Raw genomic sequence first — 72,089 nt, forward strand, 5'->3', positions numbered from 1 at the left:
ATTTTTTAATTATGTTTAAATCTGATATCAATGTTTCATCTTAAACCTTCATAAAGGGCTCATTTATATGCTTTACAATGGACAAAAAAAAGGTATTATATTCCTTTTTGGAGAGATTTTGGATAAGTTTCTGGACCCCTAGCTATTTTAGACCACTGTACTGACAGCTTGTAATTCCCACTTGAAAATGATGTAACAGTGAGTTTCTTGAGTAAAAATGGTTGATTTGTAGTGAAATACGTGAATTTGTCTTAATTTACAGCAATGTATAATTTAGGCATTTTGGGTAGATTTGGAAACGCTGGGTACAGTGCTTAGTTTTTGCTTCATAGATCTTTAGTAGTTCTACATATCCACCCTTAGATTTTATGAACTTGTGGTCAAGAAGTTTTTGATCCAGGACATGTATACTGTAACCTGCTGTATATATGCAATCTCCCAGTATTTCATTGCAAACTAAAAAAGAGCAAATTCATTTTAGATTTTTTGCCTAGACAATTGCATTTGTGGCACTTTATTTGTTCCAAAATTATGAATATAGTGTCATCTAAGCTAGTATTGTAAATGGTACAAATGTCTTGGTTCATTTAAGCCATTTTTCAAGTCTCTGTGGTGTTCACATCTGGAGTTATAAAGCTTTAAATAGGGTACCCCCTAAATGGGAAAGGATTGGCCAGATTTGGAATGTGCGCTAAGGGGTTAAGCCAAATAACTTCATTAATTTTGTATATAGTCAATATGTAAGGACTAAAAAACAATGGGCTGTCCCGTTATTGGAAAATAATGTACGACAGGGGTGGTGAGGCGGCCGAGGCGAAGCCGAGGTCACTTAACCACCACCTCGGCCTATTAATGAGAATTAATGCCCACCCTTGGACCAATCAGAATTGAGTATTCAGCCAAGCCGTTGTATAATACTATAATAATAATGTCAAGAAGAAAATTTCGATATGGCCCAAGCCTACTATGGACAGCTATTTGAAAGGCCAAAAAGTTTTTGCAGTCAATATTATCACAATACAATCCCAATATTAATTAGGAAGCACTCTACCAAGTCTCAGCTCCTAACTTCACGCTATAACCCCCTTGCTGCCTTTTATGAATTCCTCCATATAAATTTCTCTTTATGTGAAAGTTTATGCTTATATACATACTTGGATTGAAATGCCATTACTTTAGTGCCAAGTCGTCTTCTGCTCTGGATCCACTCATTGTTCCATCTTTGGTATTTCTCTTTCTGTTTTTTTTTTTAGCTCCATCTCAAGTAGCCTTATTTTCTATGTAATGAAAAAGAGGGAATTAACATGTGAATTTTATATTTGTGCACCTATTAGAGGCCTGTTTTTAACCATTCAGTGCTTCTGTGTTTATAGTAGTTGTTAATTGTCCCCGCCAAGGAAGTTATGTAATGACATCTGTCTGTGTCACCAACATATATTGAAATATAAAGGTCAGATTGGCATGAAATTTGGTATTCAATTCAATTTTATTTGTATAGCACTTTTTACAGAGAACTGTCACGAAGATGCTTTACAGAGTAGCAGGGCAAGAAACAGAGCAAAACTAGAAGAGTGCACTCAGTAGAGTGTAGATCTCCGCCAGGCGTGTTAGCTTTGCTGATGCAACAACAGAGGCTACACAATCAATGCAACCAGACAAATACAATATTACAAGTTTTTACCATGTGCCACTGAAAATCCCAAAAACGCCTATTCAGTGAAGTAACGCTAAAAGTGGTGACAATGTTAGCTAATTTCATTCATATCAGCCACGATGTGTTAGACAGAGCTAATATTGACGTAATAGTCTGCCACTTTTGTTTAAAATCTGGACAGGAACAATTCCAAAAGACCAGCAATGTAAAATATCGATTTCAACATGAAAATGGCAACAAAATAATTGCCACAGATTCAAACATTAACGTACCCCGTTAGTTGGCGGATTATTTTGTTGGCATTTTAATGTTGAAATTGACATTTTACATCTCTGGTGTTTCATTCCAAACGGAAGCAGTTGTTGATCACTTGCAGCCCCTACCGGCCGGTTAGGAAGAGTGAGGAGTTAGCACTCAATGTATTTCAATGGACAATGATTCAAATAAAATACTTGTCGTTGACCGATTTGCATAATATTCGAGAATTCATGTCCTTGGCCTGCTGTCAACATGAACAACAAGTATTAGGCTGATCGGCCCAGTAGTATGCGAGATTAGCTGCAGACAGTTACACAAACACACACACTGTACGCACACACACACGCGACCAAACGCATAATCCCCTCCAGGCTCACGCCTGGCGGAGATAAAGGAAACAGAGCAAGCACCAGACCTGAACCCTCAAATAGCAAGTGCATAAGGTAATAACTCCCAGTCGGGAGAAAACCCTATGTACATGCATGCTCCCAAGAGGAAGAAACGTTGATTTTGGTCACCCCATGACCTTTCCTCTAGCACCACCATCAGGCCAAACTTTCAATTTTTATATCTCCTGGAGATTGTTAGGCCATGGCAGAGATTTTTATTGAGATCTTTTCTATGCTTTAGCTATTTTTTCTCCTGTAATTATGTTACACGTCATGACCGACTGTTATGCCCTTCCTGCTGTAATTGTTATCTGAAGAAAAACATGTTTTCAATGTACAAAATGCTCATACATACAAAGCACAGTTAATATATCATTAAGACTTGCTAAATCCAACCAAACTGCCCAGGAAATACCACCATAGATGTACAAAATATTAAAAGTTTTGTAATTGTACTAAAAATGAGCTCTTAATAATCACTGGTCGTGAACCTCTGCACACATTATGCTCTCCCAGTGAAACTCCTCGCTGTCAGGTAAAAGAAGTGGCTGGCGACTCCACATGTATCGGAGGAGGCATGTGGTAATCTACACCCTCCCCAGACCAACAGAGGATAGTGCATCGACCTGGACCGTGATTCACACAGGGAATTGGTATATCGACTAAATTAGATTACATTACATTACAGGCATTTGGCAGACGCTCTTATCCAGAGCGACGTACAACAAAGTGTATAACCATAACCAGGAACAAGTATGACGAAACCCCTAGAGAGAAGTACCGGTCCAAGTGCAGGGAACAACCGCATAGTTCAACTTGGACCCTGAAGGTTAAACTGATTAACACTAAACAACGAGAACGGCAACAAAACAGTCTATGGAAAAAATACAAGTAGTAGTTAAGACAGTTAATGCACCTAAGTCACCTACGAAACAGCTGCCTAGTTACAACCCTAAGCTTACAGTCATTTACATGGGGGTAGGGAGGGATGGGGAGAGGTGCAGCCTGAATCGGTGAGTCTTCAGTCGTCGTTTGAAATGGGTCAGTGTCTCAGCTGTTCTGACCTCCACAGGGAGGTCATTCCACCATTGTGGGGCCAGAACAGACAGGAGACGTGTTCTGGAAGTGCAGGTGCGAAGAGGGGGAGGTGCTAGGCGTCCTGAGGTAGCAGAACAGAGGGATCTGGCTGGCATGTAGGGTTTGAATATCTTGTGGAGGTATGCTGGGGCTGATCCCTTGACTGCCTGGTATGCTAGGACCAATGTTTTAAATTTGATGTGAGCTATAACAGGCAGCCAGTGGAGGGTAGTGAGCAGGGGAGTGACGTGGGAGTGTCTGGGGAGGTTGAAGACCAGACAAGCCACAGCATTCTGAATGAGTTGCAGGAGTCTGGTGGCAGATGCTGGTAGTCCAGCCAGAAGAGAGTTGCAGTAGTCCAGGCGGGATAGAACCATTGCTTGGACCAGGAGCTGGGTTGAGTAGGTGGTGAGAAAGGGGCGGATTCTGCTGATGTTATACAGGAAAAATCTGCATGCCCGGCTTACTGCTGCAATGTTCTTTGAGAGGGACAGCCTGTTGTCCATCACCACTCCGAGATTCTTGGCACAGGGTGATGATGTCACTAAGGTGTCCCCTAGGGAAATGGAAAAGTCGAGGAGGGGAGAGGATAGAGCAGGAATAAAGATTAGCTCCGTCTATCCTGGGTTGAGCTTCAGGTGGTGATTGTCCATCCAGCTCTGTATGTCCCTCAGGCAAGCGGAGATGCGGGCAGGGACCTGTGTGTCCGATGGGGAGAAGGAGAGAAAGAGTTGCGTGTCGTCGGCATAGGAGTGATAGGACAAGCCATGGGTAGATATTACAGGGCCAAGGGATCTGGTGTACAAGGAGAAGAGAAGGGGACCGAGGACTGAGCCCTGGGGAACTCCGGTGGCGAGGGGACGGGGTGGTGATACCTTACCCGCCCAGGCAACCTGGAAGGAACGGTCAGAGAGGTAAGACTCAATCCAGTCAAGGACTGTGCCGCAGATCCCTGTTGCTGCCAGGGAGGACAGGAGGATAGAGTGCTCCACAGTGTCAAATGCAGCGAAGAGGTCTAGAAGAATCAGGACAGAGGAGAGGGAGGCTGCTCGTGCGGCATGGAGTGACTCACTGACCGAGAGGAGTGCAGTCTCGGTCGAGTGGCCAGGCCTGAAGCCAGACTGGTGGGGATCAAGCAGGTTGTTGTGAGAGAAGAAAGCAGAGAGTTGGTTAGATGCAGCACGTTCAAGTGTTTTGGATAGGAAAGGGAGGAGAGATACCGGGCGGTAGTTCTGAATGACTGAAGGATCTAGTGTGGGTTTCTTCAGCAGCGGGGTGATGTGGGCCCTCTTGAAGGATGAGGGGAAACATCCAGAAGATAGGGAGGAGTTCACGAGGGAGGGAGGGAGGATGTCAGGTGTGATTGCCTGGAGGAGAGATGAGGAGATAGGGTCGAGGGCGCAGGTGGTAGGGCGGTGGGTGAGCAGAAGCTGGGAAACTTCAGAGTCTGAGAGGAGAGAAAATGTGGAGAAACAGGGGGCGGAGGGCGCGGAGGGGGAGGAGGGGGCGGAGGGCGCAGAGGGGAAGGAGGGCGCAGAGGAGCTGCGGATGTCTGCAATTTTTTCGTCAAAGAATGCTGCAAAGTCATCTGCAGTGAAGGAAGACTGGGGTGGAGGAGGTGGCACGCTGAGGAGAGAGGAGAAAATAGAGAAAAGTTGACGAGGGTTAGAATGGAGTTATGAATTTTAGTTTGGTATAATTTTGCCTTAGCGGCAGTGACAGCAGAAGAAAACTCTGTCAGGAGAGAATGATAGGCTGAGAGGTCAGATGGGTCCCTGGATTTGGCCCACTTCCTCTCAGCAGCACGGAGGCTGGCCCTGGAGGTGCGTAGGATGTCAGACATCCATGGACTGGGAGGGGATGAACGTGCTGGCCTAGGGACGAAGGGGCATAGGGAGTCGAGTGCTGAGGAGAGAGATGAAGTTAGGGTGGAGGATGCAGAGTTAGTGGGCAGCTTGGAAAATGGTTGAAGAGTGGGGAGAGAAGCAGTCACTCTGGGAGCAAGAGAAGAGGGGGATAGGGAGCGGAGGTTACGGCGGACAGTGACAGTGGGGATGGGAGGAGGAGAGGGAGGATGTGGAGAGAGGGGGAGGGAGAAGGAGATGAAGTGATGGTCAGACGTATGCAGGGGGTAACCGTAAGATTGGAGCTGGAGCAGATCCTCAGGAAGATCAGGTCTAGGAGGTTGCCTGCCTTGTGGGTTGGGGGAGAGTGTTGTAGGGAGAGGTCGAAGGAGTGGAGTAGTGGTAGGAAGGCAGCAGACTGGGAGGCCTCTAGTTGGATGTTAAAATCTCCCAGGAGGATCAGCGGGGTGCCGTCCTCAGGGAAGGAGCTGAGCAAGGTGTCTAGCTCATCCAGGAAGCTTCCCAGGGGCCCTGGGGGACGATAAATAACAATAATATAGAGGTTAGCAGGGTAGGTGATAGAGACAGGATGGAATTCAAAAGTGGATATAGACAGGTCAGGGAGGGGGAGAACAGAGAATTTCCAGGTGGGGGAGATCAGTAGACCAGTGCCACTACCACAGCCAGATCGCCGGGGGGTGTGGGAGAAGGAGTAGGAGGATGAGAGGGCAGCAGGAGTGGCAGAGTTGTCTGGTGTGATCCAGGTCTCTGTGAGGGCAAGGAACTGCAGGGATAGGAGGGAGGCATAGGCAGAGATGAAGTCTGCCTTGCGCATAGCAGACTGGCGGTTCCATAGCCCCCCTGTGACCGTGAAGTTCTCACAGGGGGTCAGCGGGGGGTAGCAGAGGTTAGAGGGGTTCCGTTGTCGAGGGGGGCCACGTCGCTGGAAGCGCCATCTGAGGGGGAGAGCACAGACTGGAATGGGGAGCTGGCTCATAAACTAGGAGGGAGCGACAAAAGCGTCGCTCCGAGTGTACCTAATTAGCAACTGAAAACCTGAGTTGAATAACGCGCTGATTACACAGGTTCACAGTCTGTAATAGTGCAATAATCGCAATCTATCAATTCTAAGAATCAAAGTGAAGCCCAACAACCTAAAAAACAAAGAAACCTAACACAACCTAAAAACAAAGACCAGTTTCCACACAGGGAAAAGTTTAAAATCTAACGCGGTATGTAATTAGTAAATGAACGCAGATACTTATCCACTCTAGCAGGACGGATTTCGGCAGTTCTACGCACCTGGACGAATTATACACTTACTACCTAAACTGCGAGTTAGCAGGACTAATAAAGCGTCGCTCCGAGTGTACCTAATTAGCAACTGAAAACCTGAGTCGAATAACGCGCTGATTACAGAGGTTCACAGTCTGTAATAGTGCAATAATCGCAATCTATCAGTTCTAAGAATCAAAGTGAAGCCCAACAACCTAAAAAACAAAGAAACCTAACACAACCTAAAAACAAATACCAGTTTCCACACAGGGAAAAGTTTAAAATCTAACGCGGTATGTAATTAGTAAATGAACGCAGATACTTATCCACTCTAGCAGGACGGATTTCGGCAGTTCTACACACCTGGACGAATTATAAGAATTATACACTTACACTTACAACTGTGTCATGGACCATGCTAACCAATTTTTGACTATTTCTTTCTGTAGTGTCAAGTCTGTATAGTCTCAATTGTCCAATGCATGCCTTGTGTCCCCTATACTATATGGCATGCCACTGTTTTGTATCAAATGAAGTTCCTTGTATATTGTGTTTTAATTCTGATGAATATAAATCTAATTCTCACTTCAATTCCAGGGCTTGCATGAGCAATTAAAAACAGGCACCAAGAGGTCCAACAGGATGTACCTGTGGGAGAATCCCACGGCATCCCTGAATCTGAAACAGAGATTGAATCCAAATATGCTTCATTTTGATGAGAACCAGGTAAATTGTTCTGACATTTGTTTTAATTTGTTCTTGTAAAGCTTAACAATTCTCTTTAGTATTACCTAAATGTAAAGCACTTGTAACCGGGCATTTGAATAGTGCAATACAAACTAAGTTATGTCAAATTAAATATGTATATTTGGTAAATCTTTTGACTGTCAAGCTCATGAAGCTGATAGCATCTGCAATCTGCCGGAGGACTAAGAGTGTTATCTTAACCTAACTAAGTGCTACGTTGTAACCAGAGAAATATCGACTGTTAATTCAAACTGGTATGCCATTATAAATGACTCTGTATACAAGTGGCAACATCTTACTAATCAGTGGTAATTGCATCAGTCCTTTGTTTACTTAAAAACACACACCAGCTTGCCAAAGTGGTTAACCACTGGCATCTTCACTTTCAATCTAACTTGTTTCCCAAATAAAAGAGGTCAGGTGACTTCCGTTCCTGGAGTGGAGGTTACGTGAGTTTCGGTCCTTGATGTGGAGGTCATGTGCATCCGGTCCCAGCATGGAAGTCCTCCTGGTGGAGGTTGTCCAGTGTGCTGCAGGCCTGGAAATCGAGAGCTGTGGTGCACTAGATGCTATATTGGTTTCTGCAACTTCTGATTCCTCCTGCCTCTCCAGTTCCTACAGTATGTACGCCCTATGCTTCATCCTGTCGTTACCATAGCGTGTACGTAGGAACTGGAGAGGGTAGGAGTGGCCAGTCAGTGAAGCCTAGGAAGTATTGGGAAAAACGGCCTCTACTGCGCATGTTCACAACTGTTGAGGGCAAAAGAGCTTGCTGCCCATTGTATTCAATGTAGAAGGTGATTTAACAACCGAAGAAAACCACATCGGGCCATTTTTTCGTGATCATAAATTTCACTATGTGCAGCAGTTTCTGAAACAATGGTCCAGAAGTCTTAGGAAAATATGTATTAATATGTGCATATCTTATTACATAATGCATATTTGTCAACCTGCTTTTCATATGAAACGTGATGGTCGTCAATCAAGTTTCAAATTATCACCAGGGAAGTTTTATTTTGCCTTCAAAAGTCTGATATTCCCCATTCACTTTAATGGGGAGCTAAATTTTTCGTCCTCAACAGCAAAGACATGTGCAGTACAAGCTTACCTCCAGGGATTCACAGTTTAAGGTTTGTTGAGGGCGTGCCCCCTGTCTAGTTAAATGTGCATGTCTATGGGCGTTACCTGCTATAATGCCCCTCGCTGCGATGCTTGAAACTGCAGCTTGTGCTTGTGTTGCATTAAGAATTTCAGGTGACTATGCGCAGCCCATTTAACATTTAATAGCTTCACTTGACTATCCATAATTACATTTTAGATATCTTCAAATGCATTTTGACTAGTCATAATTACGGTGTGACTAGTTAGAATTATAATTCAAGATATTTGCAATTATAAACAATAGTAGCTTGTTTGCAATCACGTGACTATTATGATGAGCAAAATTCAGATGGAGGGCAGGAAGTGAAGAATCTATACTGCGCAAATTGGAAATTGGGGAAAGTGAGTACATAAAAGGGTTGGATGAACGTGCACGCAGCAGGTATCGTCAGAAAATTGAAATGCATTATGGATGTGATCCATACAAAATGAAGAAAAGCGATTTTTCTCACAACTTGACCGATTAATCTATTTTTGTATGTTTTTGTTGAGTTGTCGTTTTATTTAGGGTGAGGCCATGTATAAGCCCCTTGGGTTTCTTGCGTCTCCCTGCATTATTTCACTGTTTTTAAATCTCTTCTGTTTCTGTTTTATTATTCCATTTACCATTTATTTAGGGTGAGGCCATGTATAAGCCCCTTGGGTTTCTTGCGTCTCCCTGCATTATTTCACTGTTTTTAAATCTCTTCTGTTTCTGTTTTATTTTAATTGTGCTAAATAAAATAAAATCTAAATTTGCCCGGTGTGGAGGCGATCGACATTACAAATTACCTTGTCCTCCAGACCTCCTACTACACAGCTAGCCAGATGACAGGTGACATACAAAGAGGGTTAACAGTAGCTTCACGTTGTTTAGTAGTGTATGGTGATAGCTAGCTAGCATCACTAAAAACAAATCTTCCGGTAGCTAGCTAGCTAAAGACAAAAACACTGACAAAAAATACAGACCAGGATGGTGATATCGCAGGAAACATAGCTAGCTACATCTGCAATATTATCACCCTGTGGTGTTTGTTCTGCAGCTAGTGTTTCGCAGTTTTAGCTAGCTAGCTATCTCCCGGTAGCTAACTAAAACTGCAAAACACTAGCTGCAGAACAAACACCACAGGGTGATAATATCGCAGATGTAGCTAGCTAAAGTCGCTCCTCCAGACTTAAGACGGAGGTTTTTGATCCATGTCGGCCGCCGTTTCTCTGTGAGCTTTTTAAACTCCCCTTTGTGTACCACTATTTTCAGGACTCGAAAGTAGCCCTTGTTTTTTCCCGATTTGATCGGTTGGAAGTTGGAACACAGCCGTAAACAGCGCAAGCCATAGGCATTGCTGCAGTGTTGGTGGTCGTTGCCTCCAGTTGCCTGCCCTCCATCTGGAAAGCGCGCCAGTTTGTGACGTCATATGCAAAGAACCTATTCAAGATATCTCCAATATATTTTCACTAGTCAAAATACCTTTTAAGATGTCACAGACATCGTCATTCAACTCGTCAGACATATCAAATGATAATTAAAGATATCTGTAATTCAGTTTTGACCAGGCAAAATTATATTTTCAGATATTTTAATTATAATTATTCCTAGTCAAATCTGCTGTGCCTGAGGTGGCTGATGCAAGGCTTCGCAATGGAAATTGGTCTTTATGCATACTGTTGGAACCAGCTATGTTCATGGCTTTGGATTACTGATACTTCATTGGGATGGCAGGTATGCCATCCCGCCAAGATTAGGCTTGTGGGGCGGCATGCCCCATACAGCACAGAGAGTTTGGCACTTTTCATCTCTACTGAAGTAACCACAATGACCACAGACTCAGCCCTTTAAACATTAATTTCTGTACCTTCTGACCTAATTTCAACAGACAGAATTCACAAACAACTTCACATGTCCACACAATAAAGCCCCAAACTAAGATGATTTTGTGTGCTTTTCCCTTCTTCTTCCCACCCATTACATCATAACAAATGCTCCAGGCCTACAAACATCTCCCAATTGGACATTTAGCTACACCAGCCAAACAAAACATTACATACATATGCAAAATGGGCACATATATTTTTAGCCAAAAAAAGTTGCTGTTTCTGCAGCTACTTCACTGGGGGCTTGATGGTAACGCACTTGCCTATGTGAATATCAAGTCTTTGGATCGAATCCCACCTAAGTCTCAGGCAAATCTCAAATTCGTTATGCAAGCTTATTTGTTTACTAATAGTTGCCTATTACTTTAAAAACTATTGCTTTTGCGACTACAATTATTTTGGGAACTCATTTATATTCCTGAAATCCATTCATCATTTCACATGCGAACTCCACATAGTATTGTTTGTCTCCCAGTGAGTACAAGACCGAATACAGAAGTCTGAAGGGATGTAAATTGGTTGACAGATATTTTGACAGTCATTAGTTTAGCTGTATTTACCACTAATTCACTCATGTTTTACCGTGATATAGCCTGCCTATGTCCTAGCCGGTCAGAAAACTATCACATTTCAACCAAATCTAGCTGGTTTTTCACTGAAAATATTGACTGCATTATGTCATACCATCTAGACCAGGGGTGGGAAATTCCAGTCCGAGAGGGCCGGTCTGTATGCAGGTTTTTGTTTCCACCAATTACCCTGACTGAATGAGCCAATTGGCTGAATACACCAACACTGATTCACTCGTAAATGAGATCACAGTAAAACATTTGATACAGAGACACAGAACAGTCTTCAGCTGCCATTAATGTGTTTGTGAGGTAGAAATGTAGCTAAAATGTCAGGTGGCATACGTTAGAGCAAATTAAGCAAATGAGCCTAGAAGTTGGCATGAAAACTAGAAACAGACATGGCCCTCATTGCCCACCTCTGATCTAGACATTTGGTTAAATGTGAAAGTCGTTCTAGCCGACTTTGTATATTGTCAAAGACAGGGACGACTGGGGTAAGGGCCCTTCAACACAGTAGGGAAGGCTGGGTAAGGGCCCTACAGAAGTGTAGAGACAGATTGGGTAAGGGCCCTACAGCACTGTAGTGTAGACTTAGGTACGGGCCCTACAGCACTGTAGAGAAAGTTGGGGTGACGGCCCGACAGCACTAAAGGGAAGGCTGGGGTAAGGGCCCTACAGCACTGTAGGGAAAGCTGGGGTAAGGGCCCTACAGCACTGTGGAGAAGGCTGGGGTAAGGGCCCTACAGCACTGTGGAGAAGGCTGGAGTAAGGGCCCTACAGCACTGTGGAGAAGGCAGGGGTAAGGGCCCTACAGCACTGTGGAGAAGGCTGGAGTAAGGGCCCTACAGCACTGTGGAGAAGGCTGGAGTAAGGGCCCTACAGCACTGTGGAGAAGGCTGGGGTAAGGGCACTACAGCACTGTGGAGAAGGCTGGGGTAGGGCCCTACAGCACTGTAGGGAAGGCTGGGGTAAGGGCCCTACATCACTGTAGAGAAGGATGGGGTAAGAGCCCTACAACACTGTAGGGAAGGATGGGGTAAGAGCCCTACAACACTGTAGGGAAGGCTGGGGTAAGAGCCCTACAGCACTGTGGGGAAGGCTGGGGCAAGGGCCCTACAGCACTGTAGGGAAGGCTGGGGTAAGAGCCCTACAGCATTGTAGGGAAGGCTGGGGTAAGGGCCCTACAGCACTGTAGGGAAGGCTGGAGTAAGAGCCCTACAGCACTGTGGGGAAGGCTGGGGCAAGGGCCCTACAGCACTGTAGGGAAGGCTGGGGTAAGAGCCCTACAGCACTGTAGGGAAGGCTGGGGTAAGGGCCCTACATAAAGTAAGTGCTTTGGATAAAAGCGCTATATAAATGCAGTCCATTTACATCACTGTAGAGAAGGCTGGGGTAAGGGCCCTACAGCACTGTAGGGAAGGCTGGGGTAAGGGCCCTACAGCACTGTAGGGAAGGCTGGGGTAAGGACCCTTAAGCAATGTCTGACCCCCTGGACTTCCCCAATATACTCGGAGAAGTACTGATTGAAGCCCCTACAGCAGAATCAAAGTAGGTGGACCTAGCCTATGCTTACTGTGTGAACTAGACTTAATGTGTTCATGGCTATGGATAACGATTACATAATGAGTATTGTCCCTTATTGGACCTGGGCTTTGCAGTTGGTGAAATCACCTTCAGTATCCACTTATTGTACATTGCTTTGAGTAAAAGAGCCAGCCAAATAAATAAAATGTAATGTAGGTTACTCAAAACCTTGGTTGCTCTCCTCAAAAGCTCTTGCATTTATGTTGTTTGGAAATATGATTTTAAAATATATTGAAAAAGATGCCAGGAGTTATTTGAAGATTTTTAGGCAGTGCTCCCTAGTCAGAGTGCCAAAAGTAGGTCAGATTATCTGCACTGATATGGCCACCCTCTGCACGTCCACTCACAGGAGAACATAATTCGGGAGTTAAACCTGAACGACCTGTACCAGAAGTCCAAAAAGATGTTCAAGGGCAGGGGAGAGCAGGCAGGGGTCCCAGCCATGCCTGAGGACAGAGGAGCTGGAAGAGCAGCCAGAGCACCAGGAGGAGGAGCCACAGAGCAAGAAGGATAAATAACAGTCAGAGTGATCAGAAAGAACTCAAGCTTAATGGTCATGACATCACCATGGGAATGGGTGATGTATTTTTTTATTTATTAAATTTTAATTTTTACCAGTTTTACCGAAAAAAAAAAATGTTTATATACATTTAAGATTCAGATTAAGCGGAATCTTGGCTATTCATTATTTTATATGAGTAATTTGAATCTGTAAGTAAATTCCATGTAACACATGATTCATACCATTTTTCAAATGTCTTTAAAGGTAACAGAATAAAAGTATCTTGCAATAATGGTACTAGATCAATCTCTTATGGAAGGGAGGTTGAACGTTCTGCCTGCAATGTAATCACAATGGGAGTTCCACACACAAACATGAAACAAAATTTGCATCTGGGCTCAATTTAACAGGTCATTAAACAAGGAAATATACAAAATTGGAGTACACCGAGATATTAAATCATTTCAAAAGTGCACAGACAATTCAGCGATGTTACTTTTTTACTTTTGAAGTCAGAAATGATTATGCAAACCTGACTCTGTTCATGAACATTTGTGCCAGCACTTAAAGCCTCACCAAAATCAGTGGGGTCATTATAAAAAATCTAACCACATTTAAGGCATTATTACTAATTTCACCACAAGATAAACTCACTGTGAAATGTTTCAAATGTTAATCGGTTATTTATTGATTTGTTCGTATATTTAGGTGTCCTAAAAACGTTACAGCTGCTAGCATCCTGAGGAACTTCTACAGCCATTTCATATGTGATATGGCACCAAAAAAAATCTGAAGCTCGCTATCTTACTCAAAATAACCCCAGAAGGAAATTTGTTTTGCTGAAATGAAATGTTATTAATTGTTGCCAATCCCCGTTTTAACATAATCTTGATTGTTCAATTCCAATTCGTCCAAGTTATGCCAAGGAAGAGGCCCCATAAAATGTTTTCTGACATTTCTAGACAGCTAAACCTCGCTTGAACAACAATATTTTTACATGTATATCTTTGGCATGGTCTTATCTACAGTGTGGTATAAAGCATTTTAGTTTTACAAATGGGTGTTTTTTGTAATTACAGTGAAAAGGAGACATGCGCCACCTTCTGGAATCTGGATCCCCAGCAGCTAGAATAATATGCCACAGCTAGCTATGACCTGCTGCCAGTGTATATGTTTTCTGGTGGCTAATTCACCAGGAAAACTTGTTTAAACATCAAGATACTTGCATGTATTTCTTCGTCAAGATCTTATCTACAGTGTGGTATAAAGCATTTTAGTTTTACGAATGGGTGTTTTTGTAATTACGGTGAAAAGGAGACATGCGCCACCTTCTGGAATCTGAATCCCCAGCATATAGAAGAGCTACAGCTAGCTATGACCTGCTGCCCGTGTACATGTTTTCTGGTGGCATCGGGAAGTCACCGGGAAAACTTGTTTGAACAAGATCCTTGCATGTATTTCTTTGAGAATCGGTCTTTCTTGTAATGACAATGAAAAGGAGACATGCACCCCCTCTGGATTCTGAATCCCCATCAGCTCGAATAGTATTCCATAGCCAGCTATAACCTGCTGCTAGTGTATTATTTCTGCTGGCTAGATCACCAGGACGCTTGTTTGAACAAGACTATTTTTACTTTTTTTTTTTTTTTTTTGCCAAGATCATGTCTACAGTTTGGTATAAAGGATTTTATTTTTACGAATGGGTGTTTTTTTTATTAAGGTGAAAAGGTAGACATGAGCCTGGTTGATTCCAGTCCCCAACTGCAATGGAATTTTGAAGCCACAGGCAGACTGAAACAGACATTTTGGCTTGTATTGCATTGTGAGAGTACACCTGTCATTAAGTGACGCATCCCATAACAATACAAACCCGTAAATGCAAATGGTATATTAGTTCTACAGTTACGAATACCTCAGAATACTGGTTCATGTTGTTGAAAGAAAACCGATAACCCCACCCTAAAAGTCGCACAGGTGATTTGTTTCCTTCCAATCACAGTGATTACATTTTAAAAATCATATTATAGCAAACAACTGTTATATTCTGGCAAGTTAGCGATTTATATGTTGTTATTTGATTATACTGTAGCATTTATGACATTATCAATGGAGAGTTTTCTCCATTTGGATGTCTGAAGGGCAATTACAGATCTGTTTATTTCAGTTAAATAAAAACAATTGGAAAATTTTAAATCATTATTGTGCATAAGTAATCTCTGTAGGTTTTTATTAGATGAATAGCAGTTGCTCAAAGAGCAAATTGCATTGGTGCTGGCAGTGAATCCGGTTTGGATCAGCAGAACACTTTAATGGGTTTGGCTGTTTGTGGAACATGTAAGGAGGTGTGCATGATGATTACACCATGTCCATCATGCAGACAGTCAAGGGAAGTATTAGTCTGTAATGCAAGAACTGAGGGACTCGCAGACTCAGAAGGAAAAAAACCCTTATTTTTAAACTCTGCCAACAGTGGAGGCATAGTTTGAAAAGAAGGGAGACCGGTACCATCAGCTAATCTCACAACTGGAACAAAACCCATCAGGACTCAATGGAAAAATAATGAGACTTGATTATTTGGACTAGGTTTTCTATGAATGCAAATATAAAAAAAAAAACATCAAGTTAAGCTGAAAGATGGAGGTTCAGCCCTCTTTGCCTTGTAAGATCATCACAAGATTCTTAGAGTTTTCTGATGTCACTTTTTGAGCGAGTCACAATCCTGTCATACCTGTGGACAGGTCCCCCTTGTGTCCCACAGGATCTATGTCCATGCCCCCATTATTAGCACCTGATCAGTTACACACAACACAAATATGGAAGGATTTTTTTAAGGGGGGGTTAAATAATTCAATATTAGTATTTTAGTATCCTAGTATTTTGCTAGATTTTATCATTCAAATAAATCTATGATTGATTTTATAAAAGGAAGTCCAGCAACACCCTTGATTTCTCACACCAACCCTTCCCCATCCTTTAACTGTGTGTAACAGCATTAGATTGCTCTTGCACACTTAGGAAATAAAAAGGTGGCTGCATTCTAATCACACACACATTTTTTAGGTACCCAGACTTGTGAGGACCATTTTCTACTCACTGAGACAAACAATCAAAAGGAACATCCTCCCTCTCTCCCTTAAACATTTCACGGATCTGAAAGGATTACTGATCAACGTGGTGGGGTTTCTGCCCCAGTGTCCATATATACTCTACAGATCAGTGGACAGGTCGATATGAACATACAGTTCCTGGATACATCCCTGCCCTAGATAAGGTAATTTTTGTTGGTTATTCAGTTAAAACACTTTGTGGAATTCATTTTTATTGTATTGTTTTAAAAACCCACATTTTAGGGACATTATAGGGGTATTTGTAAAAGTGTTAGTCACGTTCTTCACCAGAACTCCCAGACCTTTCACACATTTTTAAAACATGTTTATCCTCCAGTTTCCTGATATCTGAATCCATGGTAAACAGACACAGAAAGTTGCGATTGCCCTTGAACTTTTGTGCAAATACTAAACTTGTGCCATTGTTGAAAAGACACCTTCCATACACAACACAAAACATACCAATAGCTCACTGTATGTGGCATTGCACAAAAACCTCAACATGTATGAGAAAACAACAAAAAAATAACGATTCACCTACACATTATGGTTTAGACACAGGGGTTTGAACCAATCTTTAGCTATTAGTAGTTAGGAGTCATTTACAGTAGAGATTCAGGACAAAAAAGGGGTTGTAATCAGTATGGGCCAATAGTAGCTTAACGCAATCTCATTGGTATTGCTCCAATGCGAAGATAATATCTGATCAAGTAGGCCGATGATATCACAAATGTGCAAGAGGGGTGACACATTCAATGTAGTGCTGATGCTGGAAAGTGAGTGGAAAATATCATGCTAAAAGTAGCAATCATCTGAACCCAATTTTAAATTTAAATTTTAAATACAGTCTCAGTAGTGCTGTCGTCTCACTGGTGAAAAAAGTTAACTAGTTGAAACATTTTAAATAAAATATTCTGTAGTTTTCCTTCACTATGTGTTACATTATGCTATAATGTAAACAGGACGGTAGCGGCATCGATATGTAGTATGTCCATACAAATATCAGTTATTGATATTGGCCCCAGAATTTGTAAATCATTACTCCCAATTTACAGCACACAGGCCTGGATGAGAAATTTCAATGTGTAGGGAACTAATAAAAAAAGGTTGTTGTGCAACACCAACCATATGGAGCTCTATCCATTACTCTTTGTTCTTGTGCTCTAACCATGGTAAACTCCAAGGGTAGCAACATCACCGATTGGTCTGTGGCCGAAACTGGGCTGCATTTTTGAAGCTCACTTCCTTGTCTTGTTAAGAGACATTGCTCACTAGCGCCAGTGCGGTTGGCTCCAGTATAGGTGTTTCAGCCATGCATTTTAATGCAAGTCAATGGTAACAATACGGTAAAAATACAAAGTCAATCATTTTTTTCCACAAGAAAAAGTAGTCGCAATAGATGTTTTTTCTATAATCTTCATCTCCCCATATAGCGATGCTAGTTACTGTGCTATTTGGACACTATGGTAATATTTTGTAGACGAATCACAGTTTCTCATGCGCTTAGTGGACGACCAGACTCTCTGGCTTCAATTTGTACAACATGGCAGCAATCATGAACTACACCTCCTGGGCTTCAAAACGCTGTTCACCAAGCCCATGGAGAGTCAACGGGTGACTTTGCCCATGTTTTTCTACAGTCTATGGTTTGAAATACCTGTATCGCAGACTCCTCCCTAGCGGTTTCAGACTTCTTCCAGCAGGCCAATCGAGGCAAAATGCTGCTTTGCATAAATCCCAGACGGTTTGTGCTACACAAAAAATGTCCCATTCTGGCCTTTGTCTTTCAGTTGAAGTTTTTAACTTATTTTTTTACATTTTGGTTTATTAGATTGAGAGCAAGGAGAGGATACCACAATCTAGCCTCAACGTCTGGACAACCCATATCTGATTGGCTGTAGGCATTGTCCAATCAGTACGGGGTGATATGATTCTCTCTCTGCGTAGCCACGCCCACTCAGTACTGGCTTTTCCTCCTATTGGCCAGCTATCCTTGTCCAAAACAAGAACAGGGCTTCTGGCTTTTTGATTTAAACTTTGCAAATATCAAAAGAACAGTAATTTAAAGCAACAGACAACTTGCATATAATATCCTCCATAAAAAATACATTACATTATGTGAATCTGAGTCAAAAATATGGGATTTTACATAATGCTGCATTTAATGTATATTTATATTTTTGTGGCTTACATTTTGTGGGGACATTTTTGTTGTCCTTCTGAGTCATGAGATGCAGCGGCATGCAGCTGCATCAGCGATGGCTGATGCAGCGATAAAAAGATTAGATTAGAATCGTTAGATCCAGATCTTTTTAATAGTTCCAAACCCTTATACCTGTGTGAAAACATGACTGGCTATCTTATAATACTAATGGGAGATTTTACCAACAGGTCTATATATATATTCATATAAAATAACATTAAAAAATAAAAATCATTTTCCCCCTGGAAAAGGCAATCTCTGTAAAAATACAACTCATCCATTACAAGTTGTTTCCTCAGTTGGTTACAATCAAATTACGAACCAATCCATCGTCTCTCTCTACCCAAGAGTTCCACCTTTTCTGCATCTCTCCCCATCCAAAGTCTCCCTGACATGCTTGTGCATTTCTAACAGAGGATGGTGATTGATGGTTGGTTATCACAGCAGCAGAGGCCTTAGAAGTCCCCTTCCTTGGACACTGCGGTCTGTTGAACAGCCAAGCCAAAAATATTTTTACTCCTGTGCAGATTATTTCTTAGTATGAATCAATTATAAATTTATGTTATAAAACAATTTCTGAATATATGTTCTTTTAGACCCATTTGCCACACCCACAAAGTTTCGCTGATGTCTGACTGGCTGGCTGAGCAATGCTTCTTTTCAGTTGTTATTGGTTTCCTGGGCCCAAAACGTTTGCTTAAATGAATGAAAGTGCGTGAGGCAAAGTTCCCATCCGTGGGCTTGTCAGTCAATCACAGAAAGTATAAACTGTCACTCATGCTTGGAGGTGAAAGTAGCAACGGAACTTTTCATTCGTCTCACATCCTTCTCCTTTGTGAGAGGGTGGTGAGCTGTGAATTCCCCACTCCCTCATTGGTGCAAACAGCTGCCTGTCAATCAGACCGAGATCTCATAGGTGGTTCCCCCGACGCCTGTCACCTTTTTCACCCCACCCCCCTGCTTATGGGTGGGGCTCAGCTGGGAAGAACTGTGATTGGCCAGGCCCGGGCAGGCAGAGCAGCTTATTGGCTGGGAAGGAGGAGGGAGGGAGGGGTGGGCGGATTTTGGCTGCCCGTTTGTCTGGCTATATGGCTTCATCTGAATCTCAGCCCTTCAGAACACAGACAGGCAGGAGAGAGGGATGAGGGATTGGAAGAGAAATAGGGAATGGGGAAGGGAGGGAAAAACAAAACAAACCTGGTTTTTATGGGGTATATTACTCCTGCCAAGACACACCCAGAAAAACTTGGGGGTATTGCTGTTAGTACGGGACAGGTTTACATTCAAGTTTTTTTCCATTTACTTAATCTAGAACAGATAGGGCTCATCCACACACTGCAACAGTGCCTTAAAGGGTAATTACACCCTAGATCACTTTTTTAAGCTGTAAACATGTTTGTATGCCTACTTTAAATTGAAACATTTTAATCCATGCCATTATTTCAACATTTATAAAATAATATTATACTATTACGTCATGTAGATGTCAATCAAGATATCCAGCTGGAAAATTATTGCCGCCCACAAATTCATCCGTTTACTTTTTAATATGAGGAAACACTGCCGACACCTGATTGGTGAGATTGGTTTCAGCCCAACGCTTTTCAAACTGGAGAAACATGACGGCCTGTTCGTAAACTATAATATTCCACCTAAACAGTCCACTAAAATATGTTTCTGAATACATTAGGTATAGGTAATTGGTTAATCTTGGTTCACATTTGATGTGCAAAGTCTAGTTTAACAGTTTGATCTGAGTTTCATGAGCCAGGTACCACTACGCTGTACAAATTATTAGCACATAGAATACTTTATGCAAATGAGATGGACACACCTACTCCACCCACCCCAGGATGCATTTTTCAGAATTGTGTAGTCGGCAGAGCCAGGCTGAAACAGTGAGTGCAACTGCTCTTTAAACAGGATGCACCACACAGCAGCCCCCGTTTAGGGATTTACATAATAAATTCTTATCCACACAATATACTTACATTTACATGCTATCAATTTATACAACTGGATATTCACAGAAGGTTAAATATTTTCAGCTCAAGTGTGAGGCAGCAGTGCCCCATCTGAGAATCAAACCTGCAACCTCTATGTTACCAGGCCAGTTCCCTAACCATTGCACTACAACTCCCTGCCATTTGCTTTTAACTTCACTGAAACATCCAACATAGACATCTTCATTAGCCCAGTTGGCTCAATTATTACAGTCTTGACTGCTTCTTCAGTACACCCAGAAGTTAGAACCAATAAAACCTAAAGCTAAAAGACAAGCTGCAAAATTATCAATCAGCAAAACAGAATTTCTTTTGCAGTGAGAGGCCACAGTGAGGTCATCGACTGCAGTACCATTTAACTGTAACTGACTTCAAAATATTACAAAAGGAGGTTGTTCTCTAATGTAAAGTAAAAGCAATTATAAATGGAAAAACAGCCTGGCTTAATGTGAGATGGAACCTTCCCAGATAAACACAGACAGACAAACTGACAGACACACAAAGCGCAACCAGTATGGGAGGAATGAAAGCACAGAAAAGAGAATGAGAGAGGTACAGATAAGCCGCGTTTCCACCAAAATTACCCGGAACTTTCCGTCCCAGGAACTACTTTACCAGGAACTAAAAGGTTCCTTCAGCCAATGGTTGTCTGCGTTTCCACCGGGGTCTAAAGTACCGCGAAGATTAGGCAAATTAGCCCACTGACGTTGTCGTCGGTCCATCTGTCATATGATTTCTTCTGTAACCCCATACTACCACCGAAGTAGCCTACATTATTTTCTAATAACCGGGACAGCCCGGAGGGGTTTATTCCACTTATATACAACGGGTTACCAACAATGACTATATATGGTTACTTTTGTATTTATTGATTTTCATATATCCTCTCAAACACATTCATTAACAGCAGAAAACATGCACGCGTTGTAAACAATTTGCTGTTTTATTACTTTCTCGTCGTCAATTCCATATAGGCTAATCGCAAAATGACAAGAATAGAACGAAAACTCGGACTTGCGTGAAAATGTAAATTAGTAGTGGTACAGCCACCGTTTGCTTTCCTTCGAAGTTACTGCTAGCCGAGCAGCGAAGTGTGCCCTCCAGATGCGAACCATGCACCATAAATGAGTCCATAGTCTTCCTGGTCTTTTCGTGGAATTGAAAAATGGCAGTAAAATTGAGTAAAATTACGGCAGTCTGAAAAAGCTAAAGGGAAGATTACTAGAATTAACCTGTTATTTTACCCGGATAAAAAGTGCGGAAGGTGATTTCCAGTTTGCTTGTACTGTATCACCAATGTTAATTATGCAGAACTACCGCATACCTCACATAACTGTATCAAACGTTTTGAGTCAATTACAACGGGCTAACAAAGAAAATCTGGAAGAAAATATTCAGCAACCGAATTAATCCGTTTGAATGTTTTGGTAGCCTACGTAATATGCTGTCCCAGCACGAATGCTTAGCATTTTATAAAACAAATACTAAAGCAAGAAAAGAACAGAAGAGCACACGTTATAATTCCAAGACGTTGACAGGCTATAACCAAAAGTAGGCTACTGCGCCGCATAACATACAAGTTTGATTTGAAGTTATTATGAAAATAAATTGGTTTGCCGATGCATATTTTCAAACATGGCGGGTAATGGCGGAAAATAAATACAACACAAATGCTACGAGTACTCGACCAATCAGAAATGTTCAGCGCTGCAAGCTCCACCCAAAAGGTTCCTGTACTTTCGGAAAGTACTACCCCCCGAGCAGGAACGTTTTGGGGGGTAAAACAAAGCCCCCAGAACTAAATTTAGACCCTAGTTCCTGCGGTGGAAACGCACTGAGTTCCTCAAAAGGTTCCTAGTTCCGGGGTATAGTTCCTGCGGTGGAAACGCGGCTATAGAGAGATTGATACAGAGAGAGATAGAGACAGAGGAAGACACAGGCAGCTGGAGCAGATGCAGGCAGTCAGAGTGATACTGAGAATAACTGAGCGATGCTGAGAGTAACGGAGTAAGAAAGACAGAAACACTCACAGAAGGCAGGGAGAGGGAACATCGCCTGACGCTGCACACAGCTCTACTCACTTTGGAGCCTGGGTCCCACTGCTGCCACCAGCGGCCGGGCACTTCCTGCCCCGGCTAGGGGGCGGGCCCTCGCTATAGGACTGAGACTTTACCAGAGGGGGGTGGGGCATGCTGCCAGGGGAAGAGGGGGTTTGGGTGGGGGCATCAGGGGAGCCCAGGGAGTGGGTGCGATGTGGATGGAGGTAAGGTTGGGGTTCAGACAGGAGCGGAGCTCGGGAGTGACGGGGAGGTCTGGATTGGCAAGCGGGCTGAGGAGGGGGTCGTGGATCCTGCAGCAGGCACTCTTTCTCTGGAGGGGGTGGTGGCAGGCTGGAGGAGCGCAGGAAAGACTTGGGGGGGGAGGATAGGAGGACAGCGGAAGCCTGGTGCAGCTCTGGGTCACGCTGGTGGGCGATCTGGGCGGAGAGGTATGGTGAGCTGTACCCCAGCACCTGGGAGGGCGTGCCAGAGGAGTGTGGGTGGGTGTTGGGCGGGCGCAGCTCGGGTGCCGCAGACTCAAACTCCGGACTTTCCGAGGGGGTCAGCAGGCTGTCGTACGATAGGCTGCCATTTTGAGGCGTCTGATTGGCTAGGCTCTTGTAGCTGGTAGAGGTGGTGCCTTCGGAAAGGAGTGTGCCCAGTGTGTTGTGGGCTGTGTGTGTGGAGCGCATGCTGGAGGACAGTGAGGCGTCACCCATCAGGGGGTCAGTGAATGAGGGGTAGGACTGCCCCCCCAGGGAGTAACCTGAGAGGGCGGAGCTGGGCCCCCCTGCACCACCTTTCTCCCTATCCCTCCGTTGGCACCCTTCCAAACTGGGCTCAGAGCGATAGCTGGGCTTCTGACTGGACTGCAGGATAGAGGTAGTCTCGTTCAGACTGTCCCCCTGACTCATCTGAGCAGCGAGAGACAGGGAGAGAGAGAGGGAGAGGGGGAGGAGAGAAAAAGGGGGAGAGGGGAGAGAGAAGGAATGAGACAAAGCTGATGTTACAATACCCTACAAGGTCAACAAGCAGAGGCGATATGGGGATGCAACAATGACACACACACATGTATACATGCACCTGCCCACACACACACGCAGCAGGACAATGAAGGGGAATAGAGGGAAGTAATCCAGATTTGAGGGGGGGGGGGATTCTAGTTAGGCTTAATCCTGGTCAGGGTAAAAACACAATTACAATCACATAATCTCACAACGAGACACTCCACTAGCATCCTGCCTACACCTGCCATCGTTCACATCAGCTGTACGCCACTAAAAACAGGCTGCAAGCACCATTCACATATGCACACACATAGACACACATGCCTGCACACACACATACCAGTAACTAGCATGCATGCACACACGCACATACTTGCGCCCATACATGCACCCAACTGTAACTAACACGCACACACACTCATGCACACATGCGCACACACGCTCATACATACCTCTAACTAATACAGACACGTACACACACCTGTAACACACACACAAAGATCTACCTCTGTCTAACAATATCAACATGTCATGAAAGCGCTCTGAGACTTACACAGGCCTGAACACTGTGCTGGATGCTCCACTGTCAAATATACGAAAACAGATAGTCCTTAGAACCATATGGGTTTAACTGAGCTTTTGCAAAATTGCTGAAGTCTAAGCGTGCGATAATCCACAGGCCTTACAGAGAAAGCCCTAAACTGCCGGTGGCCGGTGGGTGCTGATAAGGTCAGCTGAGATTCTAGCCAATTTTTATTTTTCTCCTGTCTCCCAAGTTGTACATAGCATTGTGGTTAAAAAAAATTTAAATATCATGTACATGTACACGTACACACTCACACACATGCACAATACATAATTACACTTGTTGCTCAACTGAGTGCCAATGACTGACCAAGAAAATAAAGACAAAAAGTGAACAAGCTTAAAAAGGAAAAACACTGAAGGACAAAACCAAAAAGAAACACTCAGTCAAGAATAGTCTTTTAACTCAATTAAAACATTAAGAAGAAATACAGTCCGTTCAAATCCAGAGAGAAAGAGGACATAGAGATACTGCCAGTTACAGCTAGAAAAATAAGAATAACTAAATTCAATGTACAGTTCTGGAGGGCCACAGCATCTGCAAGTTTAACTCCAATCTTGGAGGCCCACAGTGTCAGCAGATTTAATTCCAGTCCTGGAGGGCCGCAGTGTCTGCATGTTTAACTCCAATTATGGAGGGCCGCAGTGACTGCAGGTTTAACTCCAGTCCTGGAGGGTAACAATGCCGGCAGGTTTAACTCCACTGATGTAAAGGAAACCACAAAAGGTAGTAGAATTTTCACTCTTCCAGGACTGTAAAATTAAAAAAACCTTGCCGACAAATTCAAGCCACTAATATCCACACGCACTGTACACACATAATTAGCACAGATAACACACAGCTGCTGAGACAAGCTGTTCTTCTTTCAGACAATGTAAAAATGCAGATGTTAATTTCACAAAACTTTAATGGCTGTGTGTGTGTGTGTGTGTGACCTTGTTAGAGCATGTGGCAGCTGTGTGTACAGTTGAGGCCAAAAGTTTACATACACCTAGGCTAAAGACATTCAGACTCAACTCAACTCAACTACACACATTTCATGTTACCATACATTTCCTGTGTTAAGTCAATTAGGGTATCTACTTTATTTCCATAAGAGGTCATTTCAAAATAATAGGTGAGACAGATTTATTTCAGCTTTTATGTACTATATCAGATATATTCAGTGGGTCAAAAAATCTGATATAGTACATACAAGTTTTAGTATTTGGTGGCACTGCCTTTTAATTGCTTAAATTGAATCAAACGCATGGGGTAAGGAGTTGGTCTTGTAACTCCTTACCCCATGCGTCGCTAGGTCGCTGCCGTCATACCCTTGAGCAAGGTACTTAACCTGCAGTGCTTCAGTATATATCCAGCTGTATAAATGGATGAAATGTAAATGCTATGTAAAAATCTGTGTAAGTCACTGTGAATAAGAGCGTCTGCCAAATGCCTGTAATGTAATGTAATGGGTAGCCTTCCACAAGCTTCTCACAATACTTTGCCGGAATTTTTGCTCATCCCTCCTGACAGACCTGGTGTAACTCAGTCAGGTTTGTGGGCCTTCTCGGACACGCCTTTTCAGTTCAGTCCACAAATCTTCTGTGGGATTCAGGTCAGGGCTTTGTGATGGCCACTCCAATACTTTCACTTTGTTGTCTTTAAGCCATATTGTTACAACTTTGGAGGTATGCTTAGGATCACTGTCCTGCTGGAAGACCCAGTTGCGACCAAGTTTCAACTTTCTAACTGATGTCTTGAGGTGTTGCTTCAGTATTTCTAGATAATCCTCCTTCCGCATGATGCCATCTATTTTCTGAAGTGCACCAGTCCCCTTTCCAGCAAAACACCCCCACAACATGATGCTGCCACCCCAATGCTTCAGAGTTGGGATGGTGATCTTTGAATTAAAAGCCTCATCCTTTTTCCTCCATACATAGCGCTGATCATTATGACCAAACAGCTCAATTTTGGTTTCATCTGACCAGCGAACACACCAAAAGGCTAGGTCTTCATCCTGGTGATCACCTGCAAACTTCATTCTGGCTTTTTTATGCCTGTCTTGGAGTAGGGGCTTCTTCCTTGCACAACAGCCTTTCAGGCCATGGCAATGTAGGATTCTCTTAATAGTGGATGTAGATACTTTGGTACCTGATGCCTCCAACTCCTTCACCAGTTCCATTGTTGTTGACTTCAGGTTCAGCTGAACCTTTCGGACCAAAGTTCATTCAGCCCTGGGAGTTAATTTGTGCCTCCTTCCTGAACAATGCAGTGTCTGTGTGGTCCCAAGACTTTTATATTTGCATACAATTGTTTGTACAGATGCTCGTGGTACCTTCATTTGCTTGGAAATTGCTCCTAAGGAGGAACTGGACTTGTGGAGGTCCACAATTTTTTGGCTGAGTTGCTTGGATTTCCCCATCGTATCAAGGGCAAGAAGGCAGTGGCTTTAAAGGTAGGCCCTTAAATACAGCCACAGGTGCCAATTAACTCCTGATCATGACAATTGGCCAATCAGAATGCCCTAATTGACTTGCCAAAAGAAATGTATGGTAACATGAAATGTGTGGAGTTTGAATGTCTTTAGCCCAGGTGTATGTAAATTTTGTCCTCAACTGTATGTGAAGGCTGTTTGTGTTACCTCAGAGTGTGTGAGGGCTGTGTGTGTGTGTGTGTGTGTGTTACCTTGTTAGAGTATGTGACGGCTGTGTGTGTGCGTGTGCTTGTGGGTATGTGAAGGCTGTGTGTGTGTTACCTTGTTAGAGTGTGTGAGGGCAGTGTGGTTTTTCCCTGGGCTTCTGTGGGTGGGTCTGTACTTGTACATAGTTGGGGTGGCAGGGTTTTCATTCAGCAGGCAGCTCTCTGTGAGAAAAAAACAGTTTAATCACTTAGCGCACACCCTCTAATGGTCGTCATGCCGGTGTGCCTAGATTGTTCAACTCATTCATTGCTCCTGCAACCAAAGTATGAGTTGAAAACAGAAACGCTTTGTTTTAGTTTCATTAGTAGGCAATACACAACAACTATGCCGAATATGGAGTTCCGCAGCGCCACCATTGTCGCTCTGGTCGTTCATTTAACAAGCACCCCCTCCCTCCAGTCTCATTTGCAACTACACCCCCCACCCTTGACATAATGGACAATATTGTCTATCTGGGCATTCATAAAAATATTCTTTCACCACTCAAAAATCGTATTCCATCACAGCAACAAGATAAACCCAACAATAGCCCTAAGGTATGACAATACAGTAGTGAAAATGCTGCTCACTGAATAACGAAATAAACAAAACAAAGTTTTAAAAATGATACCATGTCATTCTACAGTCAATATCTGGGACTAAATATTGAATGAATATACAAACTTACCATTGGTTTTACGCATAGAGATGTCTGTTTTGAAAATGAGTGGTCATATATTGTTTTGGATAATTGTTTGTGAAATGCATGTGCATTTGTGATGACTGGGTACCTTCCAAAATATCTATGCGTAATACCACACGTTGTTTACCATGTTGTCACCCTTTTTAGTACAGTCTGGCTTGATCGACAATGAATCAATCCAATAGGTGACAGAATAAGCTTTCTAACGATGTATAACGTCTAATTTTAATAGCGTTTTATAGCTCGGCGTACCCGAAGGTTTTCTCATAATAGCATTCACTCTGTGGTAGCAGTAAAAGAAACAACAAAACATTATCAATGATTTTCGTAATTTAGTGGGAAATATTATTATTATTGAGGACTTCTGAGCATAGCTAAGCCATGTTTGCTGATTGACCTAGCAGACATGGTTTTCTGGAGTAAGACAGAACAGGAGAGAACGACAGGAATGATTTACTGTCTCCACCTCCTGAACACAGATAACATTTCAGCATCGCTATATAAGTATTACTGCTCAAAATATTTATACGTTATTTTTTAAAGTGAGTGTCTTTCAATAGGTTAGTGGTATTTTATAATGAGGATATTTCACAATGCAATGTAAGTGTTTGTTAGCAGCTTCATAGTTTTTGTGTTTCATGCACCTGATATGACGGGAAATTTGGAACATTGCCAAAACGTGGTGGACGGTTGTTGTCTCATCCCCATTCAAGAAAACATTACATACTGTAGAGTACAGAAATACATACGAGAGCTCATTATTACACATTTAGGTTTAGGTACTGTACCGCATTGTGTGACAATGTTTTTGCATTATTTTTATCCAATATCAATGTTTCATCTTAAACCTTCATAAGAGGCTTATTTATATGCTTTATAATGGACTAAAAGTATTTTATCCATTTTTGGAGAGATTTGGATATGTATCTGGACCCCTAGAAATTCACTGTACTAACAGAAAACAGTAATTCCCACTTGAGAATGATGCAACAGTGAGTTTCTTTAGTCAAAACAGTTGATTTGTAGTGAATTACTTAATTATATTGTGATTCACAGCAATGCATAATTTAGACATTTTGGATAGATTTGGAGACCCTGGGGACACTGTTTAGTTTTTGCTTCATAGATCTTTAGTTGTTCTACATATCCACCCTTAGATTTTATGAACTTGTGGTCAAGGAGTTTTTGATCCAGGACATATATAGCTTACCCTGCTGTATATTTGTAATCTCTCAGTATTTCATTGCAAACTAAAAAAGAGCAAATTCATTTTTGATTTTTTGTCTTGAAAATTGACTTTGTGGCTATTTATTTTTTCCAAAATTATGAATATAAATTAATCTAAGTTAGTATTGTAAATGGTACAAATGTCTTGCTTCATTTAAGCCATTTTTCAAGTCTCTGTGGTGTTCACATCTGATGTTATAAAGCTTTAAATAGGGTACCCCCTAAAAGGGCAAGGATTGCCCAGATTGGGCATGTGCACTAAGGGGCTAATACAGGAACCAAGCCCCACCCCCCCATTCTGCACTGGACACACTGCACACCTCTGTACGCACCCTCAGTGTTCCCCATGGATAACTGCCCCCGGGGCAGATCGGGGTATCGGAACTCTGGTTTGGTTGGAGGAGGGGGCTCTGCATCAGCAGACTGGCTTTCCATCATGTCCAGGCTGCTCTTAGATGGCGAGCTATGACGGTCTGCCTGGATACCGTTGTCCTGGACTTTGGTGTCCGAGTGCTGAGGCCTGAGGAAAGGAGGCTGAACCACCACAGCCTGGGGCTTCCTGCTGTGGCGCAGGTACCTGCAATGCACATATACCTCTAACTAATATACACACACTCGTAACAAATACACACACAGGCCTTTAACTAATACACATACACACAAACACCTTTAACACACCACCAAAAAGACTGCAGTGGCATATACACAGATGGACAGACAGACCTGGGAGCCTGAGAGCTGCACAGCACATGACAGACATTCCTCCAACAGCCGTTAGTGAAGGGGTTCACCCCCCCTCTGAACTTCCCTGTCACCTGGGGGGTGGGAAGAGAATACTTTTGTGTTTGTGAATTTACTGTACTTTGGCAACACAGTTTTTCACACCGATAAATAAATACTGAAATTTAGTAAATTTCAATGGAAGGACAGCAGGAAAGAGAGTGTTGTTAATTTCCCTCAGATGAGATTCCATACTGCAGATTACAGTGTGGGCGGAGAGGTGGGGTTAAATGGGTCATATCTGCAGGTTTATGAAGCATTTTTACGTACTGACTCCTTGGGTGTCCCCAAAATCCCTCAATCATAATTCTCTGAGCTTTCAGACACACACACACACGCACGCGCATGTGCACACGCACACAGAGCCTTCGGAAAGTATTCAGACCCCTTCACTTTTTCCACATTTTGTTATGCTACAGCCTTATTCTAAAATTGATTTTTATTCTCAATCTACACACAATACCGCATAATGAGAAAGCCAAAACAGGTTTTTAGAAAATTTAGCATATGTAATAAAAATCTGAAATATCACATTTATGACACTAAAAATTGAGCTCAGGTGCATCCTGTTCAAATTGACCATACTTTAGATGTTTCTACAGCTTTATTTGAGTTCACATGCTAAATTCAACTGATTGGACATGATTTGGAAAGGCACACACCTGTCTATATACGGTCCCACAGTTGACAGTGCATGTCAGAGCAAAAACTAAGCCATGAATCAAAGGAATTGTCCATAGACCTCTGAGATAGGATTTTGTCGAGGTACAGATCTGAGGAAGGGTACAGAAAAATTTGTGCAGCATTGGAAGAAGTTTGGAACCACCAGGACTCTTCTCCTAGAGCTGGCCGCCCGGCCAAACTGATCAATCGTGGGAGAAGGGCCTTGGTCAGGGAGGTGACCACGAACCCAATGCCCACCTGAGCTACAGAGTTCCTCTGTGGAGATAGGAGAACCTTCCAGAAGGACAACCATCTCTGCAGCACTCCACCAACCACCACTCTTCAGTAAAGGGCACATGACAGCCCGCTTGGAGTTTACCAAAAAGGCACCTAAAGGACTCTCAGACCATGAGAAACAAGATTCTCTGGTCTTATGAAACCAAGATTGAACACTTTGGCCACAATGCCAAGCGTCACGTCTGGAGGAAACCAGGCATCGCTCATCATCTGGCCAATACCATGCCTATGGTGAAGCATGGTGGTGGCAGCATCATGCTGTGGGGATGTTTTTCAGCAGCAGGAACTGGAAGACCAGTCAGGATTGAGGGAAAGATGAACAGAGCAAAGCACAGAGAGATCCTTGATGTAAACCTGCGCCAGAGCGCTCAGGACCTCAGACTGGGGCCAATGTTCACCTTCCAATAGGACAACGACCCTAAGCACAAAGACAATACAATGCAGGAGTGGCTTTGGGACAAGTCTGTGAATGTCCTTGAGTGGCCCAGCCAGAGCCCGGACTTGAACCTGATCAAACATATATGGAGAGACCTGAAAATAGCTGCGCAGCAACGCTCCCCATCCAACCTGACAGAGCTTGAGAGGATCTGCAGAGAAGAATGGGAGAAATACCCCAAATACAGTTGTGCCAAGCTTGTAGCGTCATACCCAAGAAGACTGGAGGCTGTAATCGCTGCCAAAGGTGCCTCCACAAAGTTCTGAGTAAAAGGACAGAATACTTAAGTTAATGTGATATTTCAGTTTTTATTTTGAATAAATTTGCCAAAATTTCAAAAAACCCTTTTTCATTATGGGGTATTGTGTGTAGATTGATGAGAATAAAAATTAATTTCATCCATTTTATAATAAGGTTGTAACGTAACAAAATGTGGAAAAAGTGAAGGGGTCTGAATATTTCCGAAGGCACTGTACATGCTCATGCACACACAAACTCATGGAGACGCACACGCACACACCTGTTCATTGGTGGTCCTGCCACGAGCCACTAGCACAATGTGGAAGCCAGTCAGCCCTGATACTGGAATGAAGAAGAGGCCGGCCACACACATCACAGCCATACTGAAAGAGTGAAGGAGCAGAGCCAAAATGGACACAGAGACAGATACACATCACAGCCATTTTGAGAATGTGAAGGAGCAGAGAGAGCCAAAATGTATACAGAGATAAACAAACACAGATAGATCCATAGACAGAGATCTACAGGTTAATTTCTTATAGCCCCAATCAGACACCGGCATCTAAAAATAGCATTCTATTAAATTATTGCTTTCATTGGTCTCTGATTCAAAATGCACTGCTGTAACACCTACACAGCTGCAAAGTGCAGACTCTCCGCACTCGATCGGTAGAACCACTAGAGATAACAAAAGAAATAACAAGGCAGTCTCTTCCCCAAACTGACACCCCAGGCTGATGATTGTGGTATTTTGTAATCCAATAACTGTCTGCAACAAATCAAAAAACTGCTAATCCTACAGTGATGGTGTTGATATCGCTAAAATCCCCCTCTGGTCCCTAAGCAATCAATCGGCTCTTTGCATATAAGCTAGCAAAAGTCACTATTCATTATGTGTTATTTCCATTGAGCTGAAAGCGTTTTGAAAATGAGCATTTCTATGTATGTAAATAGAATGTCAAACACGAAAAGTTCTGATTTTCTAAAAAAAGCAACTTCTTACCTTACACACCTAAACAAATTCTCAATTAGACATTCTAGTGCCGGGTAAATTACCTAAAAGCAAGCTACTACTACCCTCTCTAAGATCTACCTATCGTAACGTTTGCCCCTGCTTGAAACCCTGTTACAGTAATCATACATTGTCGTGCTGTTCAAGCTCATTTACACAGCTTTCAAACGTAACTTACAGCTTCCTTCTAGCTGAAACTACAGCTTGGATGTTCTACTATGTACCGACTTACTTTCACTTTGCGTTTTCACATAGCGCATGAGAGGAAATTTAGCATACAATTTATTGGAGCTTTGTTTACCGGTAACTGCTTGCATAAAAGACACTTGATAAAAGGCACTGTATTGTAAATTGTTTAAGATTAGATTTTATATTTGAGTCAATTTCTTCCTAGAGACCTCTCACTCTGTAGTGATCAGGTTTGCTTCTGAAAAAGCCTGATTTACAGCAGTCTGGCAGCTAATTGCAGGTCACAGCACTTAGATACAATCAAACCACTTAGTTTTACCTTGCTACGTGAATGTAGTTTGTGTGTTAACTAATCATGAACATAATATGGACACAATTTGTACACAGAAGCTCTCCAAAAGGACAGAAACAGCATTTGACTGAAATACAGTGCAGTCAAACAGAGAGAATGGGTAAATAAAGAATATTTGTTTTGTGTGCGGGTACCACCCTCAATGGAATTAGCACCTGGATGTGGAATATGACTGGAAAAAAAAATATGGAGAGGTTTTCGGGAAATTTGGGCCCAGTTTTGGAAAAACGCATGTTAAATTTTACTGCTTTGTTCAATCCACTTCAAACTTTTTTCCTGGTGTTGTATACATCATAGGGTTCGATTGGGGGAAAAAATCTTGATTTGTCCAGTATCAGAAGTGCATAAAACCATTACAGAATATAGAAGATACAAAGCGATTTTTGGATATCTTTGTTGTTTTTCAGAATAAATATATCCTGTATGTTTAAGGGGTTAAATAAGAGAACCACAGGGAGGCTGAGAGGGAATCACAGACTGACAGAGTGAGCGAGAGACAGACAGACGGGTATAAGGTGTAGGATACGTGACGGCAGAGTGCACACGGTCCAGCTGCTGGGTGTGGAACAGGATGAAAAGCAGGCCGAAACCAAACACAGCAATGATGTGCGCTGTCAGCGACAGCAGGAACAGGAAGAAGTAACGGTAATTTCTCCTGCCGATGCAGTTATTCACCCATGGACAGTGATGGTCAAAATCCTGCAAGAGAGGGAGAGAGAAGGAGGGAGGGGGAGAAGGGAAAAAGGGCAGGGTACATTTATATGTTACTTCATGTTATAACACAGGGGTTGCTAGGTGGTTCATCTTATGGCACTGATGGTCCCTACAGACTGGTATCAAATCCAGACCATTACAGGAATGACTGTGGTCAGCAGCCCCGCCGGGCGATGCACAATTGCCGACAGCATAACTCAGGAAAGGGAAGGTTTCAGTTGGCTGGGGTGACAGCATCCCATAATATTTGTGTAGCCCTTCTATATCAGTTGTGTAGTGTTTGAATCATGGTTGTGTAGCGCTTGTATGGCGGTTGTCTAGCATTTCAATGACGGTTGTGTATCGTTTGTATGGCAGCTGTGTAGTGTTTGTATCGCAGTTGTGCAGCATTTGTATAGCGGTTGTGTAGCGTTTGTATCTGGGTTGCATAGTGGTACCTCTACACAGTTGTCACAGACGGAGCAGTGAGAGCAGCGGGGGGGTCTGTAGAAGCGGCAAGTGGAGCACCACTTCATCCGCACCTGGATGCCACGGATCTCCACAGTCTTATAGAGTGGGGCGCGGAAATCATCCTCCTTATCCTCATCTTCCTCCGCTAGCAAAAATACACAGCCATTAGCAAGTTTACTCTCCTTTGCAAGCATACAAACACAGCCGAGAGCACAGTCCCTCTGATAGCATGAAGACACACCAATTAGCAGAGTTTCCTCTGCATCCCCAAGCACAGACACAGCTGCTATCACAATCTCCTCTATCCGGAAGCACTGAAACACAGCATTTAGTAGTCTCCTCTCTGTCTCCAAGCACACAAACACAGCCATTTGCACAGCCTCCTCTCCGTGAGCAGAGACCCTGCTGTTAGCACAGTCTCCTCCAGAGACACAGGTTTTAGCAGGCTTCTCTCCATTCTCTAGAACAGACAGTTGTTAGCATGGTCTCCTTTCCGTCCTTTAGCATAATGGCACAGCCATTAACAGTCTCCTGTCCATTCTCCACAACAGAGACACAGCTGTTAGCACAGTTTCCTCTCCATCTGCTGGCAGACACACAGCCATTAGCACTGTCTCCTGTCTATCTGATTGCACAGAGGAACAGCTGTTAGCAGTGTCACCTCCCTCTGCAAGCACAGAAATACAGCTGTTAGCAGTCTCCTCTCCCCCTGCTAGCACAATCTCCTCTCCGTCCACTAACATAGAAACACTGAATTTAACCGTCTCCTATCTGTCCCAATGCACAAAAACATAGCCGCTAGTAGTTTTTTCTCTTCCTGCTAGCACAGAAACACAACCTTTAGCACAGTCTTCTCTCTCCACTAGCACAGATACAGCTGTTAGCACAGTCTCCTCTCCCTTCGCTTGCAGAGACATAGCATTTCCACATCTCCTCTCCATTCCCTAGCACACACAGCCATTAGCATTCCTGTTTTTGTCCACTAACAAAGACACAGCTGTAAGCAGTCTCTTCTAGGCCCTCAAACACAACAACACAGCCGTTCGCAGTCTGTCCTGTGTCCGCTAGGTTAGCAGTCCATCTGCTACCGGTGGCAGAGCCATTAGCAGTCTCCTTTCCATATGCTAGCACAGAAACACAGCTGTTAGCACTGTGTCTTCTCTGTCCACTAGCACACAGCCTGCCCTCCTCCCTGTCTGCTAGCACAGAAACACAGCTGTTAGCACTGTGTCCTCTCTGTACACTAGCACACAGCCTCCTCCCTGTCTGCTAGCACAGAAACACAGCTGTTAGCACTGTGTCCTCTCTGTACACTAGCACACAGCCTCCTCCCTGTCTGCTAGCACAGAAACACAGCTGTTAGCACTGTGTCCTCTCTGTCCACTAGCACACAGCCTGCCCTCCTCCCTGTCTGCTAGCACAGAAACACAGCTGTTAACGTGTCGCCCCTCAGTCCTCTAACACATAAATACAGCCCTTAGCACAGTCTCCTCTTCGTCTGCTAGCACATACGCAGCTTTTAGGACAGCAGAGATTTTCCAGGCTCAAAATAGGGCTTAGTGTGGAACAAATTGAGGTCAGTCCAGCATTACTGCCACCATCAACTCAACGCACTGAATGTAAAGTTTAGAATGTAGGCCTTCAAGAAACCACAATACATTGAGATGTAGGCTGTAAAAAAATTAAATGGTGACCAAGATAAAAAATTGGGACAATTTAAATATTTATTGAAGGATTACATATTGTAAGTACCAGAACTGAGGGGAAAATATAGCCCATACTGAAGGATTTACACATTGTGGGTGGTTTATTCTACAGGAATAGTGGTATTTGGAATTGTATTATGTATAGAAATGAGTTTCATTTTTGTTACTCAAAATTTAGGGTACAATAATAATTAACCTTTAACTTACTGAATCTACACAAATGTCAGCTTTCTATATTTAAATAATTTTTATATAGTCACTCAAAGAATGCTTGCACCATCATTTTTGTCACTGGTGTTACTTGTACCCTACACAACATTAAAGGATTTTCAAATTTTAATTTCTCAGTTCAATCTGCACAGGATAAGTTAATACAGTAGAATCCAGTCAAATGCATAATGGATTATCGCACGATTCTGGCATTTGTGGTTTTGGTTGAGGCAAACACAAAAAGAAAAGGAGAGCAAGTACCTCTGGGGAAGATGCCGGAGTCCATGAATGTGGCCATGCAGAAGTTGGCGAGGACAAAAAGGAAGACGACTCCATTGTAGATGGGAATGGCAACAGAGAACCTGTCGGACAGCCAGGGGCATCTGGGGGAGGGGGGGTGGGCTTAAAAGTTAAAACACTGTTTCACTGCAGAAGGCGCCTAACACTAAAGCTAGTCCAACTGCACACATATTACATGATACTGATACCATTGTGACCATTCCAAACAACAGGCAGGGTGAGTGTCTCTGTTTCTGTGTCTCCCTGTCTCCATGTGAGTGTCTAAGGGCTTGGTATCCCTCAATCTTGGACAGTGACCAGCATGATGCTGATTTACCCACTCGTTGGCTCATCCAAGTACAGACACTGGATTTTGTGTCACATCCTTTTGCCCAGATAACTGTGACTTCATTCAGCTTTAAAACATTGTAATTTCATCTTAAAAAGATCCATAACTTCTCATCTTAAATTAGTGATCAAAGCATTAGTTGATGAATCTTTTTTTCTTTTGTTGTATAAAGTTTAACCACTGTCCTTTAACATTTCCCACACTATAGGCCACTGGGTAAAGAGAGGGAGAGAGAATGAGGGGTAACGAGAGGGAGAATAAGAGAAATAAAGAGAATATGGGATGAGAGGGAGGGATGGGATACAGAGAGACTTTATAGGGAATTACGCACAAAGAGAAGGACCATTTCATTTAACATGACAGATGTTGGCCTACATTTTGCTTTTCCTGTTATTAATCTGGACAACTAAAGAACCAAGTGGCCAGAGGACACAAGACTGAGAAAGCGAGACAGAATAAAGTCCTCAAAATTGAAATGAATATACTAGGAATGGGCATTAGGATGAGCCTTAGTCCACGAGTACCCAGGGGGAATTTCAACAGAATATCAGGACGCTCACATTCTGGGGGACGGATGGGGGGGGGGGGGGGGTGGAATCTGTGATTATAGCCATTTTTGACAGTTACGTTTTTTTACCACTTCTGCAGTTTGCTCCATTTTTACTGCATTCCATGACATTTTGGCAGTTTTGGATGGGAACTGTCAACATTGACGTAGTCTACAGTGTGATTTATAGCCTAGTGGCTTGGCCTATATCATTTTCACAATATTAAGTGCTGGGAAAAACAAAGTGTGACAATATAGAATCAACATTCTAGAATGTGCAGGGATGTGGGACTGCCCTGTTTTATTTGCTTCCTATCTTGCAGATAGGTCCTACCAGGTCACCTGGATGAGGTCTGCCTCTGCTTCTCATCTGCTTGTTATAAGAGTCCCCCCCCCCCCCTTACAGGTTAGTGATAAAATATCTTCCTGCCTGGCTGACATCTCAACCTGGATGGTCAGCCACCACCTGGTCAACCTCAACAAGACTGAGCTGCTGTTCTTCCCCAAAAAGACCTCCCTAATACCTGAGCTGTCAATCACAGTTGAGGGCACTACAGTGACTGCCTCTCACTCTGCAAAGAGCCTGGGGTGGTCTTGGACAACCGGCTGAACCTAAAGGAGCACAACAAGGTTCTGCAGATTCATCCTGTACATCATACCTGACTACACACTCCACCCAGGGCCGGATCATGGTCCCGTGAGGCCCCTGGGCACATGTCTTTTAGAGCCCCCCAACCCCCCCCATTATTAAATGATAACCACTAAACAGTGTGCTAGTGTGTACCAACACCACAACGTCCATTTAGCATACTTGTCCAATTGGGCTAGCTAATAAGCTCTCAATGAGGTTTTTATTCCCAAGGCCACAGCATCCCATGTTTTGAACAAATAATAGTTTTGAACTAATAGTTAGCTAGCTAGTAGCTTTGATTTAAGCATCATGACTGGCATGCTGTTTTAACATTTATTCAACCCACTGTAGCTAGCTACCCCTTTATCTTATACCACTTTCACACAGATGACCCGCAAACAAATGCCACCTAACTAACTAGTTAAGTTGTGTGCCACCTAACTAGTTAGACAGCTGAGTTTTAGGATGATAGTCAGTGAACTAGCTGGCTTTTTAGTGCAGCTAATTTGGTTGTAAGGGCAGCTAGCTGGCAAAAATGGCAGCTAGCTAACTCAGTGGTGTAGGTTTTGTGTGAACACTGGGGGGGGGACATTAAGTGGGCAGTCTGGGGGTCCTCCCCCAGGAAATTTTGAGTGTCAAACACTTCATTTCCTGCATTCTGGTGAATTTTTATACACCAATTTGTGCCTTTTCTGCATCAATTTATGGTGGAAATGCTTCTTTCATGTTTTTATTGGGGGGGGACAAATGCACGTGTTCTAAATATTGAGGGGGACGTATCCCCTGCGTCCAGGGATTAAATTGGGATTTGGGAGGTGGGTGAAAAAAGGTACAAACCAATGAATGTCGCAGCTCAAAATAGTTGTATCTTTAATGTACTGTGCACATAATTGTAATTAAGGAAAACATTTTTAAAAGAATGTATACTATTGATGCAAGCGTTTACATAATATATTTCAAGTTTATTGAGTGTCATTAATGCTGAGAATTTTTTTTACCCACGAAAATAATCGGTCATCCGCCTCTTGTCCTCACTTACTTCCTCCTTAATCCATCTTTCTTAAACTGGTGGGGCGCAAAACTTTCCTTTAAACTAATCATTGATCTCAAACTGTTCTAATTAATTTTCAGTGATTAACAAGCATGCAAACATCTGACTAATCAATTGGAAAGGGACACAGCTTCTTCGCATTGTGTTAGGGAGATTAAATGATAAATGCAATTTAGAAAAATCCGTTTTAATCACTAAGCAGTGGCGGAATCTTCCGCCGATTTTCATTGAGTATCAATACAATTAATCCACAAAATAGGTTACTCAATACTATCATATATAGCCAGCTCTCCCCAAATAGGTAGTTTTAGCAAGTAGCCTAGGCCTTATAGCCTACATTTTCATTTGCAGTACGAAATTGTGCACATTTTTAATCAACATCGTTTGCGGATAAATGCACTTCTTTCTCCGCACTCGTAGGCCTATTCATGTCAAATATTTGCAATGCGTAGACTGTAAACAAAATTGAAGTGGAGGTTTTGTTTTTGCTGGGTTATTCTGAAAGCTAACACGGTAGATAACAGACTGGTGTATCTTGTTTGTTAAGTATAGACTACTTGATTAAAACGGATTTTTAACAGATAAATTGAATTTATGATTTAATCCCTCTAACACGGTATGAAGACGCTGCATGTTAGGCTACTTGCCATTTTATTAATCCGATCGTTGGCACGCTTGATTATAAAGAAAAATTACTAATGAAAACAGGTTGAGATCAATGATTAGTTTAAAAGAAAGTTTTGCACCTCACCGATTTTCAGCTCACCGATTTTCAGCTCACCAGCAACCTGCTGATTTTGCTCAAGCAAACAAAGTTGCCGTTAATAATAGCTGGCGTTCGTGGGGGCTGTTTATTCATCTCTCTTTAAAATGTTGCATAGATCAAATGACATATTAATGAAATTACCTAACGCATCCGCTTTCAAACAATCAACGATATTTTTCTTTCTGTGCCTGTCTATATAAACGACCGTTCCTCTTGAGTTTTTTTTTTCTTCGGATTTTTGATTGGTTGAGAGAGTAACTGGCTAGAGGGAACACATGGACTAGGCCTACAAAAATGGATTGTCATAGCTATTTGTAAAACTGCCGGTCAAAATTATTTATTTATTTACCAAAGGTGGGTGGACGCCATGCACCTGCGTCCACCCCCAATTTAACCCCTGCCTGTCCCCCCCCCCGAAATCTACACCTATGGGCTAACTAATTTCTGTTAACAAGCTGAATCATATGGGCAGCTAGCTAGGGAACATGGGCAGCTAGCTAAAATAAAGGGATAGCTAGTTACGGTAAGTCAAATAACGAACGGCTTGCCATAATATGACGCCCTTCAAACTGTCCTGTTATGCAGAATGAACAGACTTGTTGGTGAATATTGTATCATGCCACAGCATATTGTAGTGTGCCAACCAGTGGCTCAGTTTTATAGCACTGTACTCTCCGAGGCTCTCGTTTTAAGCATGCACTGTATGTACCAAGGGGCCCAGGTGTTACGCTCGATGTATGCACCGAGGGGCCTGGGGGCCCTAGTGGTCAGCTCACGCTTTAAGCACCGAGGGGCCTCACATTGATAGCGCTGAAGGGCCCGGGGGCCCTAGTGTTCAGCTCACTCTTTAAACACCAAGGGGCCTGGGGGCCCTTATACTGTAAGCGCTGAAGGGCCCAGGGGCCCTCACATTGTAAGCACCAAGGGGCCCAGCGTCCCTAGTGATCAGCTTACGTTTTAAACCCCAAGGGGTCTGGGGGCCCTCACATTGTAAGCGGCGAGGGGTCTGGGGGGCAGTAGTGGTCAGCTCACATTTTAAACACCAAGGGGTCTGGGGGCCTCACATTGTAAGCGGCGAGGGGTCTGGGGGGCAGTAGTGGTCAGCTCACATTTTAAACACCAAGGGGCCCGGGGACCCTTAAATTGTAAGCGCTGAGAAGTCTGGGGGGCCCTAGTGGTTAGCTCACGCAATAAGCACCCAGGGGCCTAGTGGTCAGCTTGCGCTGTGCGCACTGAGGGCCCTGGCTTTCAGCTTCCTTCGGAAGTCTTGGGCCACCACGCGCGGCCTGAGGCTTGGAGGCCCCCTGGCAGTTCGAGGCCCTGGGGCACCGGCCCCACTGGCCCGGTCCATAATCCAGCCATGACTCCACCTAGCTACTTGTCCAGGCTATGGAGACCTCCCATCTTGATTACTGCAACTCCCTCCTTGCAAGCCTGCCAGCTTGTGCCATAAAGACACTACAGATGATTCAAAATGCTGCTGCCCGACTCATTTTCAGCCTTCCAAAGTTCTCCCATATCACTCCTCTGCTGAGGTCACTCCACTGGCAACCGGTCGCTGCCAGGATCAGGTTCAATGTCCTGACTCTCGCCTACACTGCAGTCATCAGGACAGCCCCAGTCTACTTACAGGACATGATTCAATCCTACGCCTGCTCGACTACTCTGCTCTGCAGCAGCAGGAAGAGCATGGTGCATGAATGGGTCTAAATACAGTAATGTTACTTGTAAAGCACAACAGGTAAAGTGTGTAAATACGGTAATTTTACAGAAAGTAGAAGAACAGCATAGTGCTGTTAGATGCGTGTAGATGCAGCAATGCTACTCACGTGAAGAACAGCGTAGTGCGTGTAAGCGTATACATTCGGTAATGTTACTCACGTGAAGCAGAAGAACAGTGCAGTGCAGCCAATGAGGAAGATGGTGGCAGCTGAGACGGGGATGTAGCGACTGGGGCGTACTGGCCGTGAGGGAGAGGAAGGTGGTGAGGAAGAGAGGCCACCAACACCCCCACTTTTACTGCCCCCCGGCATCACCAGCACAGCAGAGAGAGAGAGAGAGAGTGAGGGGGCGGGGTGGGGGGGGGGGGAGAAAAGGGGGGATAACCTGAGATTTAAGGGGGTGGAAGGGATGAATGGATTAGGGAATAAAGGATAAAGAGAAAAGATGTGGAGGATAGGGAGGGGAGGGGGAGTCAGAGAGTGAAGAGGATTTGTCGTCTACTTTCTTGGTGGACGGGGTACTAAATGTATGCATATTTATGAAGGGGCAGGGGTGGGGAGATGGAGACAAGGATGGGAAGGGGTCTGTGTGAATAGCAGCAGTGAGGTTCACCGTTCAAATTAGATCTAAAAATCTTTTTTTTAGATATGAGCGATATACTTCTGTACAGCCAGTACATTAACACTGCAGTAGCAGACAGGGAAATGACTTCGTTCAGATGAATAAGGCTGAGCAGAAATTCTGCTTTTGTTTCCGCTGTACTATTACAGACTGACTGCTTTAAGTAAGAACACAAAATAAAACCTCAGTGCTCAAAATGGTCTGATTCTCAGAATAAAAATGTTTAAATGATGAATTTTTAAAAATCTTATTTGTCGTGATGAACTGCAACATGCATTATGCATTTGTGCAACAATTGCTTGACAATCAAGGAGCTCAATTTTGTTTTAAAACTCTTACAAATTCAAATTATAATTGATATTGTGATAAAATAAAAAAACAAGTGCAGTCGTTTAGAAAAAAAATTCTGAAATAAATTTACAAAATATTTTATGTGTATTTGGTGTAACTGTACAAAATAAATGGGCAGAAACTTGTCCAAGTTAAACCCTCTGTACCCATTGCGCAAACAATCCAATCTCTTAATGGCACTCAGAGTGACTTTAATAGCAGTTCCAAAAGATGTTTCTCCCGTTGGTGTTTCTCTGGTCCACTCATTTCCTGGGCAGTTGGTCCACGTGTGTCCTGGGCAGCTAGGGAAGTTCCACTCACACAAAAAGTGGAAAAATAAAAAGCAATGACGTGAAGACGCCCAGCTGATGTCCCAGGTACTGTACACTGATAGGATAGGTAGAGCTAGAGAGCTCCTGAATTTAGGGGCCAATCACAGGCACTATTGTGATGACTGACAGGCTGTTGAATGGCATGGAGCAGGGCTTGTGTGCTTTTGTCTGGTGTTGGAGAGAAGGGGGTTGGTGAAATGCAGAATGGTTCTGAAAGAGTTATGGAGATAGCTGTTCTCTTTCCTGCCAGTACCTTAAAGAGCATTGCTCTCTTGTAACAAACAGCTGCTAAGATTGGTCAGGCGGCTCTCGCACAAGGGGGAGGGGCTAGTCACCAAATCCCCATGAAGAGAGGTGAGGTGGCATGTTTCCCTCTAGCTCACATGCACACAAGGTCCAGGTTAAACACACACACCAGAATTTAGCTACCCAATCAGGCAGCACCCCAAAAACTGTTAGAAACCCCAGATTCCTCAATGGTTGTCCGGAGCTATAGTCCCGTTATCTGCGAGGCGGGCGTGTTTCCATGCTTTTTCTTACGTTACCGGCAAACAGCTGGCAGAGTGGTAGTCCGAGGTGCTATAAAATCCCTCTTATCTGATAAATTATTTTTCAATCAAATAAAAATTCAGTTCACACACCTGGAGTCTTTAAACCAATAATTCAGATGTAACAAAAAAGATCAGTGATGTGGAAGACAGGGATTAAAATTCAGGGCATTAGCTGTGCAGTAGCCATAGAGGCAGCTGCTTCCGTCCTGTATCCGAGCCATACTGAAATGCGACCCATGCAACCCTTCAGTGCCAGGACCCCTGCAGGGATAGGGCCCTGTGCACCATGCACCTGGACCTGCCTCCTGAGTCAGCAACAGGACGGGATACAGGAGCACTCTGGACGGTCCTATCCACAAAGGGGGAAAATCAGCAGGGCTGGACCCGTCCGTCTGTCCGACTGTGCGTCTGTCCTACCACTATGAAAGAGACAGACAGATTATTACTGTAGTTATTTACTTTACCTTTACTTCTTCATAGATATCACTGCCATTATAACTACTCTACTTCATGTCCAACAGGATGCTGTCAGGGACAGGAGGATCAAGAAAAATGTTTCATTTCTGAATCCAGCAGTTTTAACAGCTAACACCCTCATTTAATGTTCAGCACACTATATGATATCCTCCTCACTTATCCAACATGTACAATAAATCCATTTGATTGAATTTGTTAATCATTAATCAAAGTTTCGATCATCAGTTAAATCAACAAATTTGTTGATAGGTAGAGCTACCTGTTGGGTCAACCTTTATTAAAATATACAACTTAAAACAGATTAAAATCAAGAGACTTATTAAATTACCACAAGTATTCAATGTTTTATCTAAAGATGAAGGTTAAACTACCTTAATGTGAATGTTGCACACATGAAGTTATAGTCAGCAGTGTAGTATAATGGTTAAGGAGTTGGTCTTGTAACCTAAAGGTCACAGCTTTGATTCCCCGGTAGGACACTGCTGTTGTACCCTTGAGCAACGTACTTAACCTGCATTGCTCCAGTATATATCCAGCAGTATAAATGGCTAAAATAAGAGCGTCTGCTAAATGCCTGTAATGTAATGTAATAGTCACAAAAGTAATTAATGAAAGATACCACACCACAGCCTGGTTATATTCGGAATGGTTCACTCCATCCCTTTACACAACACAGGGAAATCAACATAAAGCACTCCAGAAGGATTCAGTAATGAAAAGGAGACAATTTCAGACACTACAGATTCGGAATAGGTCACGTGACCGCTATCAGTGGCTAAGTGAGCAAGCATGCAAGAAATGGTAAAAAAGTTTTTTTTCAATTTTGAACAAGTGTTTTCCCCAACTGTGTACTTGTGTACTTGTACGAATTACATCTCAGTGATTAATAACAAATATACAATTAAACAAAAAAGTTTCTCTGGTTGCTGCTTATTTTCCAGCACAGCACGTAGGACACTGCACATAAATATAAATAATATGAGACCAGGAAGGAGATGTTAGAAAGGTAAAGTTGGTAGGATATCCAACTACCAACGAACGCTTACATTACAGTGTGAAATATCCTCATTATAAAATACCACTAACCTATTTAAAGACACTCAATTTCAAAAATTACGTATATAACTGATATATTTTGAGCAGTAATACTTACATAGCGATGATGAATTCTTATGTGTTCAGTAGATAGAGACAGACAGTAAATCAATGATACATTTCTATCCGCTTCTGTTTTACACCAGAAAACGATGACATCTAGGTCTATCAGCAAACATATGGCTTAGCTATGCCCAGAAGTCCTCAATAATTAATATTTTCCAAGAAATTACGAAAAATCGTTGACAATGTTTCGTCTGGTGCAGCATCTTTTACTGCTACGACAGAGTAAATGCGTAAGTGAATGCGATGATGAGAAACCTTTCGGTTACGCTGACCTATAATACGCTATTCCAAGAGCAAAATTAGACATGTTCGAAAGCATCATTAGAAAACTTATATTCTCACCTACTGAATAAATGAATTGTCAATCAAGCTAGACTGTACTAAAAAGGGCGACAACAGCATAAAGAACACGTGTGGTATCACGCACAGCTATTTTGGAAGGTACCCACTACCCAGGCGTTACAAATGCGCGTATATTTCACAAACTGATTGTCTAAGACAATATATGAACACTCAGTCTCAAAAGGGACATCTCTACACGTAAAACCAACGTTAAGGTCCCTATTAAGCCCACCAAATCCGTTTTTCAGACATTTTTAATATATACTGCCCCAATTTAAGTGAGAACATTTTAGTTAAAATGGAAGTCTAATCTCTCATTTGAAGTGTCAATAATTCATTTATACCAATTTCTAATGTTTTTATTGTTTAATTTGTTAAAATATGTCAAAAGTCTGGCATGGGCTTAATGGGTACCTAAAGTACCCTTTAAGCCCATGGGTGTTCCATATAAGCCCACTTCATGATTTGTTGATAAACAAAAATTAAAAAAATCTTATTCTATTCAAATCTGTAATCTCTTAGCTCTCAATAGCTATTTTCATTTTGTCTCCACTCCTATCCTATGGCCTGTAAATGGCATTTGAAATAGGCGTGACCAGCCTTTTTGTTGTGTTGTCAACGCAGAAAAAGCTAAGCAACATGTCTTCTTTGGAATGTGGAAAAAACTATTTATGAACAAAATCAAAACTATAGTGGGAATTACTCTTCAATACTTCATCTTTTAGTATGTGTTGTCATTTTGTCTGTATCTCTATCCGATGGTGTGCTGTTGGCATTTGAAATTGGCCAAAATTTCTGGTCCAGCCAGCTGGTTGAAAGTGCAGATATTTTTATGAAGATTTCTGAAGACCGACTGACTGAAAGAAAAACAGTTTGCAGGTTCAATACTAATGTTCTAAGGACAGTAAATGACTCAATTTCAGGATTTACAATTAAACAATAACTTTAATTTAGTTTAGTTGCCCTTTTTAGTACAGTCTGGCTTGATTGACAATTCATTTATTCAGTAGGTGACAGTATAAGCTTTCTAACTATGTATAACATGTCTAATTTTCCTTTTGGAATAGTGTTTTATAGCTCAGCATAACTGAAGATTTTCTCATCATCGCATTCACTTATTCATTCACTCTGCGGTAGCAGTGAAAGACACTGCACCTCACAAAACGTTATTAACGATTTTTAATAATTTTTTGGAAAATATAATTATTATAGAGGACGTCTGAACATAGCTAAGCCATATGTTTGCTGATATAGCTGACATCGTTTTCTGGAGTAAGACAAAAGCAAAGGGAACTGCATCATTGATTTACTGTCTCTCTCTATCTACTGAACACAGATAAGATTTCATCATCGCTATGCAAGTATTACTGCTCAAAATATTTCAGTTGTACATGCTATTTTTGAAATTGAGTGTCTTTAAATAGGTTAGTGGTATTTTATAATGAGGATATTTCACACTGTAATGTAAGCGTTCATTAATAATTCAGTAGTTTTTCTGATGCATGCAAGTTATGACGTGAGAGTTGGAAAATTGCCAAAACGTGGTGGACGATTGAAAACTGTTTCATGTCATCCCATCCCCATACAAGAAAACATTACATACTGTAGAGTACAGAAATACATAGGCTACAAGAGTTCATTAATACACATTTAGGTACTGTACCACATTGTGACAATGTTTTTGCATTATTTTTTAATCTGATATCAATGTTTCATTTTAAACCTTCACAAGCGGCTCATTTATATGCTTTATAATGGACAAAAAGCATTTCATTAATTTTTGGAGAGATTTTGGATATGTTTCTGGACCCCTAGATATTTTAGACCACTGTACTGATGGAAAGCTTGTAATTACCACTTGAAAATGATGCACCAGTGAGTTTAAGTCAAAACAGTTGATTTGTAGTGAAATATGTGAATGTGTTTTGATTTACAGCAATGCAGAATTTAGACATTTTGGACAGATTCGGAGACGCTGGGTACACTGCTTAGCCTAGTTTTTGCTTCATAGGGTTCTACATATCCACCCTTAGATTTTATGAACTTGTGGTCAAGGAGTTCTTGATCCAGGACATAGGCCTATATAGTTTAACATGCTGCATAAATTCAATCTCGCAGTATTTCATTGCAAATTCATTTTTGATTTTTTGTCCAGACAGTTGCATTTGTGGCACTTTATTTCTTCCAAAATCATGAATATAAACTAATCTAAGTTTGTATTGTAAATGGTTCAAATGCCTTGCTTCATTCAGAGACTTGAATTTAATTTTTCAAGTCTCTGTTGTGTTCACATCAGGGATTTTAAAGCTTTAAATAGGGTACCCCCTAAATGGGCAAGGATTGGCCAGATTTGGAATGTGCGCTAAGGGCTTAATCATTAATAATTTCATAATGTATAATTAACTGGCCTTACTGACCTATTAGACATCAATCAATCAACAATTAAATTTTTCATTAACCAAATTCCATACCTCTCTGTCAGGTCATGAGCAGCCTGGTCACACTCATAGCAGTTTAAGGTCATTAGCAGCCTGGTCAGACTCATAGTACAGTAAGGTAAAATGAGTAGCCTCATCAGGCTCATAGTATCATAAGGTTCTATGTGGGGTTTGCACCTGTTCAGCAATTAGGCGCTGTCCAGTGTGTCTTAGACTTGCATACAATGCACAAGCTAGCAAATAATAATCTCTATAGTACAGACCCGTCACACAGTACATTCACCGAGGCTGGTTTTATAAGGTGTGTGTTTGGTCTGGGAGTACAAACACATAGCACCGGCTGGCAAACAGAGGACTAGCAGGTTAATATGCAAACAACGATTTGCGTTTAACGCCCAAAAACCCTACTGTGTGCCACACTACCCACACAGCATCACTTGAAACCTGCTGCCAAGCAACTAGTATCCGCAAACTTGCAAAAGGTCCAGTGCATCCAAAATATGCTTCACTGAACATAGAAACAGCTAGACCAAAATTAAAACATTCCCGAAAACTGAAACAAACTCTAAACTGGAAATACCGCCTCGGGGTTGTATGCTTCCACCAACCAGTAGCCAGTGCTCTGTTTTTCGCAATGATGTGCTGGGGTGGTGGTATCAAGGCTTGGAGGTCAGCAGTCTCAACATGGGATGGTGACATGAGGTCACAGTGACCTTGACCTTTGACCACCAAAATCTAATCAGTTCATCCTTGAGTCCAAGTGGACGTTTGTGACAAATTTGAAGAAATTCCCTCAAGGAAAAAACGTGTTTTGTGAGGTCCCAGTGACTTTGACCACCAAAATGTAAACAGTTCATCCTTGAGTCCAAGTGAACGTTTGTGCCAAATTTGAAGAAATTCCCTCAAGGCGTTCCTGAGATATCGCGTTCACAAGAATGGGACGGATGGACGGGATGGAAAGACGGCCAACCCGAAAACATAACGCCTCCGGCCACAGCTGTGCCGTCGCGGAGACATAAAAACTCAAAGCAAACTGTCCCATAACTAAAAGCTTAGACACAGAATATAGGGTGCCACTGCCCAGCTGCAGGTCATCATATCTCACACACAGACAGACTATAGCAATGCCATGGTTAAATGCAAAATGTTCATCCACACTCTCCATTTTGCAGGGCACAGAAACAATCAATCAGAGGCTGTGTTTAGAACTCCTAAAAGAGCCAGACATCGATCGTGCCCATCCCAACCCCCATGCACCCTATTCACTGAGTGACAGGGATTTCACATCCTTATCACCATTACATGGGCTTCCAAATGCACAGGGTTGCATTTTTTAATTAGCATGTGTGTAATCGCTGCCGTTACGCACACATTTATACATGTAAATTAGGTCCCTGTCTTTATTGGGACCGTTTATAATAGAGCCCCAAATCTCAGTGCTGGAGAGCCACAGGGTCTGCCATTACTTAGAACTGATCGAATGACATAGCCAGTTACACAGGTAACCCTCCTCACCTGCAGAACTCCAGATGGCCATGGCCTGATATAGACACTGAGATGATTTCATCTTTCAGCTCAATTATACAGAAAAAGGAAAGAACATAAAATTGTGAGTACAACAGCATAGCACTGGACTACCAGTCATCTTCAAGAAGTCATTCAAGTTTCCCTGTAATGTACAAAACATTGTGTACAAAACATTTACATTACATTACATTACAGGCATTTGGCAGACGCTCTTATCCAGAGCGACCTACAACAAAGTGTATAACCATAACCAGGAACAAGTATGACGAAACCCCTAGAGAGAAGTACCGGTCCAAGTACAGGGAACAACCGCATAGTTCAACTTGGACCCTGATGGTTAAACTGATTAACACTAACAACGAGAACGGCAACAACGCAATCTATGGAAAAATAAAAATAAATAAAAATACAAGTAGTCGTTAAGACAGTTGATGCGCCTAAGTCACCTATGAAAGAGCTGCCTAGTTACAACCCTAAGTTTAGTCATTTACAGGGGGGAAGGGAGGGATGGGGAGAGGTGCAGCCTGAAGAGGTGGGTCTTCAGTCGTCGTTTGAGAGAGAGAATGAGACAAAGGAAGAAACAGAAAAAATTCTGTTGCGTAACTTCCAGAAACAGAACGAGCAGCAACCCTGCTGACCTACTGCAGCTGCAGGAATCCCCCTCTGCTCTATGGAAGAGAAATAGTTGTGGCCTTCTCCCGCTGTTTGGCAGCTCTGTTCTAACCTGACCGCTGTCTGGCTGATTTTACTCCGGTTCTCTGCAGCATTGTCACTCACTAGGAAAACAGTCCCTTCCATGATCTCACTAAACGCAAAGTAGGACTGGAGCATCCTGTCACTTACTTACACATGCACGCACACGCACACACGTTCACACACGCGCATGCACTCATGCACACACACAGACCCCCGTATGCTATATGACAGTCTGCAATTATGCATTATGTACTTATTGCTACATAATCATGTCTTCCTGATGAAGTCTGATGTTATAAGAGAGAAAGCAACATGGTCACTGCTCACTGTTCTTCAGATATGCACAAGCCCATTTAAGGCAGCTAAAGACTGGCTCTGGGGGAAAAAATGCCTGAGAATGGCCTAAGGGACATCTTTAGAAGCCAATTTGCCAGGCCAAATGCTTTGCTGGCATGGTGATAAACACTAACATCAGCCTAAGTTCTGTACTCTGTCAAACAGTAAAATCAGCCTCAGCCCTATACTCTGTCAAGCACTAAAATCAGCCTCACCCCGGTACTCTGTCAAAAAGTAAAATCAGCCTCAGCCATCTATGTTTATACACACATATTAAACATAAATCAACCTCAAATTCAACACTGTTCCGATGACACACATTTCTGAAAACACAACATTCATATGCTACACAGCACTGTTTCTGATAACACACTGTTCCAACACACAATCCTCCTGATAACACAGTTTGAAGACTTCCTCATTTTTACAACACATAGGCCTAAAACCACAGGACAGCTGATCTAGGATTTGTTTTCCACTGTCCATATGCTCACCTTATCCATTATGAGCCGAAGAGCAAAACAGACCTTCAACAGCACTAGATAGCACTTCTGCTTTGAGTAGAGTTACAGTTGTAAAATAAGGTCAGTGCACACAGAATGCTTGGCAGGTGACTAATTAAGCAGCTCTCTTCCATGGGCTTTACAACAAACCTTTAAAAAAATGAAACACCAACGTCAGTCTGTCAAAACTCCACTATAAATAAAGAGGAAAAATAGTAATTCAGCCGCATGGCATTCAGACGGCTCCCAGGTGATGGGAGCGTAGCGCTGTGCTGTAGCCCTGGGGTCACACGCACACACTGTGCTATTCTCTGGGCCATAAAGCCAAGCCGAACATTTCATTATTCACCAAATTCCTGCACGGAAACAGTTGTTATAGAAATAAAAACAGTCATATAAAAACCCACAGCAGATTTCTGGGCCAGATTAAACATGGTAATGGGCTGGTGATGTCAGTGTAGAGTCTGTGCTTCAGTACTGGTAAACTGTACAAAGAGGAAGTGTGTCTGTGCACAGGTAACTTGGGTAAGGTGTAGCAGAGTTCATTTGCTTTGGCTGAGACCATCCTTAAAAAAATGATGCCCTGACATGCCAGAGGAACCTGACAAACAAACACACACAGGAACTGCAATTAGAACTAGGGGTGGGGGGCAAGAGAGAAAATGTGGCAGCAAGTAAAGAGATGGAACAAGAGATAGAGAAAGAGATGGGGAAGGAGGACAGGAGATTGAGGATTGGAGTGACTCATGTGGAGGAGACAGAGCAGGAGTGAGAGAGAGAAATATCAGATAAAGGTGGATTTTGTTACAAGAGACATTAAAAGGGTCAGCATCCACAGACTCTGTTATGTGAGATTCAGTTAAGAGCTACGAGCTCTAAGGCTCTCTGAAAAACTTGACTGAATCCACACACGCCCAATCAGAACTCATGACTCTGCAAGCATGGAGTGCCTTCACTCAATCTGTGTCCTGAATCTGTGTCAATTATGAAAGCGTGGATTACACAAGTATGTCACATCAAGGAAGAAAGGTCCATCAGGTTTTGCAGTCTTACAGTGAACACAAAGTAGGGAAAGTCTAGGGCAGTTAGTATCTGCAGGTTTCACTCCAGTCCTGGGGTAGCCGCCGTGCCTGCAGGTTTAACTTCAGTCCTACAGGTTTTTGTGGTTTTCTTTAGCTGCGTTTCCACCGCAGGAACTAGGGTCTAAATTTAGTTCCGGGGGCTTTATTTTACCCCCAAAAAAGTTCCTGCTCGGGGGGTAGTACTTTCCAAAAGTACCGGAACCTTTGGGGTGGGGCGCAAGCGCTGAAAATTTCTGATTGGTCGACTACTTGCAGTGTTTTATTTCTAACCGCCATGTTTAAAAATCTGCAGCCGCAAACAGATTTATTTTCATAATAACTTCAAATCAAACTTGTATGTTATGCGGCGCAGTAGCCTAGTTTTGGTTATAGCCTGCCAACGTCTTGGAATTATAACGTGTGCTCTTCTGTTCTTTTCTTGCTTTAGTATTCGTTTTATAAAATGCTAAGCATTCGTGCTGGGACAGCATATTATGTACCAAAACATTCAAACGGATTAATTCGGTTGCTGAATATTTTCTTCCGGATTTTCTTTGGTAGCCCGTTGTAATTGACTCAAAACGTTTGATACAGTTATGTGAGGTATGCGGTAGTTCTGCGTGAAAAGTAGTTCCTGGGACTAAAAGTTCTGGGTACTTTTGGTGGAAACGCAGCTTTTCAATCAGAAGCCATCTTAGGCCTTGTAAACAAGGTGTGTGGACTCTGGGCTCTTTATCAATGGATTCAATTAAGTACTAAAGTGCTGCGAATCACCAAAATCCAACACAGACTGCAGCCCACCAGGACTTTCTGGAGTCTGACAATTAGACCAAGGTTCTCATTGACACATTTGGTAGAGAACTGGGGGGAGCACACCTCAACGATTTGGTCCTGATCACAGTGAGGCTGATAGTCATGGTCTGGTGTAGCCTAAATGCAGTTGATGGGCAATCTGCAGTCTCTTTGATTTGGCATCATGAACAATACTTGTTTCAGCTAACACACTGCACTTGCATCATTCAACAAATTGAACTGAATACTCCAGCACTGTGGCTCCTTAGGGAAAAATAACACTGTCACTTTTTACCTGGTAGAACATCACCACACCTTGCAGAGCTCCAGAGTAATGGCATAGTGTACCAGTTTATTAACAGGCCGTCAACAACATCAGCTGCAGAGCTATACAGAGCTCTGTTTTTACATTGTGTGTGCAAAAATCAGGCTTGAATCTTATGTTATTATGTTTCAAAACGATTGGATCATCTGCCAACAGCGGTCTCATCTGCAAAAATGTATTTTATGTTTCATTTAATCTGTATTAAAGCTGTGGGGGACAGGTGAGGTCCCAAGGTGAGGATGTAGTTCTAAAGAAAAACCAGGGCAGTACAGTTAAGCAAAGGTTATCGGTTTTGTGCCATCTGCAGAGTAACAAAGAAAAAATAATACCAGCCCAAACCCCTAAACAAACTTCCAGGTTAGTCCCACTTAGTGTACGCAGAGCAAACTCAGAGCAAATGAGCTCAACTCAAATGACAGGCTAATACCTTCACACACCAACGCCAGCAAACAGGATTCATTCATACCACAATTTGGTTGTTATTTATTGTTTTTTCAAACACATTTTGATGAGTTAATATGAGTTTATAGATTCACAATATTACACCAATATAGTCATATTCAGGATACAAGAACTTGTAGAAGATGCAGTAACATTAATTCTAGCAATGCAATCCTAAAAACTTTTTAAGACAGATACGTAATATCACCAGTCAGGTTAACTGCATTCAATGACTAACCAACAGCAGATGGTTTAATTATTTAAAAAATTAACGATGCATTATAACAAAAACCAACGTCTGACAGGAATCAAGTCACCTTTAGATAGAAATTAATCACAAAACCTCTCTCGTATGCCTAGACGAAAGACACCGTTTCATTTCTAATCAGTCAAGAGCTGCACGCAATAATCCAATTGAAAAAATACATTGTACAAGGCCAATCAAATGAATTTAAACTTCAAAATAACCTGTATTCAATCAGCAGCGGTCCCATTTACTATATTTAGCCGACTATAATCAACGAAGAAACCGTTTTCCTCATAGGTACTGTCTTTATTCTCAAAGATTTAGTTTGACACCTAGATGAAGAGTGGGTCTTAGATGCATTAGGTCGCCGGCGACATTCCGTTTGCGTGCAGCAGGATTAGATTGCTAACGTCGTTAGTCTAATTAATTGTGTAGCGCTGGTTACCTACATCACAAAACGGGCCAAGGGTTGGGTTCATGCCATTAATACATATTGAAATAAATGTTCACCGGTTAGCTCATGGGGTGGAAAGCCTTGCCTCTAATGTGCTGCAGGTGAGCCCAGTCGGGGTGGTTTGGATGTAGCGTTGTAGTCCGACACTCGGTTTAGTCTAGGCCCAAAAGTGAATCCGCGGACTTTCGTCCTCTATCCCGGTGATGAATGTGTTAAACTGGGTTCGCTCCAGCCGAAGGATCCAGCCCTGGGGCGTAGATTTAAAACCAACTTAATCCTATGGTTCCGTAAACACAGGCAGCTGGGATCGCCAGTTAAAAACACCCCCCGCTGCAGATTATCTTTCAGGAACAATCGGGAATTATAATGTGAGGGTGCACAGCTCCACCGGAAAACAGAGCCAACTAGCTTGCTATGGTTATGGTATATCGGAGTTCCGCCCCCCCCCCCCCAAAAAAAAAAAACGAGTAACTGAACGCGTGGAAACTGGTTTTGCTCACACGCAATTTTAGTAATCTAGAGCCAGCTAATTTACGTCTTCGGTTTTGGCACAAGAAGCGGTAAACCCTATAAATCTTATCCAACATGCATGGTTAGTTGGCATCGGTGCATTTGGCACTCTGTCGACGTATTCCTGACCGGCTTTTAATCGATGAAAAAACTAACGCGAGTCAAATCACCCATAACCCGTTCAGTTTAACGATAAAGCCACAGCTAGCCGCCCAGTCCCCGGAATCGACCTGCTGCATCTCGTATTTATGCCTAGTCGTACCAAGATTCATTAGTTAGATCCGTCTCGCTACAAATGCTAACTAGCTTTACCCGGTAAGGTATATTTACGCAGAGATGTTTTTCATATGTTCGCTGTTTTCTGTGATGTCTTGGCTTTTATTTGCCAGGCGGTTCCTGGATAGGTTAAATGTTGCAAGGTTTTTAATGTTATGTCGATATCCAGTAGCACCACAGTTAGTTGTGTTGCTGGCGCTAAGTAGCAACGGCAAACCACAGTACCCTGGACCTCCCTGATCCAGATATGCACATTTAACTAGGCAAGCACGCCTTCAGCTAACCTAAACTTGTGAAGTCCCGGAAGTAAACTGGCTGTACTGCGCATGCTGAGGGCAAACATTGGAGCTCTTATGAAATGAATGGAGAATATCAGATTTTTGAAGGCAAAATAAAACTTCCCCGATGGTATTCTTCTGAAACCAGATTAACGATCGTTACGTTATGGAAAGCAGATTGGAAAAATATGTAATCAAATATGTACATTTAAGACATTTTTTCACGAGTTCTTGACCAAAACAACTATTGTTTAACAAACTGTCAGACAATGAAATTTATGATCACAAAACATTGACCGATGAGGTTTTCTTCGGTTGTTAAATCACCTCGGTTTTCTACATTAAATCCAAATCCAAAAACTCTTTTGCCCTCAACATGCGCAGTAGAGGCTGTTTCCCGAAACCTCCTAGGTTTCACTGCTTGGTCCCTCCTATACCAAGAAACATACAATCATTCAGGATACAGAAAGGCCGGGCGGAAACATAGATTTTTTAAAACGTAAATACAGATAGAATTTCGACATATGAGGCCTATTAAATCAATCTTGACTCTTAGAAACCTATCCACACATATGTTTGCTACGGTGGCCCAGAGGTGCAATCCTTATCTCTAAAAAGAAATCCTTGTTTATAAAAAATAAATCCTTGTTTCTAAAAAGAAATTCTTATTTATTAAAATGCATCCTTATTTAAACAAAGAAATCCACATTTCTAAAAATATGCCTTCATTTCTAAAAAGAAATTATTGTTTCTAGAAAGCAATTTGTGTTTCTAAAAACAAATATGCAGTTATAAAAAATAAATTGTCATTAGCATTCCACTGCGAAGCAGGGAACCCTATTATAATTGCTGGAATTCCTATTATTAGGGTTCCACTGCAAAGCACTTTGTGTATGAATCATAGTCGAGCATATCCAATATCAACCGAGTATGATTGTGAATATGCCTACCCTTAATGAAAGCCGATTGGTATTCACCAACCAATTTTTCTAAGCCTGTTTTGAGTCTATTAGCGTATACTAAGGCTAAGAGTTTGTAATCGTTACATAATAAAGTTATGGGTCTCCAGCTATCAAGTAGTAATTTATCCTTATTAGGTTTAGGCAGCAGGGTTATAAGTTTATGTTTCATTGTAGGGGAGAGACTGTTTTTCTCAATGCATTCTAGGTATGATTTGTGTAACAAATGTCGTATGTCTGCCCAGAAATGCTTATAAAACTCGATAGTTAAACTATCAAGTCCAGGGACTTACCATTACTCATTTGCAGAATTGCAGTATCCAATTCTTCAACGGAAATATCAACCTCTGTACACTGTTTACATCCCTAATCTATCACTGGTATTTGATCAGCTATATTATCTATTAGGATTTTGCAATCCGAGTGAGAATAGTTAGACTTGTACAGCTCGCTAAAACGAAAAATCTTTATGTATTAAATCAGGATCATCTGTTACATGACCATCAATTGACAGACTATTGATTTTTTTCTTTTGTCTAAATTTTTATAGTCCAAAAAAATATGAGGAATTTTTCTCACCCTCTTCAAGCCATTTAGCTCGAGAGCGAATAAAAGCTCCTTTTGCTTTTTCTGTGTATATTTCATCTAGCTGGTTTTGGAAAAAATGTAATTCAGTACTCTCCTCCATAGTCAAGTCAGGTTTGCTGCACAAATTGTTTATCTTTTCTATAATATCTATCTGTTTTTTCTACTCAATTGTGAAGAAGTTTTCCCCACATCAATGGCTATCTGTCTTACTCTGTATTTAAAAGGTCGACGGGATATGCATGAACATAGTTTGAAAAAAGCTAAGAGCTAAGTGGTGAAATTAATCAATTAAAAAAATTTTGCAAAGAAATTCAATTTGCTGTAAAATAATGACACAGTAATAAATCCACTTGGAATTTGTCAGGGCGGCCAGAAACATGATGGTAAACATGTCTACCAAGTGCCGTGGTGATATCTTGATATTTGAAGAAAATAACGGCCATTTCAACTTTGCCACACCTATCTTTGACACCAAAAGTGGCACTGATTGGCCCATAGGGGGCGCTATAATAAGCACTGAAAGTCTAAGGCTCAGCCCGGTGTCCCGCTTGTCCTAGAGATGTAACCCCTGGTTAATTAACCAGCCTTAATATCTCAGCCTTAATGGTAGGCACTATGTTCATTTCGTTGGTTTAAATAAAGTTCTCACATTTTAAATAGTTAAGATTGAAAGACACAGCCCACTATGCATGATAATACAATTTAATTTGATTAAGTTTCTTTTCTGCACTTCTGATTTGTCAATACAACAAGACAACACGTTTCTACAATTATGATAGGTCAGGGGGGCGGGATTACAAGTCCATGAGCCAGGGGGGTCGGTCGGTACCATTTGGAGGGATGATGTCTCAGTGATTTTTTTGAAGGTCTATGTCCCTAGTGTTGTAAAAATGTAAAATGTGTGATAGCATTGCAGCAATGGTAGCTTTCTATGTGCTATCACTCCTTTTTTCATCCCCCCATCCTTCATTTTTTGTTCATATTTTAAGTCATTTCACACATATAGGCAGTATAAAACAAGCTAACAGATACAATACCATCAAACCATATATCATTGGAAAGCTGACAGTCAGATCTATCCACCAGACACATTTCCAAGATTCTAAATCAACTGACCTTTGACCTCTAAATCTGTATTAGGGTACATTTGGAACTACCTTTATAATTTGCTTTATAACAAACACTAGCTTGATCCCACATTGCTTTTGACAGTTTCTTCAGAAAGGCAATCAAAAAGGCTTTAAATGGAACGTAACATGTTCAACTAAAAATAAAACTTTTAATATGGATATCTTAAAGTTTGTGCCACCTCCATGAATGTTTCCTGGACATTGGTTTGGCTCCTGAGTAGCTTAAGGGCACCAGCTTTCCATTTTCCAGCCAATGCAGAAACAGAATTGCATCCTGTCAATGCATGAAGCCCAATAAGAGCTTTGCAGACGTTGCTCCCCAAGGTTGCTCCTATCCTCCCTATATCGATTAATCTGGTGTGAGATCTGCTCCCACATTGAAAAAACAAGGGGGAATCAATGTCGGCATGGAATGCCAGACACATTACAAAAACATCTGTGTCCTCTGAGCCGATCACAACAGCTTTATGACCTACTTTTGCTGCATGAGCTGCATGTAGAAGCAGACGGCCGTCTGCTTCCTCTTGCACACATCGAAGGGCACTGACTTCTTCACTGCTTTCCTCTGTGATCTTGTAGCATTTTTCTTCTGTGGTCACAAAGAGTTCTTTTCCATGCAACACTTTTGTGTACTCTTATTTTCTCCATTCACATGCTACAAACGAGATCAGGCTGCTTTTGTTGTTCCCTTGACTCAAAAAGTTTCTCCACTGTCTCACAAGCTGTGAAGATGAAATGTTCCGCATCTGGTGGCCTTGCTCCTCTCCTCTTGCAGATCGTTCAGGGTTCTTAATAGATATTTCCTTGTATGTATCAAAGGCAACATTGATCCTCTGGCTCTTACTGCCCTCTCTCAGTGCCATATACAGTATAGACTTGGCTATCTCTCCAAATGTTGTTTGATCACCTTTTACTTTTTGAACTAAATGCATTCCATCAATGATTGTTGCATTGTGTATAGTTACTTCCTCGGCTGGAGAGATGTTCTTCTGGAGGCAGGAGGCTAGAGTTGCCTTGTTGGTTTTCCATAAGAAACCCTCTGGAGTTGCCAAAGCCCATGGTAATGGACCAAGGGGATGGGAGAGAATCGCTCTCATGTTAAAATTTCTCCCCTGTGCCATCACAATGATATGACCAAATAGGGATCTGTCAGCCTTCAGAATGAGGGTTTGCCCTTTTGTCTTGACCACTTTCTTCTCACACATGTTGCTGAATGTTTTGTGTCTTTTGATGGGATTGTGGAATGGTACTTTTGGAGGATCTTTCTCAAGGCATTCTTCTTGCTATAGGTGCTATAGCTTTGTTCTCCAATTCTGGAGGTGCTTCTTTGGCGGAGGATAGGCTGACAAGCTCATTGCTCTCTGCAAATGGATTTATCCAGCTGTGTAGAAGGCTTGTGACAGCAATGACAGCTTCTTCATCCTTTTGGACCCTTGGTTTCTGAAGGTCTGCATGATGAAGGTCTGCTTTGTTCCTATGAACCATGTCCCTTAGTTGTCCTAGGAATGCACCGCGGTGCTCTGCTGTGATGTAATATCTTCTTACAGCACCAGATTTAAGACTGAATCTAGTGGTTCCTCCAGGAGTCTGTTGACTGTCATCTTAATGGCTTGATCAACAGGAACGCGTCCAAATGGGTTGTTTCCTGACATTTGTACTGAAATGGCCCCTTCACATAAGGCTTTGTAGACATCTGGATGTTCTGAAGGGAGAGTTGTCATCTTAGCATAGTAGGTTGGAAGATACCTGGCATAATTCATTTTGTCATATGCAAAGCACCAAGATATTAAACACCGGATTGCATTGAGGTGCAGTTCCCAATCCCCCTCACGGGAGGCACGGAGAAGGCCAAGCAGGACATTTTCCACCATGTCTACATATGACATCCAAAATGCTGATAACTCTCTGTTGTTGTGCCTGAGATGTTGTAAGAATTAATTCCAGAGCCCTCTGGCGTCTTCTAATGCCTGGCTCTGCAGAACAGAATGAAATGTTGTCGGGCATAGATCATCAACTATCTCTTTCACTTCATCCAAACATGGTCCTACCACTGTGCTCTTGTGCTGATGATCCACCCAGATGTTAAACTCTGTCCATGCCACTCTCATCAGTGCCTCATAAATGTACTTATGCACTCTGACTGCGCGATTGAACATCTTGCCATCAAGAACGCCACTGACTGATCCCTCTGCAACAATCCCAGCTTCAATACAGATGTCTCGGAGACCAGCGTCTTGAAATCGCTTCCCTATAATACTGAGGGCACTGCAGATAGTGTGAAAGGCTCCCATGCGTAGGATGATGTTGTTGAAACAGTCCTTGTGTTTCCAAGCAATTTCTGTTGCTTTTGCAAAGAGGGCTTGATCTATCACAACCACAAGGGTTTGCAATTGCAGCTGTTTTCGGATTAGTTCAGACTGACTCAGAATTTCAAATACTGTAGCAAGCTGTGTAGCAGGTGCATTTATTGTTGGTAGGTAGCTAATTGTGTCTTCTGTGACTACTGTGTCCCTTGTGCTGATGTTAAAACCAGTCCAGCTTGGAACCTTTTGGTTGTTATTGTTTTTGGATTGTCTTGAAAATATCCAAATTAAGTTCTTATCTCTGGCAATGTCTGCTGCTCTCTTTCCCTCATGTATGTTGCTGTCATTTGTTGTTAAAGGCTGGGGTCCAATTATCTCACTGGAGACATACAAAGGAAGTTCTTGTCTCTCACCAGAGATAGATCTCTGCTTTTGTTTACAGATAGTCGGAGACGTGGGTTTTGGTAGATGTGGTCCGTAAACCTTTGGTTGCACTGCAATGCCGCTGACTCTGTGCGATGTCTCTTTGCCTGTAATGGTCTCCTCCAAACGATCAGTATTGTCCCAGGCCAGACTTGTGAATATGTTTGGTTGAATAGAAGCTGGAAGGACCATTTGATTGTTTTGAACAGCTGCTAACTTTTGGAGACACAGGGCTGTGTCATTTTCCTCCAGTTGAGAATAAGAGACACCATGTCCCAGCCGGTTTAGCGTTTGAATCAGTTCCACATTGCCTGTCAGGGTTTTACATGCACATGGAAGAAGAAGATGTTTTGGAGGTTTCTGTTTGCCACATGTCACTGCATATATCATATTTTGACTGAATGACTCTATAAGCATCTCCACCCTTTGCGAGAGACATTCGTTATCAGGATCTCCTGTTAAGAGCCCAACAAAAAAATCTTTAAAGATGCTCTGGTATTACAAATGACTCTTTTTGCAGATCGGAAGGGTGATAAGGCCAGGGAGTTGACTTCTGGTGTTTTTGTATTTCAGTTTGGATATGTAAGGCTGTCTGGTCGATGTTTGATCTTACATTTGATGACTTGGTTTTGAAAATGTTAAGTTCTCTCTTTAGAATTTGGTTTTCTAAAACCACATCTTCTATTGACACGCTGTGCGGTATAATGATCAGTTTCCCTCTCTGGTCTGAGATGATCTGGATTGCGTCTCCCAACTCTGTTGACAGCCTCCTGTTGAGGTGTTTTTTTGTGACTCTCTCAGAATTTCTACCCCTTTTTCCTGCATGAATTGCTGCAATCTATCTGATAATGTTGTCATCATGACAGTTTGCTTGTTTGGGATGACATCATTTCTGATATAATGTAAGATATCTTCATATGCCTGTTTTGTATACATCATCAGCGCTATTAGTATCAGGCCACTCTCTGGATGTCCATACTCTGGTATAGTCTTTGTAACAGGTTGCATGGTAATGGGCCTCCACAGCCACTATGTCTCTGCTTGTAATGGATAGAATCTTTGTATCCTCTTTTTTGCGAGCACACTCCCTTAATCTCTGATCTACTCTTAGTTGTGTGGCCCTTTCTTTATTTTTTTGTGCGCTTCATGTACTTGGCCTTTCCACAAAAAATGCACTCAGGTTTATACACCCTAGACTGACATCTCAGAGGATAATCTTCTTGAAAGCTTTTTTTATATCTGAACCTCTTTCTTCAACCCCATCACATACTCTGTCCTTTCATTTTCGTTTTAATGCCATGACATCCCTTTTCATTGTGAATAGGCTCCTATATTTCCTGTGATATGTATTTTGGGTAATTCCCTCTCTCCAAGATGCCTTGCAATCTCTAGAACTGGTTCATGACCTCTCACTTGTGCAGCCTCAACCAGAGTCAGCCATGATTCATGTGTCTGTGGACTGACCAAAGCTCCTTCATTGCACTTAGTTGAAGACAGATGAATGATGCATTCTTGCTTAGTTTTTTTAAGTTCACTGCCTCTCTCCATTTCTAAACAGTTATCCACTTGGCTCTCATTTACTCTTTCACCTGAGGCACAAAAACACTAAATAAGTTTCCAGTTATTGTAGAACAATTTCTAGACTAGGGGCAAATAATGTTGCCATTTGGGCTAGTAAAGCTTGTCATTTTCATGAGCAGTATGTATGGGAGATCTAAGTTGTGGTTGCTTACCATGGGAGGGCATATTCCTTGTTGAAGGTGAAGAGCTAAAACTCAAACACTGACTCTCTGAGGCACCACTGAAAGGCACACCTCTCCCCTACTCTGTCACCTTCTGAACCTGAAGCAAAAACACAGTGTGACTACTAATTTTTAGATAGACTTTGCAAAATAGCAAAATTGTTGGGTAACCTATTTAGACTTTACTAACTATTACTATTACTACAGTAACTAGATCATGTATTCTTGGTTACCCAGAGATAGCTTATAGGTGATCCCTGTAGGGGCCTAGCTGTTTGAGTACATTTTGTTTATCTCTCGCTCTGCATCTAAGAAAAACACAACTGATTACATGATTACATGATTACAGATGTAATTTTTAGAATTGTATCAAAGATGTATCAAAGATAGATGTGAAATTTCAAAGTAACATCAAATGAAAGTTGAATTAAAGGGAACCCCGCGTGTTAAGACACTTAGGCCTTAAAATGGTCTAAATGCCTTCAATTATATAAACATGTCATTAAAACCGTATAAAAGATTTTAGTTATTTAAAATAAAATAAAATAAAAATCGACTCATAGGTTGCCATTGTTATTACCGGTGATATGATATTGGTGATAAAACCTCCTTTAAATGCATATTCCCTAATGATAATACACGCGGATACGATACATTTAAAGGAGGTGTTGTCACCGATTTAAGATTTAAGGATGCGCATCAATAATTATGTAACGCCATTTAAATTAATGACGGACATGTATACGTTTCAGTTTCACCAAAAGCGATAGTTTGATCCGTATGGTCAAGTGACTTTGAACGGCTGCTGCTAGAAAGCGGAGCTCTAGCTTTGAAACTTTTCCATCTTAGTTAGCGTAGGCGAGCAGTTGCTCCACAGACACCATCTCTTATACACTACTCTCATCTGCTCTGGCCCCGATCTTCATCGTTTTTATTTATTTGATGAGTCTGTCCTCGGTGCTTTCCTGCTGAGTAGTGTCCCGCTCTGGCTAGGATCGAAAAGGCTGAAAAGTAGACATTTTCAATGCCGCTCAATGGACAAAAACCATGGACAGGAGACCCATGCAACCATTTGACGTCACTACCCAGAGTGCATTGTGATGGTAATAACAATGGCGACCTATGAGTCGATTTTTATTTTATTTTATTTTAAATAACTAAAATCTTTTATATGGTTTTTATGACATGCTTATATAATTGAAGGCATTTAGACCATTTTAAGGCCTAAGTGTCTGAACAGGCGGGGTTCCCTTTAACTTACCATTAGGTTTTAGAGAGTTTAATTGATCTGATCTTCAGAACAGCAATTCAAATTTTAACTGTTTTAACTGTTTAATTGTTATTTGTTTCCATGGTAACAATCAAAGCTTTATGCATATGCCATACCCTATAGCCTAATGTATACAGTGGCTCTGTACAGATAGATCATTATATTACCCATAAGTATAAAATTGCACATCGTGCTGATTTAGACAAATATTTTAAGATGCATGTTTATATGTTTGTACGTAATATTTTTGAGGTAGGGTTCTGAACAGCTTAAAAATCCACCATTTGCCCTGCTTTTTGCACATTTTTTTCCAAAACACTGCAAATTGTACAACATTTTCTTCATGTCTACAAACATTTTGAGGCATAATTAGGCATTCTACAACAATGAGGTATGAAGATATGGTTAGGCGAATTCCAGCCAATAGGATGCCATTCGGTTGTATGGCAGCCATGTTGGAAAATGGGTCTAGAGGGAAATATGCAAAATTATGGATGGGTCTGTTAAAAAATGTAATTCTGTAGACCTGGTCTAAAAGTGTAAGTAATTTGGTGTTTCTAATACCAAAGGTACAATTCCAAGACCGAGCTGCTCCTCTGTGTAGAATCCTATGCTATGCTGAACATTCCAAAGGAAGCAGGTGGCACAAACTTTAAGATATCCATATTAAAAGTTTTATTTTTAGTTGAACATGTTATGTACCACTTTAAAGCCTTTTTGATTGCCTTCCTGAAGAAACTGTCAAAAGCAATGTGGGATCAAGCTAGTGTTTGTTATAAAGCAAATTATAAAGGTAGTTCCAAATGTACCTTAATACAGATTTAGAGGTCAAAGGTCAGTTGATTTAGAATCTTGGAAATGTGTCTGGTGGATAGATCTGACTGGCAGCTTTCCAATGATATATGGTTTGATGGTATTGTATCTGTTAGCTTGTTTTAAACTCGCTATATGTGTGAAATGACTTAAAATATGAACAAAAAATGAAGGATGGGGGGATGAAAAAAGGAGTGATAGCACATAGAAAGCTACCATTGCTATCACACATTTTCCAACACTAGGGACATAGCCCTTCAAAAAAAATCACTATGAGACATCGTCCCTCTAAATGGTACCGGTGGCCCAAATCTGGGGGTCTGGCTCGTGGACTATACTGTATCAAAGACGCGTGAGCAATGAAAATCTCTCTCTTTATCGTCACAGCAGTGTGAAGCCCGCAGTGCAATCGTGTGCATTTGTTTTCAATTTGTAGTGCCTAGCTACATCCGTAAGTGCTTGTAATAGTGCTAGTAAAGTGCTGGTAAAAGTGTGTTTGTTGTTATCAGAGCAATTCGAGTGGAATCCGCATCAGTGAGCACCTGTTAAGTATTATCGGAGCTAGCTAGCTTGCTATTGCTACAGAGTGTTGCTTCAGCTTGCATTCAGCTTTATGGCAATTTATCTCGCGCTAACATAACGCTAGCGCACATTCAGCACTGAGGACTGGAACCTGGACACTGACTGTTTATCCAGATAGCGCTCTATACTATCAGGAATAGCATATTGGCACCTCTGGCACCGGGAAACCCGACAGCGCTCCGTGTGACCGGAAAAGTACGCAAGCACCTCTAGCAAGGGAAGAAATCTGCATTGTTCACAGTAAGCACATTTTGATCAGGCCTGCAGTGGGGGTTCTTTTATTCTTTATTATTGCTGGCTAATTTGTTTTACCTTGTGTGTGGGCCCACAAAGTGTTTGCATTGTATTGTATTGCATTTAAGGTGAACACGGTTGTAATTTCACTGCTGTTAAATTAAGCTGTTTTATATTGTGGTAGCCATGTATTGACGCTAATAGAACATTATTATTGAAATATGCTGTATTGTATACATATTAATATAGTGTTTTAAATAATATTGGACAGCTTAATAGGTAAACTTGTTGAATTCAATTATTGTATGAATACATACTAAACTTTGAAGTTTAAAGGGTACCTAGAACTTAAAGGTATATTACGTTCAACAACCTTGAGTGAAACATCAAGGTTTACATTGAGTGAAAGATAGGGTTTACTTTATATCTTGCACACTTACCTTAGGGGTTAAAGAGTGTTTCTTTCATACTCAGCTCAAGTGGTTTATTTCCACTTACCTTTGTTTTACTATTTACCTTAAGGCAGGGATCAGCAACTCACGGTCCTCAAGGGCCGAGAACTGCTGGTTTTCCACCCTCCCTTTGCCTGGGAGTCAGGTGTGAAGACAGTCTGGCCAATCAGTAGCACTAATTACCCGGGAGAAAGAAAACCAGGGCTGGATTTGGATTCGAGGGCCAGAGTTGATGATCCTTGCCTTAAGGGGTTTCCAACGACACATTTTTATACATAAATTTCATATTTTTGCTACATCTTGTTTGTTTATTTAAATAGATATTGAATCTATCGAGGCTGAAGGTTTCATTCTGTTAACATTGGCCATCTTGTATCTTATGGTAAGGTCATATAATATTCGCCTAGGTGATCAGAGTATATCCTTGCACTCTTTTCTCCTTCGCCTAGTATTTACGCAGCTTGGACATGTTCATAGGGCCCTGCATTGCTGCTTGCAGCTATATTTATGGGTCCTACGATGTAGGAACCCTATTGTTTTTGTTGGTAATATGCATGCAGCTATTATTATTAGGGGTCCAAGCAGCGAAGCTGGTGGAACCCTATTGTATCTGTTAGGATTATTAGGGGTCCAAGCAGTGAAGCTGGTGGAACCCTATTGTATTTGTTAGGATTATTATTATTAGGGGTCCAAGCAGCAAAGCTGGTGGAACCCTATTGTATCTGTTAGGATTATTATTATTATTATTATTATTATTAGGGGTCCAAGCAGCGAAGCTGGTGGAACCCTATTGTATCTGTTAGGATTATTATTAGGGGTCCAAGCAGCGAAGCTGGTGGAACCCTATTGTATCTGTTAGGATTATTAGGGGTCCAAGCAGCGAAGCTGGTGGAACCCTATTGTATTTGTTAGGATTATTATTATTAGGGGTCCAAGCAGCGAAGCTGGTGGAACCCTATTGTATCTGTTAGGATTATTAGGGGTCCAAGCAGCGAAGCTGGTGGAACCCTATTGTATCTGTTAGGATTATTAGGGGTCCAAGCAGCGAAGCTCGGATTACTTGCATCCATGACGATGCAAGTAATCCGACACCGTAGGGTCTAGTTTTTATCAGCGAGGGGAGGGTCTGAACGTCGGGGAAGCAATGGAAGACAGTGCCAGCCAGAGTGCATGCTAGGCTACTAAAAGTTTGTTAGTAAAAGCTTTTTGAGAGGATGAATAATTACTTTTCTTGAGCATGGATCCATTTGAAGACAGTATCGGGTGAGTTCGTTTAGTCTGTGAATCTGTCATTATGCTGAGAAATAGCTAAACCATTTTATTGATATTATTTGAGTTTCTGTGCAAACGCGCGAAAACACGCTGGTATAATAAAACAATGACGGTAATACATATATAGTCCGCTTCGTTCCGTTGCTACCATAACATAACACACTATCTTGTGTCTACAGCTGCAGTTTCTCACTGCAATTACTAATATTGAATATAAACAAATTATGCAATTACGCAATTTATGCTTTACTCTGCCAATGTCTAAATAAATAATAAGGTACTCTGAGCGTAGGAAGCAGGTAGCATGGATGGCGAGTTGATATTTCGTTTTTTGCTACTAGAAGTTTGTTAGTAAAAGCTTTGAGAGGATGAATCATTGCTTTTCTTTGGCGTGGATCCATTTGAAGACAATATCGGGTGAGTTCGTTTAGCCTTTTAATCCGTCATTATGCTAATAGAAATCGTATTCTCAATTTAATCTCTAAATTGACTGTAAACTTAGGTTTGTAACTAGATAGCTGTTTCGTAGGTGACTTAGTTAATGCACTCGTCTTAACTATTGCTTGTGTTTTTGCAAAGACTGCGTTGTTGCTGTTCTTGTTTGTGTTAGTGTTAATCAGTTTAACCTACAGGGTCCAAGTTGAACTATGCGGTTGTTCCCTGCACTTGGAACAGTACTTCTCTCTAGGGTTTTCGACACACTTGTTCCTGATTATGATTATACACTTTGTTGTACGTTGCTCTGGATAAGAGCGTCTGCCAAATGCCTGTAATGTAATGTAATGTAATGTAATATTCCGTAGCAACAAGATAAACCCGACATTAGCCCTAAAATATACCAATACAGCAGTGAAAACGCTGCTCACTGAATAACGAAATCAACGAGACAAAGTTATAAAAAATTATACCATGTCATTCTACAGTCAATATCTGGGACTAAACATTGAATAAATATACTATCTTACGACGGGTTTTATGTGTAGAGATGTCCCTTTTGAGCCTGAGAGGTCGTTTATTGTCTTGGACAATCCGTTTGTGAAATATACGCGCATTTGTGATATCTGGGTAGGCTACCTTCAAAAATAGCTGTGCGTAATACCACACCTGTTGCTTACGGCGTTGTCGCCCTTTTTAGTACAATTTAGCTTGATTGACAATTCATTTATTCAGTAGGTGAGAGTATAAGCTTTCTAACGATGTAGCTATAACATGTCTGATTTTTGGAATAGCGTTTTATAGGTCAGCGTAATCGAAAATTTTCTTATTTGCCAATGTCTAAATAAATAATACGGTAGGCTACTCTGCGCGCAGCACGCAGGTCGCGCGTTGATATTTCGTCTTTTGTTTCGTTTTTTCTCAATGTCGTATTTATTATTTGAAATGTGTATTTATGTGTTATTATTCTGTCTGTCTCTGGGGCACTCTGAAATGTGCATTCTCTGCTAAGCTGAGCAATGGATTGGGCCCTCTTCATGCCCAGTCCGTTTCAAGTCCCTAGATTATTGTTGTAAAAAGTTGTAAGCACTTAAAATTTGTGGCCAAATTTTGTTTTTTTTAAAATACCAGTTTCTCCGCCATCCTGGAATGTATCTCTTAGCGGTTAACACCCTACAGGGAGGCATGCACCATACACGTACATGGTCAATTTCGGACCAATCAGACTTACGGTTTATTAGAAGAAACTTTTTATAGATTTTGCCAAATTTTCAATCTGCAGAAAAATCCATCACGGCGGACTTTATGGGTTCTTGAGGCATATTTGTTCCTCATGAGGAATGACACAAGTACACCTGGTTTCAGGAATTTTCATCAAACGGGGTGGAAATGCCAGCATTTTGAAATTTGCGTTTTGAATCGGTTACTGTAGCACCACCTATGGACGAATCATGGTCATTCTTTCTGGCATAGTTACTCATGGTCTCTAGTTTCAACCCGATAATTTATATCATTTTTGGTCAAGGACTTTTTGACTTATTTGACCATTTCCAGGAAAAGAATAATAATAAATATAGCTGCAAGCAGCAATGCGAGGCCCTACGAACATGTCCAATACAGGTAAATACAAGGCGAAGTAGAAAAGAGTCCAAGCGGCGTAAATTTCAGGATTTTGGACAATCTACATACCCGTGCGTGAGACGATCGAACTTCCGGTTCATGAGAAACATTACTTCGAAATATGAATGTGCATTTATCATAAAGTGTTAACTTTGTCACGCCACAAATCACGCAGTTTTTAAACAAAACGACTTTCCTTTATCACCCTTGATGGAGAGAATACCCAAGAGTACACGTGCGATGGTGATGAAATCAGGTAAAGCGTTTATGAGAAGATGAGTTTTAACACTAGAACCGCCACGGGGTAAAATTTACCCGTTTCTGTTTTTCAAGTGTATGTAACTCTGTTTCAATAACAAAATCTCATGTCTCCCAGTCCTTGACTTTTCCTAAAATTGAGTTATTAAGTACGTCCTAATGTAAGAAAGTTATAGGCCTAGATAAAAACAGAAAAAGTTTGAGGCATTTATACCTAAAAGCGCAAGCGGGTAAAATTTACCGACTATAGAAAGCATTTATTTCTGGCGTATAACCATATGCATTTAGTTTCGCGCGGTTTGTGTTACATACTCATACAATGTACAATACATACTCATCTATGGGCATATGTACAGTACTTGCGCAAGGTAGGCATAAACTTGGTACATTCACTCTCAATGTAGCTTGTTATCGATAAGGTAAATCTCAATAACTCAACTGCATTGATGTCTGTGTTACCGGCACCAGACCTAGGGGAACTCTGGACTGGCAGCAAGGGTCACACAGGCTAGGAAGCAGGCTAGGTTACACAGGCTATGATGCACTGTGTAGCCTATATATTTAACATGTACCAGAGTGATGGAAAGAGGAAAGTGTGTAGAAAAAAAGTGAAATGCCCATGATCCAAAGCAGACCACCTTATCCGTGAAACATGGTGGAGGGGGTGTTATGACTTGGGTCTGTGTGGCTGCCAGTGGAACGGGCTCACTTTTCTTCATCGATGATGTGACTGCAGACAGAAGTAGAACAATGAATTCTGAAGTCTACAGAAATATTTTGTATCTAATTTATCTGTTCAGATAAAACCAAATGCCTCCAAACTCATTGGACGGCACTTCATCATGCAACAAGACAATGACCCGAAACATACTGCTAGAGCAACAAAGGGGTTTTTGATGGTCAAAAAGCGGAAAATCCTTGACTGGCCGAGTCAATCACCGGATCTGAATCCAATGGAACATGCATTTTACATGCTGAAGAGGAGACTGAAGGCAAAAAGTCCCCGAAACAAGCAGGAACTGAAGATGGCTGCAGTACAGGCCTGGCAGAGCAGATACTGAGCGTCTGGTGATGTCTATGCGTCGCAAACTTCAAGCAGTCATTGCATGCAAAGGATATGCGACCAAATATTAAAAACATGTACAAAAGGTTCTATAATTTCTAAACGGTTCATCCGATATGTATGAAAATACCAAATTAAAGTTGACAGTCTGCACTTCAACCTCATTGTCATTGTATCCTTTCAAACTCAAAGTGCTAGAGTACAGAACCAAAATAACAAAAAATGTGTCAATGTCCAATAAATTATGGTGCTCACTGTACATACACTCACCGGCCACTTTATTAGGTACAAAGGTTCAACTGAAAACTTAACGCAAATATCTAATCAGCCAGTCATGTGCCAGCAACTCAATGCATTTAGGCATGTAGACATGGTCAAGACGATCTGCCGAAGTTCACACCAAGCATCACAATGGGGAAGAAAGGTGATTTAAGTGACTTTGAACGTGGCATGGTTGTTGGTGCCAGACGAGCTGGTTTGAGTATTTCAGGAACTGCTGATCTACTGGGATTTTCACGCACAACCATCTGTAGGGTTTACAGAGAATGGTCAGAAAAAGAGAAAATATCCAGTGAGCAGCAGTTCTCTGGGCAAAAATGCCTTGTTCATGGCAGAGGTCAGAGGAGAATGGCTAGACTGGCTTGAGCTGATAGAAAGGCAACAGTAACTCAAATAACCACTCGTTACAACCGAGGTATGCAGAAGAGCATCTCTGAACGCACAACATGTCGAACCTTGAAGCAGATGGGGTACAGCAGCAGAAGACCAATCCAGTACAAGAAAGATGTACCTAATAAAGTGGCCAATATATATATATATATATATATATATATATATATATATATATATATATATATATATACAGTGGGCTCCAGAATTATTGGCACCCTTAATAAAAATGAAGAAAAAAGGCTGCATATAATAAATGACACAGATAATAATCAATATGTTATGTTCAAACATATGGGAAAACTATATACTTTTATTTCAATACATTTACTCTCATGCTTCAATGTTTTTTTATTAAATAATCTATTTTTTTCTGAAAACCATAATTATTGGCACCCCTAACAATTATTGTAAGTAAAATCAAACAAAATGAAATTGGCAATACAATTTTACTTAATTTAGTTGATCTCAGTCTAAAGGAACTATTTTGTGTCATTCCATCACTTCCAGTTTCACTAGAGAATAAAAATGAGGTAACAAGCATACAAAATCCCTTTGTCATCCATCAGCATGGAAAAAGCCAAATAACTGTCAATTCAGAAGAGACCGATGGTTATTTATAGAGCCCGACCGATATATATGTGATTGAATGCATCACACATTTGTTTTTTATCTGAGATAATGATATTAGCTACTATATGATGCTGTGTAGCCTAAGCGTTATTGCAAGCGAGTGTGTCATCTAGTCACGCGTCATCGTAGCAAGCTAGCCAGACAGTAAAAACGCAGATAAAACACTTCTAACGTGGATCATTTTAAGGCATGTTATCTAGATTTGTCGTGATAACATGAGAGAAGGATTGCTGTTGGAGAAGTGAATCAACCAACAGTTAGCGTGGGTAACCTGCACGAAAGCGCATTGTAGTTTTTTCACGTATTTCATCCAGTCAATTTAATTTCATCTAACGTTACACTTGATTCACTCATTAGCTCCGCTAGATAATGTCTTATTCTTTGAGATCATGAAGTAGAAATAAAATAAGAAAATATAATTCATTTAACTTACTGAGAATAAATAATAAGAAATAATGAGGCTGTGTCAATAGCTAATGCGTTATTGCGAGCGAGTGTGTCATCTAGTCACGCGCCAGAGCGCATTGTAGTTATTTTCACCACTGAATTCTTATGGACAGGGAAGCTCGCTAGATAAAGTCTTACTCTTTGAGATCATGTAGTAGGAATAAAATAAAAAAATATAATTAATTTATGGAGAATAGATACTAAGAAATAATAATAACAAATGAATAACAACAACAATAATAATATTCATAAAAATACATGTTTGAAACTGGATTTTTTTTAATTCATTTTTTATAGATGGCTGGAAAAGAAAGGAGTAAAATCAAGGTGTGGAGTTATTTTGATTTCACACACTTAAAGATGGTGTGAATATATATATTTAATTTAATATCATCTTTTACATTTTTTTATCTAAAAAGTTCTTTGTGTGTTTATTTTTATTTTTATTTGTTTGCTTATAAGTTTAATGTTCTTAAATATAGAAACTTTAATAAAACATAAGTTTTTCAAATTGGTTTGAAAATGTTGCACTTTTTGACAAAATATCAGTCAAAACATCGGTAATCGGTGGGCTAGGACTCTCCAAAATTGGGATCGTCATCGGACCCAAAAATCTGGCATCGGTCAGGCTCTAGTTATTTACCGTCACAAGT

General features: G+C 41.7%; 1 protein-coding gene across 3 annotated transcripts; it reads right to left on the minus strand.

Annotated features, from left to right (window-relative positions):
- Positions 1 to 12,959: 12,959 nt before the first annotated feature.
- Positions 12,960 to 54,796, minus strand: LOC118231663 (palmitoyltransferase ZDHHC5-like). 3 transcript variants are annotated; one of them, XM_035425710.1, is made up of 11 exons: positions 53,536 to 54,796; positions 41,005 to 43,098; positions 35,762 to 35,883; positions 33,656 to 33,729; positions 32,947 to 33,119; positions 31,148 to 31,250; positions 29,175 to 29,266; positions 28,784 to 29,028; positions 26,597 to 26,703; positions 22,309 to 23,180; positions 12,960 to 19,335 (listed from the first exon to the last, which is right to left on the minus strand). In XM_035425710.1, the coding sequence occupies exons 2-11, from the start codon at positions 41,154 to 41,156 to the stop codon at positions 19,122 to 19,124; spliced, it is 2,154 nt and encodes a 717-aa protein (XP_035281601.1). In that variant the 5' UTR covers positions 41,157 to 43,098; positions 53,536 to 54,796; the 3' UTR covers positions 12,960 to 19,121. The 3 variants fall into 3 exon arrangements, with proteins under 3 accessions (XP_035281601.1, XP_035281600.1, XP_035281602.1); XM_035425709.1 differs by having other exon boundaries at positions 33,572 to 33,729; positions 53,536 to 54,792; XM_035425711.1 differs by having other exon boundaries at positions 19,200 to 19,335; positions 22,258 to 23,180; positions 33,572 to 33,729; positions 53,536 to 54,790.
- Between the last annotated feature and the right edge of the window lie 17,293 nt (positions 54,797 to 72,089).

The sequence above is a fragment of the Anguilla anguilla genome, chromosome 7 (assembly GCF_013347855.1).
Source record: "Anguilla anguilla isolate fAngAng1 chromosome 7, fAngAng1.pri, whole genome shotgun sequence".
In the NCBI taxonomy this organism is placed as follows: Eukaryota; Metazoa; Chordata; class Actinopteri; order Anguilliformes; family Anguillidae; genus Anguilla; species Anguilla anguilla.

Coding starts and splice junctions, on each gene's coding strand:
- LOC118231663 (XM_035425709.1), bottom strand. CDS start 41,156: ATGCCGGGGGGCAGTAAAAGTGGGGGTGTTGGTGGCCTCTCTTCCTCA. Junction 33,730..35,761: donor CTCCGGCATCTTCCCCAGAG/GTACTTGCTCTC, acceptor TATTTTTGCTAG/CGGAGGAAGATGAGGATAAG. Junction 29,267..31,147: donor GCAGGACCACCAATGAACAG/GTGTGTGCGTGT, acceptor CCCACCCCCCAG/GTGACAGGGAAGTTCAGAGG.